General features: G+C 34.4%; 3 protein-coding genes and 1 pseudogene across 15 annotated transcripts in view; 2 read left to right on the top strand and 2 right to left on the bottom strand.

Annotated features, from left to right (window-relative positions):
• The window catches only part of LOC131593552 (F-box/kelch-repeat protein At3g23880-like), a 5026-nt gene extending 1907 nt beyond the window's left edge, over positions 1-3119 (top strand). Inside the window, exons 1-4 of one of the 13 annotated variants that reach the window (XM_058866105.1) lie at positions 1-435; positions 793-861; positions 1193-1240; positions 1519-3119. The exon at positions 1-435 is cut by the window's left edge and continues 1907 nt beyond it. The gene's annotated coding sequence lies outside the window, so the exon portion shown is untranslated. The other 12 variants (XM_058866100.1, XM_058866107.1, XM_058866104.1 and 9 more) reach the window with 12 other exon arrangements.
• Positions 3120-10473: 7354 nt separating this feature from the next.
• Positions 10474-11852, top strand: LOC131657380 (F-box/kelch-repeat protein At3g23880-like). Its single transcript, XM_058926794.1, has one exon. The coding sequence runs from the start codon at positions 10546-10548 to the stop codon at positions 11701-11703; it is 1158 nt and encodes a 385-aa protein (XP_058782777.1). The 5' UTR covers positions 10474-10545; the 3' UTR covers positions 11704-11852.
• An 11947-nt stretch (positions 11853-23799) lies between these two features.
• On the bottom strand, positions 23800-44138 carry LOC131659941 (uncharacterized; annotated as a pseudogene).
• LOC131659940 (uncharacterized) lies at positions 44055-45979 on the bottom strand. The gene is made up of 4 exons (XM_058929050.1): positions 45896-45979; positions 45355-45796; positions 44481-45238; positions 44055-44242 (listed from the first exon to the last, which is right to left on the bottom strand). The coding sequence occupies exons 2-4, from the start codon at positions 45744-45746 to the stop codon at positions 44055-44057; spliced, it is 1338 nt and encodes a 445-aa protein (XP_058785033.1). The 5' UTR covers positions 45747-45796; positions 45896-45979.
• Between the last annotated feature and the right edge of the window lie 26110 nt (positions 45980-72089).

Here is a 72089-nt window from a genome sequence, read left to right as displayed (position 1 = left end):
AAAAAAAGTTCTAAATCATATGTGAAAATTCTGAAAAAGGTAGGTGTTGTTCAAATATTGGAAGACATGTATTTAGTATTTTATAAAGAAAGACTTCTTTACTCTGAAAAAGTTCTAGATCATTTAATATTTTTTCAAGGGACACTTGTTCTACTCATCCATAATATACTCTCTGAGCTGAATTTAAATCTTGAACTGTGATACATTTTGTACTTGACTTTCTCATTTTGCCAATTGTTTGGCATTTTTACAGCAGCACCAAGAAACTACTATACATTTTCATGTTATATTTATCAATCAATGAAAGTTAAGTCTATCACATTATGCATGCATTCCACTCTTTCAAATTACTATTGACAACACAGGTAATGCTTCTGGTCATCGGTGGAAAAGGCGTTGACGTTTAGGATCACAAGCGTGACCTAAGTTTTTCTGGTACTTATTCTTTTAATTCTTCTTCTCTTCCATACAATACAAATCACTTTATCTTTTCAATTCAAGAAAAATGAGTGAGATCAAAATGCAGCAGATTATTCCAAATTTGGGAGTCAGGTTCTTTAGCTATGAGCTAGCATCTAAGTATGCTATGCACATCAACTGGTTGTTTTTCATTTATGAGTGGTTTCATTGATCGAATTCAACCTTTCCAATCCTCAGTAGTTTCAGGATAGATGACTTCAAATGCTATTGCAAATTAAAATCTCTTTTGATGAACTTAAGCATCAAACATTTGAATGTTCCTCTTGCTTCAAAGACAACTCATAACTTGCAGATACTCAACTTCCATTTCAGGTGCATTTCAAGTTCCATCGAAGTTTCACTCCATCGACTCCATTCCAAAGAAGGGAAAGCCAACAAAAGGTGTGTATTGTTTTGTTGTTTTGTGCCATTCATTTGTCATTCTGCTTTGTAATATCGTCCACTGTGAAGTAGATTCCATTTAGATATTCGATAACAAAGTCCTTTAGTCCACTCTATAGAGAATTAAATTTAAGTAAAGTGTTACTGTAATAATAAGCTTCAATTAACAAAAAGAATTGTGTATGACTCATAACTGTCGCAGAACAGATCTGGTTCAGCACTTGCACATTTCGGTTCAGCATCTGTGACATTTAGTACAACCACTGTGCACTTTGGTTCCACACATGGACGATGCTTTATTGTACTTTTTATTTTTGATGTGTTTCCGCAGCTTCTGTGAAAAAGTCACACGAAAAGTGGATTGATGCACGCTTTGGTGGTAAGAGTTTCTCAAAAGAAATACCTCCTTGAGTTTTAGTAAAAATATTTAACTTCATACTAATTAAGGAATTTAGTTCTCAAAAGTCCCTTTGATGAGAACTTTTTTCATGAGATTAGAAGAGTCATTGTAAACCAAAAACCTAAGAGGTGTTTTAGGAGTAATATTGTTTAAAATAGTTAAATTATAGGGATAAAGATGGGCGAGACTTTCATTTCATTCCGAATTACTTACAACTGAATGCGAGACTTTGGTATCAAATTATTGGTAATTTTCAGGTTTTCGTGTGAAGCATCACTGCAATAAGGAATATCTTACTGTGGAGCAAAGAATTTGACATCCAATGCATAACTTTCCCGAGTTTTCTACAGACTGTCTTGACAAGGACAAATACTTTCACCATTTTTGGATCCATGTAAGTCATTTCCCTAGGCTCTAATCTCTCTTTTCTAATCATTTTAATTAAAAAAATTTATGTTGGGTAGTCCTTTTATCTGACCTAGGTCTTAGTAGTTTCTTATCCATATCCCTATAATTTGATTTGTAATATCTAAAGGTAACTCTGACAGAAATTACTGAGGCAGCTATGGAATTGGGATCAGAAGTAAGTAAACGATTAAACTGATATATTCTCCTGTCAGATTATATATCAATAGCACAAACTATTAGATTGAAAGAGAGTGGAAGTTTAAAATAATAGTAAACCCATATTCACTTATTCAAAGATAGAAAATATAAAAAATTTATTATTTCTTTTCATTTATCGTTTGATAAGAATGGAAATGAATATGTTAAGTTACTTATATTTATTTTTATTCCTTGTATTTGAAGAATAATATTTTGATTTGGAACTATATACTAATCATAAACAAATGGAGTTGTAATATCCAGGCTTGGAAACCAAAGTTTGGAATTTTAATAGGAGGGACCAATTAGAAAGTATGATTTTCTGTCTGTCTCATGCGCAAATTGGTTATGGCCACTCACTAGCCAAGGGCAAGAAAGCAAGAGACAACCTTTAAGAGAAACAAGGTATAGAAAGAAACAAGGTATTGCTGCCCACTAGATAGTAACAACATCTCACCAGTTTTGGTAATATAGTATTGCTTTGGAGATGATTGATAAAATAGCCTCATGCTTATATTTTTTCATAATTGTTTCAATGGTGATAGTGTGGCTAGATTATTATTTAAATTAATCATCTTTATAGCTATGTTTGGATTGATAAAATGGAATGGAATGAAATGACTATGTTTGAATTAATAGTTGTTTCAATTCTGATTTTACTTTTCTATATGAAAGTGAATTATGTTTTTTAGGTCCTAGAGTACAGGTTTTATGTGCTATAGTGTTTACAAGTGTTAAAGATTTCACTTGATTAGTAAAGTTATAATGCATTATGAATTAGATATTTCAATAATGGCATGTTTTCATGGATTTGGTTGATATCGTTGATCTTTTTGCTGCTACTGTCTAATACAAATTACAATTCTGTTCAATTCAAACCCCTTAACAACTTTTTCTTGCTTATAGACAATGTGGATCTTGGAACTGCTTGCGAAAAGTACTATAGAGTGTGATGTCTCAGCATATCTTGGCGCGTACGGCTGCTAATTGTGAGAAACCAAAGTCTGGGTCAAAGTACCAATATGCAGAGTTCAAATCAACAGGTTAATTCTAAGTTAGGTGTCATTCTAAGTTAGGTTAATTCAACCTCTTCCCAAAAGACCCTCTTCCTTGTTGGCATTCTCATTGGAGATGTAAGGAATCTCGACTGTGCCGGTACCTTAAGCCTGATTTTTCCGTTTGAGTCTCTTGTTTTGCCTTCCCATGAGATTGGTGCGCTGATTTTGTAGACTATGATTATTTTTCCGTTGCAGACGTTTGCATAGGCTTTTTTATCAACTTTATAAATGATGATGATGATGATGATGTTGAAGTACTTTCTCTGTCAAGGATTTTGAGGTTGTTGAAAAAAAGTTCTAAATCATATGTGGAAATTCTGAAAAAGGTAGGTGTTGTTCAAATATTGGAAACATGTATTTAGTATTTTATAAAGAAAGGCTTCTTTATTCTGAAAAAGTTCTAGATCATTTAATATTTTTTCAAGGGACACTTGTTCTACTCATCCATAATATAGCTGAATTTAAATCTAGAACTGTGATACATTTTGTACTTGACTTTCTCATTTTGCCAATTGTTTGGCATTTTTACAGCAGCACCAAGAAACTACTATACATTTTCATGTTATATTTATCAATCAATGAAAGTTAAGTCTATCACATTATGCATGCATTCCACTCTTTCAATTATATGGAATCTTGTAGAGTAGATCATTGTCCTATGTATTGACTAGCTTGAGAATATTTCCTTGTATTGACCACCAATGGAACATGTACATACTTTTGTTTATTATTGCCTTCCAATCGTGTACGTAAAATCCCTTTTACATCTTAGTTTTTCACATCATCCAGATTGAGTATAGTTTCTTTGGAAGATCAAAAAACAGTAAGAGGAGTGGTACCTTTCGACCATATGATTCTATGGTAAAGGTTATTCTTACGATCATCAAGACCAACTTTGCATTCATCTTCTGGAATAATTATGGAAAGCATGTCCTTTTGACAATAACTTGAGGTAGATGAGAAGATGAAGTATCGCATATCTTCGTTAAAGCTTGAGCAAAAGATTTTGTGGGAGGTTTATACCTATTGGTGGAATTAGAGCTATCGGCTGATGTAAGTTTGGAATTGGGAATGGGAATTTCTGAAATAAAGGGTGAAAAGACCGCATTGCTACTTTGCAAGGGTTTTCCATCGCTCGAACCTGTTGTTAATAGAGTTGCAATATGGATTTCATCTATAATGTAATATAAGATGATTTGTCTCTCAATACGTTAAGATTTATCAGGCAACTATTTATATATGAAATAATCGGTGTTGGTTATTTGTCAAGACTGATTTAAAATTTATAATTAATCCATCCGCTTTCTTCGGTGCAAGCGGATAAAAATTTAAACAGTATTTTTCATGTGTTGATTTTTTTTAATTTTAATTATTTATAAAATAATAAAAAAATAGAATAAAAAAGAAATAAAAACTGTCATTAACCGTTGTTAAAGAGAAGTTAAAGTTAAAAAAAAATAAAAAGGTATAATTGGAAGGAAAATAAGCTACACCAAGACCATGTTTTGCCTTTATATATTGATATAGATTACAATAAATCAATATGATTTTAACTAATTATTTATTTGACAAATAGTTATACTTTTACTATAAATATATAAAATGATTTTGAATAAATTTTCATAAAATAAGTGTTGAAAAATATATTTTTCTTAAAATCTGTGATTTTATTATATTAAAGAAAATATTTAAGAAATAAATAGGACAAATGTCATGTTTTAATTTATTAAAGAAAAATTCTCAACTTAGAGATTTGACAATAATTAATCAAATATGTTTATTTTAAAAAAAAAATCTTTTTGATCTAAAAGAATTTTTACTACTATATTTTTTCGATTTAGTTTAGATTTATTGAAAAATAGATGTGTAATATACGCTGTTCTTTTTTTGGGATTTATTTATATGAATGATAATAATATATAGAAGTAAAAGATTGACACACACAAAAAAGTGAGAAACTAGGCCAAAATCCACTCAAAAGTATTGAAATCTAAAAAAAAGGCAAACCAAGACTACTTTTTACATAATCACTCATAATGTCAATCGGTAAAGAATAAAAAAGAGTGAAGGCAATAGATGTGCGACCCCTGTTAGCAAGAAAAGTCAGCACATCTATTTCCTTCCTTGAAAGTATGAGCGATGATAAAGGACGTGTCCATGATAACCTTAATACAAGAAAACCATCTACCTTAAAGTTGTCAGGAACCAAACTTAAGCCACTGGAAAAAGCTTTGACTACAGTAATAGAGTCAGATTCCATCCAAAGAAATTTCTAACCTCTTTCATGCCCAATTTCAATGCCCCGAATGACACCACAAAATTAGGCTAGCAAATAATTGTTCCAAGAAAGCGGTTTAGCAAAAGCAAGCATAAACTAACCTGAACTATATATAAAAATACCCCCACAACCTGTTGAACCTGGAGAGGCAGAGAAAGTGCCATCAACATTACACTTTATCCAATATGAAGGTGGAGGATTCCAAACAATCTCTTTTTTATTACGGGAGCTTTAACCAGACGAATAGGATTTTTTAGAAAATGGAGAAGCAAAAAAATCAAACCAATGGTGCTTTTATGTTAGATTGGACTTTGTAGTCAATAATTGAACCTGCACCAAAATGTTATTACAGGCGAACTGAAATTGCAGAAAATGATTGTTGAATCTAGCGGAATTCTGGGAAGCCTAAATTGCGTTTATTAGAAAAATGGAGGAAGCTTGAATAACAAATATCCCTTGCTTAGAACCAGCCTTGGAACAAGAAGTTAAAAAGGAGTTTGCATCTTTGTAAATGTTGATATGAAAGAGAGTCCCCGATTAGTCCCATAATTTAACCGCAAATGGGCAATGGAAAAATAAATGGTCAATCGATTCCTGGTCAACTTTACAAAGCGAGCACATAGAAACTATTTGAATGTCGCAACAATGTAATTGTTCATCAGTGGGGAGCTTGTCCTGTAATAATCGCCAAGACAGTAACAATCAAGACGGAGGAATAGAATTATGCCAAATGTAATTCGCCCACGGGAAAATAGGAGAAATTTACTGCTTGTAATGGTAAGCAAGTTTCAACGTCAGAGAGCCATTACTAATGCTTTTCCAAGATAATTCGTCGGGGCAATCGATTGTTGGAGCATAAAGTCTCGTTCTAGCCTCAAGAAAAGGAAAAAGATCTTTCCAAGCCACCGGGAAAGACCAACAAGTATCAACCCAAAAAATAGCGACTTTACAAATTAAATCCATATCTAAGAAGGAATGATTTAGAGAGATGAGATCATTAATCAATGGTTCCCCACACCAAGCGCCTTTCCAAAAATTAATGTTATGACCATCCCCCAATGACCAGCACAAATAGGCCATCACTACCCTAAAGTTACCTTTAATCCCATTCCAAATTATAGAGGAAATGTGATGGGAAACCGTCCCCCAAGAACGAAGGACCCTTTGACGAAAAGAAACAACTCAATCTTCTTTAGAGGTAATAAAATCCCAGCATAATTTTAAATTGGAGGACTCATTGAGACAAGTGAGAGAGAGAATGACTAAACCGTCCAAAGCTTTATGTTGACAAACGTTTTTTCACGAGACCGTAACTGTTCTGGACTTGCCCGACAGTAAGGAACGGCCCAATCCACGTCCACCTTTGAGACGACCCAAATGACCTAGGCCCAATCATCTTGCGGGCAGAGAAAGCGCTATCCTTCATGCCCGACACCGAGCCTGGCGCGACCTAGCCGATCAGATCGGTTCCAGCATCTCTAGGCGTTCATTTGGCCCCCTAGATCTCACCTTATGTCAACCAAGATCTCCCCTCTGCTCGCCTAACGGCTAGTGTCGACCAGTCTCCCAGGATTTCTAGATTTACTCCTATAATCCTGGAAGTCACGAGTTTTGGGCCTAAGTCCACGAGCTAGCCCAAAACTCAGCCCGTTAGTCATGCGCTGGGTATTATATAAACTCTTTCACTTGAGATGGTCAGATAACACATTTTTCATAACCCTAAACACTTACTCATATCTGTTACTAATTAAATAAAGAAAAATAAAAAATATCCTAAAATAAATATTGACATGTCACTAATTAAATAAAAAAGCCACGTAGACCTGCCACGTAAGCAAAATGAAGATTTTATGTGCAAGTTGTCCCTTTAGGGGTTAAAGGGCCGAAATCTTCATATTATAATGGGGAAATCAATTTTTTTTACTAGGGGCTAAAAACAAATCTCGTTAATATTACAGAGGGACTTTGTATATTTAACCCTTAAATTTAATACTCAATTATTCTATTTACATATAAAACACATTATATATTTATGCAGGCTTAACAAAAATAAGATATTGCAATATTTACCTTATAACAAACAGTTGCAAGAGATTTAGAAATAACTAGGTTAAAAAGCCACGTAGACCTGCCACGTAAGCAAAATGAAGATTCTATATGCAAGTTGTCCCTTTAGACTATGTACAATGGTTCATTGATTCAACACTCTTCTTTTTTACTTTTTACATTCCACATCATCTTCTCTCTCTCTTCCACCTAATAATCAACATTTATTCAACTTTTACTCACTGCAATGATTTTGTTTAAAAAAATCAACACTCTACATTATCACTTTTATTTCATATTCTTATTTTCTTTTATATTTTTCTTTTATCGATTGAAATTAAATTAAAATAATTAAGAGTTAAAATAATTTGTTTTAATTTTTTTTTAATTTAATAATTTATTTGAATTTTATTTTTCTAATTTTGGATAATTGAGAATGTAATTGATAGAATTTTGGGTGTTAAGAGGGTTATTGTTGGGATTCATTTTACTAAAAAGATGTTTAGAACTACAAACAAGAATTTATTGGAGACTAAATAAAAAAACTAAAGAGAAAAAAGTCGATTTTTTTGTGTCCAAATCAAATGAACCAAGTATGTATTTATAGACAAAAAAATGATGGATTTTAGTGAAAATAAAAATAAATAAAAAATTAATTTATTATAAAATAATTGTTCCAAATAATTATGATGAAATAAAAATCTAAATAATTAAAATAACCAATAAGATTTTGCAAAGTATATGATGTGGTCCCCAATCACTTCACATTCAACATGTTGAATATATCAACACCAATTAATCCACATCATATTCAACATCTCATTCACCATACCATTAGAAGCATTCCACAATTGAAAAAATTACTCCCTCGATTCATTTTTAAGCGTCGTTTTAGAACAATTTATTTGTTCCTATTTAAGTGTTGTTTCTATAATTTAATGTTATAATTTGTCAATTATACCATTACTTTATCATTAACTCCACTTCATATTTTCCATAAAATTAATTATTTTCTCAATTATTTATTAGAACTAGAAAGAGAGAGTATGATTGAATTTATTTAGAAAGAGAAAATAAATGAAGGTATAATAGGGAAATACTCAAACAGTCCATTGTCTTGGTTGAAGAGTTTTATGCTAAAACAACACTTAAAAAAGAACGGAGGGAGTATTCAACACCCTCATTGCAAGTGGTTTTAGGGGCTAAAGGGACGAAATCTTCATATTATAAGGGGGAAATCAAAATATTTTTTTTACCAGGACCTAAAAACAATCTCACTAATAATATTACAAAGGCTTTGTATATTTAACTCTTAAATTTAATACTCAATTATTCTATTTACATATAAAACACATTATATGTTTATGCAGGCTTAGAAAATTAAGATATTGCAAACATAAATAATAACAATTATATCTACTTTATAACAAACACTTGCAAGGGATTTAAAAATAATTAGGTCAAAAGTGATTCAATGGACCACTAGTGTGTCTAAAACATCTACATAAAATTTATTGGAATCTCATGATTAATGGTCGAATTGTAATTAACATAACTTAAATTCTTGGGACTTGAAAATAGTAGTCAAATTTTAAGTCACTTAATTTAAATATGTTTTACTTGCATACATATCGTGAATGAAATAGATGCGTTGATAAATCGAAAAACCAATAAAATATTCTACAAAACTTTACATGATGGAACACATTACCACATTTTATTTGGAAGAATTTCTCAAAAACTATTTTGACCTCCCAAATTTAGATCTTTTCTAATTTTAATTAATCTTTTCAGTTCTTATTTGTTTTACATTGTTTTTGTCATTTATTTTATTTATTCTTTCATTTTCATTTGTTAATTTAGTGGGTTAGGTCTTGCCCTCCCATAATTGTAATTTTTTTCTTTAATTTAAATTGGATTTATAATTAAGTATTATTATATATCTTGTTGATAATATCTGATTGAATTTATTATTAATTTAAATCCAATTGAAAAAATCATAACGGCTCATGAAAATGTTGATATGGTGTAAATCAATTTATTGAGTAAAAAATTATATTACCATAATAAATTCATAGTATTGAATATGTTTATAATATATTATAGGCTTAAATATATTTTTAGTCCCTATAAAATTACCTAAAATAATTTTTAGTCCCTATAAAATAAATATTGACTTTTAGTCCCTATAAAAGTACTTTTGCACTCAGTTTTAGTTCCTGTAAAGGGACCAAAAGTGAGTGCAAAAGTAATTTTATAGGGACTAAAAGTCAATATTTTTTTTTATAGGAACTAAAAACCAAAATTAAGATATTTATAAGGACCAAAAACATATTAAACTCTATATTATATTATATTAAAGATTTTTACTCATTTTTTAAATTGATTGTAAACTATTAAATTTTTGTTAATTTTTTATATAAAAAAGAAACTCAATATAACATATTAATACAAATGAGAGTTTAATAAAACGATGCGCGGGAAGCCGTCTAGTTTATTGAAAAATAGTTAATAAAAATGCATGATTTTAAATTTTTTAAAAAATATATCGCTATTAAATCATTACACATTTTAATAAAAGTGTTTATTTGTTTCTTAACTCAACAATAACATACATAATTTTTTTAATATTGTTAAAAAGACTTAAATTATATAATATTTTGTAATTAGACGATTTAATTTTACTATAAATGCGGGTAAACGGGTACGGGTATGGACATTAAGGTACCCACATGATATGAACATGAATATTGATACCCATACGGGTTTGGGCTCGGGTACGAGAATTTTTTTTAAACTGCAAATATGGAGACGGGTATTATAGTACCTGTCCATTGTCATCCCTACTATACCCTAATACATTATTTTTTTTGTTGTTGTTGGAATTTACTTAGTATATATAACTTGGTACTCCTACACTAGTAAAGTAATTAGAGTTATAAAAGTTAGTATAAATATATGAAATATTTTAAATAAATTTTCATAAAATAATTGTTGAAACATATATTTTTTTAAATTACGTGAATTTATTATATTAAAAAATATACTTAATAAATAAATAGTATAAATGTGATGTTAAAAGAATTATTTAATTTTATTAAAAGAAATTCTCAACTTAATATTGAGATTTGATAGTTTTTTTTAGACACGTGCTTTGTTTGTTTTTTTATCCAAAGATTTAGTTTAGAAGTGTTATTTATCACCGAGGAATCTAAAAAACTGGTTATAAATTGAGATTGAAACCTATTACACTGTTATGAAAGAAGAAATCTGAAGAAGAAAAAAAGTTATAAATCATGTCTCCCAGTTACAAAAAACCCCACCGAAAACGACTGCGTTTAAACAGAAACCCTAATTTGGTGCCGGAGTCAGAATCAAAGATGGCGACGGCGGAGGAAATCAACAATGATTCACTTCCCACTCTCCCTATCGATCTCGTCCCTGATATCTTCTGTTGGCTACCTGTGAAACTTCTTGTACAGCTCCGATGCATGTGCAAGTCATGGAATTCTCTAATCTCCGATCGCAATTTCACCAGAAAGCACCTCAGCCTCTCAACCACTCGCCGTCTCTATTCCGCCGCATACGAACATAAACCCGACGGGTTGGTTCACAATTCTTACCCACTCGATTCGGTTTTATCCAGTAAAATCAAACAACAGCTTCTCCCTTTCAACAGCATCGTTGCTTCTTGTGACGGCATCCTTTGTCTCTGCGATAAACGGAAAGGTATTGCTGTTTTGTGGAATCCTTCTATTAGAAAATTCAAGGAATTACCACCCCCTTTCGAAAACGTTCAAATTCGTAAAAAGGCTTTTATGACCTTCGGATTCGGCTATGACCATGTTTCTGATAATTACAAAGTGGTTGTTCTTTACTACTACGAACCTAACTTGCCTATCACAACTACAGTAAAAATTCATACTTTGGGCACCAATTTTTGGGAAACCATTCCGACCTTTCCTTTTGGAACACATGTCTTTGATGAGCATTCCGGAACACATTTGAGAGGTACAATTAATTGGCCAGCCTATACTGGACGGGGTCGGAAGGGTCCATTCTTCATTGCTTCTTTTGATTTGGTAAAGGAGTCTTATCAGAAGCTTTTGCTTCCTGCTCATGCAGAGATCAGTCTGCCTTACTTGTCATTGGCTGTCTTGAGGGACTGCTTGTGCTTAATTTCTGGTCATGATATTTGGGTCATGAAGGAATATGGAATTCAAGAGTCTTGGGCTAAATTGTTCTCCGTTTCTTTCATGCAGCATCCTACTAAGCGTTATGTCTTGTACACGGCATTGTATATTTTTGAGGATGACCGACTGCTGCTCGAAACTCTAGAGGGTTGGGAAAATAAGTTGGTTGTTTATGATTCAAAGAATGATACTTTTAAGGTTACTAGGTTTAAAAACGACGTAAATGTCTGTCTTGAAACTTTGATTTCTCCCTGTTCTTAATGCTAGGAATGTACATGCCACTTGAGCATATATGTTAATTTATGTTTTTTATTTTCTACTTGCTAGTTATGATTACCGGTTTTACTTCATGGATTATTACATTTATATAATTCACAGTAATTATATTTTTGAAGATTATAACATTTATATAATTCACAGTAATTATATTTTTGAAGATTATAAGTATGATTTAGATGTATGTCTTGTGATTTTAGATGTATGTCTTGTGCCTTTAGCTTCTTTGTTATAATCAAACATTTTTGCATACTTTGATTTGATGCTGAAGCATAATTTATTATATTTTGCACCACCTAGTTCTATGCATTACACTTTGAGATTAACTTAGTTTTAGAACTAAATGCTCTTCTCTTGAATTCATCAAAATCAATCGGCACTAACTTCCTTAGATATGTTTTTGTATTTCACACCAAATTCAAATCTCTCTAGTTCAAGTATTTCCAATATGTTAGTGTATCTCGTCTAATAATCGCATTCCGAGTGAATACACAAGTTTCAAGTGGTTTTTATATAGAGTTCTAGGAGAAAATCCTTCCAACCATTAAATCATTCAACCTCCTCCCAAAAGACCCTCTTCCTTGTTGGCATTCTGATCGGAGGTGTAAGGAATCTCGTTTGTGCCGGTGACCTTAAGTCTGATCTTTCTGTTTGAGTATCTTGCTTTTCCTTCCCATGAGATTGATGCACTGATTCATGTTTAGGTTTCAAAAGTAAGGAATCTCGACAATGTGATTTATGTTAAGGTTTCAAAAGTATCTTGAAGGGAATTTGCCGGTTAACCCATTTGCATCCAATTTAGATAAAATTAGTGGGAACAAATCGAACCTAAAACTTAGTGTAAACACACGCTTTAGAATTTATTTTGTAAAACTTTCATTGTACAGTTTTCATCTTCTTCTTGTTCATGTTATGTACCATACCCCTAACACAAGATCTAACAAATAAGACATGAAATTTTTGAGAGGATAGTTCATTTGTGAGACATGTAATTTGTGAGATGATCTTGTAGCATTTGTGATAGGATCATGGAGGTAATTTCAGTATTTAGTATTTAAGTTTATTAAGAATTTATATAAGTAGTAATTTTATTGTTATTGTTATTCGGGCCTTAATAATATTTGGGCTTTGTAGTTTGTTATCCACTAAGAACATTATATATTGTAGTCTCATTGAGACATTAGGGTAATCAAAGAAATCAACAAAGTTATTTTTATCTCTATTTTCTTAGCTTAAAATTTTAATGTCTTTCTCTTTTTATTGTTGAACCCTAAATTGATAGTTTTGGTAGGATAGCTACCTATCAATTGATGCTTTCATTTCGACCTCATTTCCCGCAAAATGGAGTTTGTGATGCCATTTATGAATTTTTATGGAGTAGAAGAGGCATATTGGTGGATCCTTTCCACTGAAAAATATTTTAGAACCAAAAATATTGTAGAAGATGAAGAGAAGATGAAAGTGGTGGAAATTGCAATGAGAGGTCGTGCTCTCAAATGGTGGAAATGGCGCTCTCAATCTCATCCATCGATGTCTTGGAATACATTTGCGGATCTATTTCTTTGGTATTTTAAACCTGAATGGAGACACATTTTTCAAGAATTAGATCCAATCCGTAAAACTATTCTGGAAGAAATAGAGCCACCAATGAATCTATCCATATTACCGATGAAAGATGAGGAAAAGGAATAGGATGTTGATTACTGGGACAAAGGGTCGCCTCTAATCTCAAATTCCTCCAACATTACCTCTCACAACTTTGAAAATCTTGGCGACACTGAAAAAAAGGAAACACCACAAGAACTACGCTCTTTCGTTCAAAAACCGTGTTTGCTTAATTTCCTTCCTCATCGCCCATTAACACTTTCCACAACCTATGCGGGTTCGTATCTACGACTCATTTCATTTGAAGAAACACACCAAGATTTCGATAACCTTGTTGCTCTAACCGATGAAGAAATGCCCCCGCCTGAACCGCCTGATGGAATCTCGATTAGGACATCAATGTACGGGGATGATCAGTTAGCCGACAATTTCCTACAAGGAAGCGACGATGAAGGCGATGACAACGAAGAGAAAGCCTCAGGTTCAGAATCTGATTCCGAGTTGGATTCTGATTCGAAATTCCCGATTGATAATGGCGCGATTTGTTTGTCGATTCCACCAGAGGATGAGAAACAGATGGTGTCTGAGTTGATTAAGAAATTGGAATTTAATTTGAAAGAGGGCAGTTTAATCAAACCTGATAATGGTGGATCTAAAGATGTCTTAGATCACTTGAGTGTTGAAAACATTTCTTCTCCCTTGGTTGTGGTTTCAGAACCTGTTAGTGCATTTCGAGCTCCTATTGATGATACACAGGATCTCTTTTCTGATTCTGAAATGAGTGATGTTAAAGAAATGAATGATGTGAAGGAACTGATTATCATAGTCAAAGAGTATATTATGGGTCTACAGATCGAGCTGAAGATGAGAGAAACTAAGCACAATTCAGTGAGACAGCAGAAACTTACTGCTTATTTCACCCACTGTAACCTTCAGGCACCTCACTTAAGGGTAGCTTTGTTGAATGTGGCTGTTATTAGCACAAGGGTGGACACTTTGATCCCTTAAAGCAATTATAATTATCTTCAACAAAAGAGAATAAAATAAAATCCTTAATGATCCTATAGACTGAATTAGTAATGTTCTTTGTGTCTTCCGCCAATCTCACGCCATATCCAACACGACAATGTCGCAGATGGTGTGGTCCAGGGTCAAAAACCAGAAATACTGTTAGTAGCAGATTTGCGAAAATCAAAATCAGCTTCTTGAGATCAAATCCTATGAGATGCGTTAAATTGGGCTCAGTGAAAATGACATTTGCAAATAATCTTAAAGCAAAATACCTTAGAGAAACCATGGTTGACACTGTGAGTAGAGATTCGGGTGGTCCTAGTTCAGATGGTTCCTCAACACTGTTAGAGTTTCCTCAACAATGTTAAAGACAACACACCTAAGGTTGTCTTTTGGTGGTTTTAGAAGTAAGCATTCAATCAGAGCTAAATCTGTAGAGGAGTTTTTAGTAGGAAAGTTATTGAGTGTTAGAAACTTGTATGATGATATTAATTTGCTTAAGGATTCTCCTACTATTGTACCAGATGAAGACAATTGCATAACCGTATACTTGTCAAGTCAAGGCCCTTAGTTTGCACATACTACTATAGCAAGATGCCTTGGTATTCCTGAAAATAATATTATAGTAATTATAAAAAGAGGTTTTGTATTGTGCTACATACAGTGTTTTGATTTCCGCATCCTCAGTGTTGGAGTAGCATGCTTTGAAGCAGATGCAAGAACAGATGGGGAAGTAGAAAAATATGAGAGTGCTCTAACACCTATTTGAAAGAAACATGTTTTCAAATTTTAAGTGGTTTTTAGAGGTACTGCAAGATAATCAATTGGTATGGTACTTTTTGATGATGATAGAGTGGAATCTCTCCATCAATTTTATCATTGATACTAATAGTGAAGATGGTTGTTTTTGGTCATTGATACAAATAGTGAAGATGATTGTTTTTGGTTCAAGAACATAGACCTTTTGCCATCTTTGTGATTTAGTGAAGCTAACAATATGCCAAAGATATAACTTTTTTCTTCTTGTTTTAACAATATAAGTCTACAACATTGAGGACAATGTTGATTTTCAAGGGGTAGGTAATGATAGGATCATGGAGGTAATTTTAGTATTTAGTATTTAAGTTTATTAAGAATTTATATAAGTAGTAATTTTATTCGTATTATTATTTGGGCCTTAATAATATTTGGGCTTTGTAGTTTGTTATCCACTAGGAACATTATATATTGTAGTCTCATTGAGACATTAAGGTAATCAAAAAAATCAACAAAGTTATTTTTATCTTTATTTTCTTAGCTTAAATTTTTAATGTCTTTCTCTTTTTATTGTTGAACCCTAAATTAATAGTTTTGGTAGGATAGCTACCTATCAATTTGTGACTGAATTACATATGTAATTTTTGAGATATGATGGAGTGTGTTTGAGTCAAGTGGAGTGTTTTATGAGATGAATAGGGTTTGTATGATCAAATGTGGAAGATGCTTCAGTAATGATGAGTTGTTGGTCTAAATCATAGTTATCATAAGTTCATATGACTATTAGAACTTATGGTGGATGGTTGATTAATAATGGTTGGGATTGAGGAGGAACATGATTAGGTTCAAGTATTTTCAATTGTGTGATTGTAAATCTGTGTAAAATTCTAAGGTGAGTTGTGTATTGGATAGAAATCTCAATTGTAGATGGGAAAAGTATTATTTGTATGATAGTGGATTATATGCTCATGGAACGAGATATGTCTTGATATGAACACTTTTTTAGAGTGAAGTGTCCAGTGATACATAACCTTTTAAATCCGCCTTGAATCCCAAGAAAACAATTTTTCTTGCTTTGGCTTTCAATTTGGTTTTACGAGATTGGAGGGTTGATGATATATTCCCTCTGCTCCTTTATAATTGTCACTTTTGTGAAAAAAATTTGTTTCTTTTTAAGTGTCACATTTCAAAGTTTAAGAAAGTATTTTTGTTGTTTTGTTAAAATTACCCCTAATCATTATGATAGAGTGAAAAAAAGTTAAATAAAATATTAAAAAACTTAGGGTATTATTGGAAAAAGAATAAGCATTACTTAAAAAATAACAATAATCATTGGTTGTCTTGGTATGTGGAAAAACTTAAAAACTTAATTAGCATCCACATCCATACCACTCAATTGAGTAGCATAAATGGACCCTACTTAATATAATATATTTTTTCACACTTTTCAATTATTTAAACAACTCTATTACATATTTTAAATATCCATACCACTCATCTAAAATTTTAAATTGGATCTCACTAATTATATAATATAGTTCAAAAGTTTGAAAAACATTGGTTAAAAGTTAAAAATCCAGCAAAGCCACAGTGGTTTACTGCAGCCCCGGTGGTTTATTCAAACTATTCAATTTACAATTAAATATTATTATTTACTGACACAAGTGGCTTAAAAATTGAAAAGCCATCCCCCGATGTACGAGTAAGGATCCACTCCATTTCTTACCCTCCATTTTTTTTCCATTACCATAGTTTTTTGTTTATATTACACGGAAATCTAAGACATGTGACACATATCTATTATTTATTTAACTTTATGCACACAAAACTATAGTAATGGAAAAGAAATGGAGGGTAAGAAATGGAGTGGATCTTTACTTCCGATGTACATACTCTAAGCATCCAAAGACTTTGAAAGTATCGTTGTCAGGTTCTTTGTCATATCACACAGTATATATGAATATCTGTTTTAAAGGATATGTATGGTTATCCTGTTTATGAGGAAAACAACATCAATAAGTGCATAAGACCAATATTGTTTTGGAAGATTGACTTGGTAAAGAAAGAAATATGCTAGCATTCAAGATATATTTTCTCTCCACTCTACCATTTTGGTGTGGATTTTTAACACAAAATCTTCAATGGTGGATTCCTTTGGAATTATAAAAGGTGGATAGGAATAATTATTAATGAATTTTTATTATGATAAATATAAAATAAGATTAATAATTTGACAGGGAGACGCATAACATAAATTGGAAAATAAATAATTTTAATTACACTAAAAACTAAAATTGTCAATTATTTTAAAAATTATTTTACTTCCAAATGTCCTGAATCAAGGATACATAGAAACAACCTTATTCCTCAATTTTAATCTCTTTAGATTCATAACTAAATTTAGTTTTGTTTATTCATAACTAGATTTAGTTTTGTTTTTGAAAGTAGTTCTCGTCTCTTATCTTTTGAGAATTTCTCAATGCACCCATTAATTCTCTCAGTTGCCTAGTGAATTTTCAATTATGTCCTCTGCTTTTATAGAAGTATCTCTGGAAGCACTTTTTTTTTTTTTTTAATTATTTCCTTCCGTAAGTACATCTATGGAAGCGTAAAAAAATCATAATATAGTTCGGAAAATTAAAATTATTTCAGCTCAGCAATACTTCTGTAGGTACATTTACGGAATGTGTTAAGAACAGAGTATTTTGTAGATGTACCTACGGAACAGTCTGCTATATTTTCAAGTCATATTTATTTCACTCCAAAACTCAATTTTTATTACAAAAATGGAAAATCAAATTATAATAAATTAAAGTAATGTATTTTAAAGGCAATAGTAAATAATACACACAAAAAAATTCATCGTATAAATCGTCGGTCATAATGTTGAATACACTATCAAAATAACATACATAAATGAAATAGAAATACAAACATAAAAAAACCACAAGCATCACTATTGTGTGTGACGGACATCATCCCGCGCCTCTCCTTTGCCTCTGGTCCCGCCTACGCCTCTGCGTTCACCGTGTCGTCTGCTGGCTATGCCTCTAGCGTCAAGTGCCCCACCAGTACTGGAACGATGTCGATGTGTAACTCGGTGAACTGACTTTTATTTTTATAAGCAACAATGTTGCGGTAAGCATGAGTCGCCACCAACTTTTATTTTGTACAATTTTAGGAAAGGTAAAAAGTATAGAAAAAGACCTTTTGAAAAAGAAAACGGGCTCGGGGGGTAAGTTATGAAAAGGGAAGGTGTAAGCACCCTTTTCATCCGTAGTAGCTCTTAATTTGCTTAGCTCATGTCTGTTTGTTTTGAGTTGAAAAGGGGCATAAGGACTTTAGCGTAAATGCGTAGCCTTAGTTTTTCGAAAGAGTTTTGAAAAGATATTTTTTATCGAGCTAGGCATATTAAGAGCACTACCCTAAATAGTTGGTCTTTTTCTATACTTTTTAAAGTTCCTAGGATTATCCATACTATATAGAAGTAGGAAATCCTTGTTTATATTGGACGCACGGGTCATCGAAGGGTCATCGTATGGTCGTTGAAGGCAACGAGTAGAGGTACCTTTAGCAATTTCGAAGGGACGACGTCACTTTTCCGTAGGCAACAGTCGAGGGTCATCGAGGGACTTAGTGACGATTTTATTTCGAGGGACCTTTGCTAATGGGTACCTCTACATTTCGAGGGACACGACCTTATATTCGAAGGCAACCAAAGAGGGGCGTACCCTAAGAGTGAGTGCGTGCAAGTGTGTTGTATTCGATTATTTAATCTTGTATTTAGGTTAACTAGCAATTGATTAGCTATCTTGCCAACACACCCTAATTACTAACAGTTAAATAGGTGTAGAAAATTAAAGTGCAGAAATTAAATCCTACACTATTACATGGCTTCGGGATGGGGGGTTTACATATAGTGAAAACAAGGGGAAAAGTAAACTACTATTATTTACAATAAACCCAAATGATAACTAAGGTGAAACATAAAAGATAATATGTTCAAGGAATTTATAAATGTATGCAAGATGGTCAAGATAGTACCTCACAAAAACAAGAAAAATGTTAGTAATGATGCATGTATAATAAATAAATAAAAAGGAGAAGTACTATCGAAGAGAAATCTACCAATTAAATTACAAGAAGTGAAATTACATTTTTTTGTATTTTTATGTGAGATGAAAATCTAATTCTAGATAGGAAAATATTTTTAGTGTTTTGATTATATAAAAAGGTTAACATTTTTACCATAAAATATTTTTTTTGTATGAGAGTTGTATTAATAAAAAAAACATAACCTTAGAAAAAAACAAATAAAACTTAAATATACAGCAAATAAGGGAGGTGTAGATATGCAGGGGCTCTGGGTAGAGAAGTTAATTGGGCTTTGAAGACATAAGGCCCATCGGTTAAAGCAATGGGGCAGAGATGTATGAAATAGATTGGAGGTTGCAACAAGAAATTCGGTGGGCTCTTAACTAACCAAGCCCAAATAGAAACTTGAATTAACAAGAACCTAGGTCTAGAATGCTGCTACCCGCCTCCTTCACAATTCCTTCGGCATTTTCTCAGACCCTATTCTCAAAATCCAACACCAATATTTCTAAATGCTTCAACTCTCACTTTTCCTCTATTCTTGAACATTCAATGTTGTTCTTAAAGCTAAACAAATCCAAAATGCATAAACAAATCACAAACAGGAAACCCAAATCAACGAAATACATCAAAAGCTCTGAATAACTTACCATGGATAGAACTCGTCGAAGTTTGTTGGACTGCTGCGTTGATGATTGTGTTGATGTTGCGAAGAACCAGAAATCGCTGTGTCGATGTTTGGTTTGGATCGGAGCTTCTTCTACTCCATTGTGTGAATTGTGGTTACTGTGCGTATAAAAAAACTGGGAAATTGAAATTATGTAGTGTAAGGGTTTGTGTGTTTTCTTGTATGGTACAGAAAGAGGTTAGTAGGATTCATTGGGTGAAAATGTTGTACCCCAGGTTAGGATTAGTCTCTATTTATACTTAAAAATTTAGGTTAACGAAAGGAGAAATAATTGAAATTAAATCAAAGGCAATAAAGATGAAATTAACACCAAAATAATAGTTTTGATTTCTTCTAAGAATAGACACAAAATCAAATCCAATTTCAATGATAATTAATCTTGAAATAAAAAACTACTATTTTTATGTTTTGATTTTTTGACTTAAAAGTGCATAAAAATAAAGAAAAGTGAAAAATACATATATTTTTTAGGGTTAATAGACATTTGCCCCCGTCATATAGGCGTGTTTCGGTTTACCCCCTATTAATTTTTTTTTTTTGGATTACCCCTGTATTTTTAGGGTACCTCCTAAGCGTGTAAAAAACAGTGAAAAACCAGGGGATAAATAAAAAAAACAAGGTTACAGGGGAGTCCTAGGGGGTAAATCATAGAGCTTTTCATATGTCAAACGTGAGATTTGAACCCGGAACCTTGCTATTTGTTTGAAATAAATAGCCAATTGAAAGTGTATGAAGCATCCGCCTGCATTTTGCTATTTATTAAAATATAACAATTTAAGAGTAAACTATTATATTTTTAAAATAGACTTTAAATCGAATATTTATAAAATTCAGAATGTCAATGTAAATGAACCCGAGATTTTATAAAAATCCAATTTTTGAAATAGTTTTGAATTTTTGAAAAGTGTGGGCAAATTTTCGGGTATGACAGCTGCCCCTGTTCAATCTTCTTAAACCTGAAGATGTAGATTGGCGTATTCGCCACTCGGGATCTGAAGGTGGAAGAAGATTGAACACTAAAATACCCAAAATTTTGCACTTGCTGGTGCAGGCAGTAGTGCTATTGATGGTTTGAATGGGCTTAAAGATGCCATTAGTTGGATTGACAGGAAATTGTCTGAGATGGGCTTAGAGATGCCATCTGACTGAGATGCTTGTTAGCAACCTGGGGGGTCATGCTTCCCATGGTGCGTATATGATAGATCTTCAGAATGTTTGGGTTCAAGCTTCCAAACGTATATCTAGCATAGAGATTCAAAACATTCGGGGTTCAAGCTTCCGAAGTACAACTGGTGTAGAGGTTCAGAATATCCGGGGTTCAGGCTTCCGAAACATATCTGGCGTAGATTTCAGAACATCCGGGGTTAAAGCTTCCGGAACATTTCTGGCGTAGAAATCAGATCATCCGGGGTTCAAGCTTCCGGAACATATCTGGCGTAGATTTCAGAACATCCGGGGTTAAGGCTTCCGGAACGTTTTTGGCGTAGAAATCAGATTATCCGGGGTTCAAGCTTCGCTTGACCATGCTATGGACACACCAGCCAACCACACCTGATCAAATGTTTTTATTTTTTTATTTTATTTAATTTTCTTTGCAAAATTATTTAAAAATAGTTAAAAAAATCAGAAAAATATGCAAAAAATATTGTTTGGTTGATAAAATATTGTATTAATTTTTGACACAAAAATATTTTATTTTTATTAATAATTAAAAATTTTGTTTAATTAATCAATATATATTCATATATTTCCATTTTAATTATTTCTAACCTATAAAAAAAATCAAAAAAAATATTTTCTTTTTATTAAATTAAGTTTTTATGTTATAAACTAATTTTGTACATATTTAGAATATTTTTCTCTTTAAGTTTAATTTATGTGTATAATTATTTGTATAATTATATGTTAATTAACTTAATCATTTCAAAATCATTTCAAAAATCACAAAAAAATTAATTTTATTTTAAAATTAATTAACAAACAATTTGAACATATTTTAGACTTAATTTTTAGGTTTAAATTTTATTTCTATTCTTTGATCATTTAATAAATTAATTATGCTTTAATCTTAATTAAAATCAACCATCCAAAAAAATCCAAAAAAAAAAACAATTTTTCCTTTATCTTATTGCAGTTTAACTTCATAGATAAGTGTATAGGTTGTCAAATTCATGTAAATAGCGTAGTTTACATTTCTCGCACAATCGATGTAATAACGTATATTTACTTTCCGCATTTTACATTCCCGCACTTTAATTTCTGTACATATAAAACTGCGTGTATGTCAAGAATAAAAATTGAAGCGCTAGATCACTTATCTTAAGACAAAAATATCTGAAACAAAACACAATCACACTTGCACCTCTTAGGGTAATCCCTCTGTTACTCTTTTCAAAATCGATCTTACTGTTTCAAATACAAATTCAAATTTCTGTCTATATCCAGTCAAGGAATTTTTTTTAAATGAAATGGGAAAGAACCTTACAAACTTAGGGTATACCTCCTAATTACTTGCTCAATCAAAAAACAACAAAAGTTATCACACATCACCATTTTTCCAAAACAATTTTTCAAAATACTACACTTCGTATATATCCAAACAAAGATCATTACGAAGTTAAAAATCTTTTTTTCAAACCATTGAAATATCTTTCGAAAGATAAATACTTTGTATACATCCGCACAAAGATCATTACAAAGTTAACTCTTTACAAAAGTATTTAAAACCACATACAAGCATTTCAAGCAAGACAAACAATTCAAACAAGTTAGCTAAGCAATTAAGAGCCCATGGATAACCATGGATACAAAGGGTGCTAACACCTTCCCTTTGTATAACCTACCCCCGAACCCAAAATCTCTTAAAGGTCTTTTTTTGTTTCTTTTATAAACCTTTCCTTAATTGGATAAAATAAAAGTCGGTGGCGACTCTCTGATTTTTCACAACTCAAAAAATTAAAAAGAATAGTCTGTTCGCATCTCACAAAAACCGAGGACGGCAGCAGGCGTTGAGATGTTACTTCCTATATTTGATAGGCACTCAGTTCTTTGTGGACACGATCTCGTCGTACACAGACGTCGTCTACCAAACGTGCTTATCAAATAGAACATGTATCCATGAGTACAACTGAGGAGTGGCTATACTGGCGTACAGTCACTAAAAACTCGAAAAGGGATACCCGTGGAAGGCAAGGACAGTGGTAGACAACTGCACCCTTTTAGTGGTAACAATCTTATCCCCTTCTACTTATTATATATTTGTGATAGTAAATTAAAATAACTGTGTTTTTTTCCAGGCTTGGATACTACAACACTTCCCAAATATTATTGGTTGGGGAGAGGTGCAGACCTACATTGAGCTCATGCCGCGTGCCAGTAACTTTAGCCCTCACAGAGGGAACCAGGTGCCAGATACTTAAAAGCGCGGACTTGATCGCGTGGCTGCCGAGGACGTACGTTATAACTTTTATGCTGAGCACAGGGAGATGATTCCCTTTGATGAGATAACACTTTATTTTGGATGGTTGATCGCCAACTCAACCATCATTGTAAATTATCTTCTGGAGAGCTTCATGCATCAGTTTGGTTACTCACAGGCGATACCTCACGACCCTATAGTCTCTGCTCCTATCACCATGACTCGTCGACAGTTAAATGAGGTATTTGCAGACTGGGAGCATCACATGGTTCCTGAGGAGGCTTGGGCGTAGAGAGCAGAGATGGACTGAAGCTGCGTCGAGGGGTACATCACCTGGAACTATAAGGTGTCACACCCGTACAAGCGGCCCGCTGCACCTAGAGATCCTCCCAAACCAACCCACGAAGAGATTCTGCTGGCTCATCAGACTGAGTTGAACCACACTCACTATCTCTTTCCTCGGTGTCGTCAAATAGCTGACATGGATCTGGGAACCATTGTAGATGGTTTATATCCTAAGTGGTATGCAGAGAGGCGTGTGGTGGATTTTATGATTAAGGATATCTTCATTGTCTTTACTATTTGGACTTTGAAGGTGTTGATGTAAAGAAGAAAGTGTAGAAGAAATTGCAATCTGAGTAGCAGCAGCCCAATTTGTAGATGCTAATTGTCGCGTATGGTTTTCCAAATCCTTGTTTTGTTCATTTGATTTTTTTTGTTTCTTTTTGAATACTAAGCTGCATAAATACTCCGCATTTGCAGGTCCTGTACTTTGAACCATTATGTAGAATGCAGTTTCTTTGTTTTGTAAGAGTTCCTCGGGTGAACTGTATTCAAGAACCTCTAAAACATACAAGAAAGTGTATCATCAAGATTGACTTTAGATCACCGCGCTACGTGCAAAATATGGGAATTTAGTATTTGAAGTTCGTGCTATTTAGATGTACCTTGGCAGTGTCTAGCTGCAGATTCTGGTTGCAGTCGATAATTGTATTCAATCTATGTGCGATGATGAACATGGTGCATGAATGAAACTCTTATCAGATCATTTTCTGTATAAGAGCGTATGTACGAACATCTACAACAGCAGTTGCTTCATCAAGGACGAGAACCTTTTATCTTCTTAGCAATGCTCTAGCTAGACTCAGTAGATACCTTTGTCCAACATTGAAATTGCCGTCTCCCTCATAAACCTATATTTTGTGCAAAAGATTACCTTGTCATATTTCTTCTTTTCCATTGAAAGTTTCAGAAACACTAAGAAAAACGAACTAATATGAGCATGTTTTAAAACATGATTAAAGACGATTATATAATTTATACTTTTAATTAAAATGAGAAACCTCAATGAATAAATTTATACTATAACCTATGTACTTGAGCATAGACCAAATGAATTTCTTCTTATCACATCCTTCAAGTGTTCCCTTTCCAAAGCTTCCCATAGGTTAGCATCATTGTGTTCGTTAAATGGATCAAGATTGAAACGGACGGTTCCTATAAGAAAGAATGACCATTTTTCAGAACAAAAATGTTTGTTTATTCAGAATTAAATGAAAGCCTTAAAACTTAAAATTCAAGAACAACAATAATAATGATATGTTAACAGAGAAAAGAACTTGTGATTGTGGTATGATAGTAAGAACTCTATTCTAAAAAATTGATCCTTTTGTTGGCCACCCTGGTGGTGGACGGTTCGTCCCAATTATACTTTGACCCTCCGTTTCAAAATTTATATACGTGTCAACATGCTCGACCAAATTTAAACTGTTTCCAGCTCTACTTGCTTGTCTAAGTACACCACTGGAGAGATTTGTTATGTTCAATGAATAACTGAGAAGTAGACCCATTGTAGATGCTATTAATGTAGTGTTTTTCGATTTTGCATTTTGTAACACAACGAATGTAGCTATCAACCAAATCATGAGGCCTCCTGGACTTTCTAACCTTATCGTTAGCCAACGGTTTGAACTAATATTCACAAGAGTAAATCTGATATTGTTATCCAAAAAATTTCCATTATTGATTGACATCTTGTCGTACGCTTTGTAAGCTCGAATGCTCGACAAACCATTCAATGATTCTCCGAAATGTGCATCACTACAAGAAAAAGTGTTATTTGCCAGGGGTTAAACCCCTCACTAAGTGAAAAAACCCCTCACTAAAAAGGATTTTACGAGGGGAAAGTTCCCCTAGCAAAACAGGTCATCGCAAAATATTCGCGAGGGGTGTATCACATCGCATATTTGCTTGGAGTTTCCCCCCTCGCAAATTGCAGGTTCCCTGCTACCACGCAGAGTAGTGTGCAGTGTGGCACAGTATGCTGTGTCAGATTTTTGTTTGGGGTTAAGCCCCTGGCAAATTGCAAACATTATAACTACCTATTTAAAAAATTCTAAAATATATATACTTTTTAAATTTATTTACTTATTATTTTAAAAATTATTTAACCATACTTTCAAAATATATATTTAACCAAACAATATATCTACCTATTTATTCTAATTAAATAAACTTTCTAAATATATCTACTTATTATTTTAAAAATTATATACTTTTTTTAGAGTTTTCCTAAACATAAACTATCATGTTATTAAATATAAACTTGTTTTTACTCCTAAAGACAAACTATCACGTTTTTAATAAATATTCTGTTTTTTAAAAAAAAATTGTTACTTTTTAAATAAATATTCTGTAAAAAACTTTAACCTTTAAATAAATATTCTATTTTTCAAATAAATAAATTGTATATTACACTCTAATTTAAAAAAAAAAAAAAAAACTTGAATCAATTATTTACACTATTTTATATATATATATATATATATATATATATATATATATATATATATATATATATATTTCTGTTTTAATAAACTGAAAAACCCACAAATACTATTACACGAAATGAATTGGAACCACAAAAACCCACAAACTAAGCACATGCACAAGAATTGTCAACAACAAGAGCAGCATCTTCTTCACCCTGACTCCTAAACAAGAAGTAACCCAGCGTCAAACCAACAACAATAGCCACAAAAACCCTCCATTAAACAACATTATAGCCAACATCAACAGATACCCAATCGCCAAATTCACACCAAACAAAACCGATTCTACAACCTTATTAAGCCAAATGGTACATGAAACACAAAAATGAAAACAAAAATTACATTACAAATCTGAAAATATAATAAATAAAAATATATTTGAAAGTAAAATTACCTGAGCTTATGTTGGTTGTTGTTGAGAGCAAGAAGAGAAAATGGGAATGAGAAAGAAATATTGTCTCTGCAAATGAAAAAGGAAAGAGAATATGTTGGTTGTTGTTGAGAGCAAGAGAAAATGGGAATGAGAAAGATATAAAGGAAAACTGGGAGTGGTGGAACGAATAAGTGCATTAATGAACAACATATTTTGCGACGGGGCTCCCCTCGAAATGTGTAGGCATTGGAAAATGTCCCCAGCATGTGCAGTCTGCACACTGCGGTGATGGGACGCATGCTGTCCCCACAGACAGGGGTTACCCTTCGCAAGTGTACTTTTTCAGTTTGCTTGGGGTCAGCACCTCGCAATGCTCTGCAATATCTGACCAACGAAATGATACTTTGGCGCCATTTTCTGTTTGCCAGGGGTTACCCCTCGCAATGTATTTTTTCAAAAATCAAAATTTCACTCTTTCCAATTTGCGAGGAATAACCCCACAATATAAATTATTTTTTATTTTAAAACAAAATTTGTACTTGGCGAGGAGTTTTACCCCAAGCAACATAATTTTTTTGTTTGGGGTTTTACCCCTGGCTAAATCCCCTAGCAAATAACACTTTTTCTTGTAGTGCATAAACAGACGATCTTGTAATGGAATCCATGTGCTTCACCTCTCGAGTCGTGCTCTATTAGGCATCTGTTAGTAGGAGAGATTAGTTAATTCCTTCAACCATAATCACTTATTGTCAAGCATTTAAGAAGAAATTGCAGAACACACCCGGTAGTATATATAAGCAGCATAGAAAAAGATTTCTTGATTTGGAAGAGATCAAGGTCTCATCACTTTTGAATTTCTCAAACACTTAGTAAAATTTTCAAGTGTTTTGACCTTATCATGTACATGATTTTATGGTTATTTTTATCCATGATCCCAATTGATTCAAAATAAATGATCAACATGAAAGTTATAGAGGATGTTTCTAGCTTTCCAAATATACCAAGAACATGAATTTATCATACTTGAGTATTGAGTTTCGAAGAGATGAAGATGGCATGTCAAAGTTGCATTATAAGTCATTTTACATGGCAAGCTTCATGTTCAATTCTCAAACCTTACAATGTAATATCTTCGTCTTCTCCTAGCATGTAGTCAACTTGCTCTTGAGTAGAGAATCTTAACTCGTCGCCAAATGGAAAACACGATTCCTCAATCGACACAGCAAAGCGAACTGCTGAAACAAATATATCTTTCGTAGCGGTAAAACCAACAGGTTCGCAGCTCGATGTTCTTGACATGGCAATTTAACTCGATTTTAATCCTACGTTTAAATTTCAAATCTCTCTGCGCAGCCAACCTTCATTTGAAAGGGAAAGAGATGCATGAATAGAAGCACTCAAATATTCAAGCCCGGGTTTGCAAAGGTTTGATAACTTCAAAGAAATTTGAAACAGTTCAATTTGAGTATCAGTATTTGAATATCAGACATAACAATGAGATTGATACGTTGACACCAGTAATAATTTAAAAATAATAATAATAAATAGAACATTATAACATGTGTCGGTGTCAGACACTGACAGACACGTCTTTGTTCAGATGTGTAAGTGCTAGAAAGATTGAGGCACTATAGTGTAGCGGAATTTGAACAAACCGCAATTTTCCGATTCTCGTATTGACAGCACAAGAACTATCATAAGTTCCAGCAGCATGTCACACCAGAATTTTTCCAAACACAAAAAGTAACAGATCTAGCTCTTATATAAAACCCTATTACTCAAGTAAAACAAAAAACACATAAAAAAACTTCAACGAAGAATAATCTATAAATCATGAAAAGAATTCAAAACAATACTTATTACATGAGAATGAAAGATCTAGAAAGTAAAAAAATATACATTAATAACTCAAATAAAAAAACTCTACTTTCATAAATTAAACTAGTCAGAGACTCGTGCTGTCGCACGGGTAATTTTCTATTGATGTTGTGTACAACACCAAGAAATCAACGGACAAAATGATATATCATTAATATAGTTAAGTGTTATACAAATGAATGAGTTTTAATGTATGACTCAAAAGATCTGTTTATAAATAAATAGTACAATACAAAACATGTTACAAAGGGTTACACCGAAACCAAAAAAATAATTGTCCAAAAGGTTTGTGAAGAAGATCATAATGTATCGGACATATTCATCAATAAAGTGAATGAAATCATCCTGAAATAGCAAAAAACCAGGGAAAAAATTATGATCCATAACATTTGTAAATTCAAAGTGGTCAATTACTATTGTTAATGACAAGATAAGATTTAAGGGCCAATTCACACCTTTCAAATGTTATGGAAGACTTCCTTGAATACAACATTGGTGGTAGAGATCATAGGTACTTTGTCTTTGTCATGAATAAGAATCCTTAATCCCTTTTTGGATTTGACTCTTGAAATAGCCACATATAATTGGCCATGGCTAAAAACCTCTTTTGGCAAATATAATCCAACATGGTCAAGTGATTGACCTTGAGACTTGTTAATAGTCATGGCAAAGGAAACAATTATTGGAAATTGGCGTCTCACCAATTTAAATGGCCATGGGGACTGTGACGGGGACAAAGACATTCTAGGAATATAAAAGAGGTTACCAATATTTTTTCCAGAGATGATCTTAGCTTCTATGACATGAGCAGCAAGTCTTGTTACAGTAAGCCCTGTACCATTGCACAATCCTTCAGACTGATCTAGGTTGCGCATCAACATAATAGTGGCCCCAACTTTCAACTTGATTGAATGGTTAGGCAATCCTGAAGTCTTAAGAGCATTAAAGAACTCGGGTGTCACGTGCTCATAGGCATCAAAGGTGGTTGCATCAGATTTATCAATAGAGTCACTACTAAAGTATTCTTTCTCTTCTCCTACAACAATCAAAAAAGACGTATATTTAGTTTTTAATTCCTGTAAAAAATAGTTCAACATTTATATATCAGAAGGTATATAATATTGACATGCATCAATGGTACTTAATGCAATTTTAATACCTGGAAGAAGGTTTGTGATATATTGATTTATATCATCAACAACTTCAATTGTTGAAGCCAATATCGCACGACTTTGTAGATAGTTGGAATCAAGATAGTTATGAATGAGATCAGGGTATGTATCTTCAACAATTGCCTTAGTTGGATCAGGAAAGTTAGAAATTAAGAACTCATCAGGAATACAAATATCAGCATAACCGTCATTTGGCTCACACATGGTCCCATCTCCAATATTTAAAATCCACTCAGAAAAGCTCCTTATGTCATCAACTGTAGAATCAGGTGGACCAGTTTGCAAGCGCATGTTCTTTGTAAGCCTCAATACTCTACAATGATCCCAAATATAAGAAGCATTGGTAGTGGCATGAATAATATCAGATCTTGTACCTCTTGGTATAACAGGGAGAATTTGTCTGAAGTCACCACCAAAGACAACAACCTTACCTCCAAACACTGTTTCAGATGGCTTTGTGGGTCCACTCATAATATCCTTTAAGGATTTGTCCAGAGATTCAAAGCAAAACTTGTTAGCCATAGGAGCCTCATCCCATATGATTAGATCCGTCATCTTGAGAAGCTCAGCAAGATGATCCTTTTTTTCAATGTTGCTGTTATACCCCAAAATTTGCCCGCATCATTTTTTAAGAAAACTCCAATCTGAAAATTAAGAGTCTCATATAATCATGGATTTTTATTTCAACAAATATGCTGACATATGAAATACTTAGTTTTTAGAATTTTTCTTATACAGTAATTTGGCTTGCAGTTGAATTTATTCTTACGCAAACGCCAAATACTGTTTATTACTTCACACATGCTATTTATTTATTTACAGATAAATAGTACTGACACAATTGGTACAGAGTTAAATCTTTTTGCAGGCGCAGAATCAGGAAACTCATACTGTACTGGTAACAAGTAGATTATTATTATCTTTTGTTTCCCACTAATTTTGGTACTATATTCCATTATTTTCAAAAATCTTTTCAAATCTCTTTTTCAAAAATCAAATCTCTCTTTTTCCCCAACACTATCTCCACTTTCTTTCAAATCTTATTTCCACTCAAATTTTCCTTTTGTACGGAATCACATCATTCCCCAACGTCTCTATCCTTCTTTCCATTCTATAAATACCTCCCATTTTCTTCCATAAAATCTCACATCAAATTCTAATTCATCTCTCAAATTTCCACTTCATAATCCATCCTTTCTTCTTCCCCGACAAAATGGCGAAGCGGTGGGAAACGTGTTTTCTTATGGTCATCACCATTGCTACGGTGATCATGTCTTTCTTCTGTCTACATAGCCCGGAACACTGTGGACCTGGGATGCTTATGCTCCCAATCATCTACATGTTACTATTTGTAGCATGAGTTATCAATCGTCATTCTTAAAATTTGCCGTATTTCTTATTTCTTAAATGTACCGTTTATTCGTCGTACTGTTCAATATAGTATGTAATATTTGTACTGTCAGTATTAAATGTTGTACTATTTGTCATAATATTGCTTAATTACTCAGATAATATTTTATGTGTTTTCTGCCAGTCAAATATTCATTTTTCTGTGCATTAAATGATTTTCAGGGTTATTATCGGTAATTTTGCCCGCATACAGTAAATATTAGTTATTTATTATGTCTGTGTTTTTCTAACAGGTCATGTAAATAAACTTTCATTTTTCACATAAAACATAAAACAAAAACAACAAAAAAGAAAATTAACTTTGACTGTTGATTTTTCACTCTAACTGCTACATCAATACCTGGACAGTCAGTCGACAGTCAAACTGCTGGCAGTACAATTCTCAGTGTTTTGTACCATCAATAAAATCAATCTTTCACAATTCAAAATTCCAAGATTTTTGTTCTAGAAGTCTTCTGAATATCACGCGATTAACAGAGACTCAACACTGCACAAAAATCAGGTACGCTTAACTGTCTCCTACATAAACAGTCCCTGACTAGGGTTTTCTTGTTTTTACAGGAGAAACAAGTTTTTGAGAGCTCAAATGGATTTCATACATATCCATATATCTCAAAGTACCATCATACAAATTTTGAAACTTCAATTCACTCAGACGCACCGTCAGCAGCTCAAACAGTCAACAGACGACCCGTTTGACCAAAAAAGTCAACAGACAGTCAAAAATGAATTTTTTTTGTCAAAGTCCATATTTTGTCAAAGGATTCATCATTTGATCATTGGATGATCATAATTCATCAAGGAAAGATCAAAAATCAACAAAACCCTAAGATTCAAAATTAGGGTTTTTGCCTGAAAAGTCAACTCAACTTTGACTGATCATAACTCTCTCATCCTTCATCCAAAAAATTCAAACCAAAGCTCATTTTGAAGGAATTCAATTATCTTTCAAATGCCATTGATCCCATGGTCATTGCATTCACCATTTGAAAAATATGACCAAAGACATTACAGGTCATTTTCAAAGTCAACAAAAAGACACTTTTTTCAAAAGGACACACAAGGAGCGTCAAAAATCATTTTGACATGAGACCAAAGACATTGGTTATAGGACTCTTTGAGGTTTCCAAAAAGTGCAAGATCTCCTTCATATGACAAAAATTGAGGGATTTACACCTTGTTGAAGTTGGCTAAATTTTGGGAAAATGCATGAAATCAACATTGCTCAAAAATGTATTTTTTCCAAATGGGGCCAAGTTTTCATGGTTCAAACATCTTTGCCATGTTATTATGGGCCTCCCACGACCAAGACAAGGCCCACACCTTTTTTATCCATTTTTGGCATAATTTTATCTTATTTTAAGATTAAATTAAAAGGAAAATGAATGGATAAAGAGTAGCTTAATTTCTAAGCATGACTCATCAAGGGTATCAATTAAACTCTGCCCCAAGCCAAAGTACAGCAGAAGGAGAGTTGAAAGTCAAGCCATGGTAGCTTGAATACAAAGCCATAAGTGTTGAAAAAGTCAAGAATTCAACAAAAGCACTTAATGCTTTTAGCTTAGTTTTTAAGCACTACAATGTCTATATAAGAGCTATAGAGCTTCAGTAACAAGGGGACACGAATTAAGAACCATTCTATGCTTGTAAACACACTTGTATCAAGTTGAAATTTTGAAGGAAATTTAAAATTCGAATTTTAAATTCCAGCTTGTTTTAACATAAACTAAATATTCAAACACGTTCCTTGAACTTCATTGAACCTGTCCAGATCAATTGCAAGCATTGAAACCTCAAGAACACACGCCTAGAACCCACGGTTTGTTCAAATCGAAACCCACCAAAATATAATCATACATGCATGTATAACAAGATGTAATTGCATATTTGTGTTTGGTTTGATGCTCTGGTCGTTTTTGGAGCTGGAATTAGGTTTTCATGGACGATTGAGACATGTGCCATTTTAGGGTTTTATGACCTCGAAACGGGGTTTTTCTTTTAAGGCAAAATCAAAAGAAAATAAGGCCATGGTTGTGTTCAGTGGATCATTTACAATCGATCCATGGTCTCATATGGTATTTATATTGCATATCTTGTGATTTTCAATTTGCAGGAGCTTTAGTGACGGAAAAAACCGTGGGTAAAGGCTTTACCTACGGTTGCAGAAATTTCAAATGAAGAAGATGAAGCGTGGCAAGCTCTGGTTGGTCAGGACGCGCGCGCCAGCTTTTTCAAATTCTTTGGATCCTGTGCTATGCTGTCCACGCTTTTGCCATGTGCCTCGTTTCAGTGACCACACGATCAATCCAGTCACTCCATCAAACGCACCAGATCATGCAACCACACCATAGACCACACTTATCCACCACACCTGATCGTATCCTTTTAAATTTTATTTCTATTTTAATTTCTTTACAAAATTAATTAAAAATAGTTTTAAAAATCCAAAAAATATACAAAAAATATTTTTAGACTTCTAAAATAATATATTATTTTCTGAAATAAAAATATTTTATTTTGCTTCATAATTCCAATATTTTGCATAATTAATTAGTATATGTTTGTATATTTGCTTTTTAATTATTCTAACCAATCAAAAAATCATAAAAAAAATTGTTCTTTATGTTAAATATTGTTTATATATTATAAACTAATTTTGTACATATTTTGAATAATTTTATCTTTAAGTTTTAATTATTTGTATAATTATTTGCATAATTGTGTTTTAATTAACTTAAATCAATTTCAAATCAATTCCAAAAATTCCAAAAAAATTAGTTTTGTTTTAAAATTAATTGACAAATATTTTGTACATATTTTAAACTTAATTTCTAGGTTTAAATCTATTTTCATCTTTTTTCTTCATTTTAATTTAATTAATCATGCATTAATTATAATTAAAATCAATCATAAAAAATCCAAAAACATGCCTTTTATTTTTCTTGCAATTTAAATTCCTAGATAAATGTATAGGATGTCAAATTCATGTAAATAGGCTAGTTTACATTTCCTGCACAATCGATGTAATAACGTAGATTTACTTTCCGCACTTTACATTTCCGCATTTTAATTTCCAGCAAATATAAACTGCGTGTATGTCAAAGATAAAATTGAACCGTTAGATCACTAACTTCAAAGATAAAATATCTGAATCCAATCACAATCACACTTGCACCTCTTAAGGTAATCCCTTCTCATTCTTTTCAAAATCAAAAGTCAAAATTCTACTGTTTCGAGTACAAAATCGAACCTTTTGTTTATATCCGGTGAAAGGATAGATTTTTAAAGGAAATAGGATAAAGACCTTACAACTCAGGGTAGACCTCCTAGTTTGCTTGCTCAAATCAAAACAAACAAAATTCTCATACACTGTTGTTTTTTCAAAACTTTCCAAAAAAGACAATACTTTGTATACATCCAAACACGGATTATTATAAAGTTAACGTTCTTTTCAAAACATCTTTCGAAAGATAAACAAGCATTTTGTATACATCCGCACACGGATCATTACAAAATTAAATTTACAAAAGTATTTGAAACCACATATGAGCATTCTAAAGCAATTGAAAAGTGATCGAAAAACAAGTGAGCTAAGCAAACTTAAGAGCCCATGGATAACCATGGATACAAAGGGTGCTAACACCTTCCCTTTGTATAACCTACCCCCTTACCCAGAATTTCTTAAAGGTCTTTTTTCTGTTTCTTTTATAAACCTTTCCTTAATTGGATAAAATAAAAGGTCGGTGGCGACTCTGTGAATTTTCAAAAATGCGAAAGCATTAAGCGATAAAAAAGAGTCAGTTCACGTATCTCTCTAGAACAGAGGTATGGCCCGGATTAAAAAACGGAGGTCCACAGTTGCAAATAGAAGTTTCTAAGGTAGGGACAGGAATCTTAAATCTATAAAGAGTTGTTCTTCCACCTGGTAACAACAAACTTGCAATTTCACTTGAAGCAACGGGCAAGACTATTTTTTTTTAGACCTAACTGCTGCTGATAAGGTGTTCCACATAAAGGTCTTACCAGTCCCACCATATCCATATAAAAAAAATACCCCGCCCTGTTGCTTTTCTACAACATTCATGATTTCCTCAAAAATGCTTCTTTTTCTCATCTGTGTATAAATGGTAAGCCAAGAGATTGTTAAACAAAAGAAACAACTCAGATATTTTACGCGGTTGCAAGTATAGATTGATATTACCTGTAAGAGAAGAGTATAAATTTTCATAAATTTGTTGTTGAGCAACAACATCATATTGGCATTCATCATAGAGTAGCCTATTTCCTGTAAAGGAGACGACATAATCTTTTGGATATGGCATTGATCGGAAAAATAGCAAGTGTACTATTTTTTACCGGTGTAGTTCTAATGGGTTTTACCCCAAGTATCGATCACGAGGATTGCGTAGTAAATATAAATTATTGTAATAGTCAATTAAACAAAATGGTATATGGGTGTTTTTGCGATAATGCAATAAGTGAATTCAAATAAAATTTATAAAAATAAACTGAAATTAAAGTTTGACTTTTAGATATATTTTAAGATAATGCCAAGGGAGGTGTATGATTTGCCTTATAATGACTCTGTAAAGAGATCTCTTCAACAAGTTCATAGGATGCAACTATTTGTTCTTAAGGGTGTTTTCCTAAGTCCTTAGTGAAAACCTTTTGGGTTGCAATCCTAATGCCTAAGTCCTTAGAAACAAAGGTTTGTAAACCAAAGATGTAATTAATCAAGAATGTTCAAATAACCTTTCGATATCCCTAGTCCTAGGTGATAACTATAAGATCTAATTGTTTAAAAACCTTAATAACCGTAGTCCTACAAATTGTTAACCGTAGATCAATCTTTGTTTTGCCGACAAAGAAAGCATAAAAACATTAAACAATCAAATTGCATAATATAAATACTTGATTAAAGAAATACGAAACTCAAAGTCATTACAATTCAAATCAGGGACACCCCCCTGGCATTGGGGGGTTTAGCCTCTCATAATATTCAAGAAACCAAAATCAGAAAGTTTAGACATTTACAAAAGATTAGGAGAACTCTGATCTTCAATGGCTTCCACCTTTGAATCTCTTCGTCTTCCACAACCTTGAATATGCTATCTTGCTCTCTTCTGGAAATTCTTTCGTACGATCAAAAAGTCTCTTCTCCTTGTCTCTCAATCCTCTTTTAATCCCTCTAGGTTTTCAGCTCTCAGCCGTAATACCCAAACTGCCCCTGGAACTTTAAAAATTGGAAAAAACCAAAATTCAGAAATTCTGTCCGCACAGCTGACACGGCCGTGTCACTTGACACGGTCTGACCGTGTCCGTCTCTGCCTCTTTTGGTTTTGACTTCAAAATCAAAGTTGTAGCCCTTTTCGTTAGCGAAATTTTGCCACCGGAACCGCGTCATTCCGAGTTACGAAGCTCCAGTTATGATCAAAATACTGCACGCATGTCACGATTTTCAGCTTCTTTTACACCAACACTTGTGCAATTTCCATCTGATCCAGAATTAACCTACAACCACCAAGTAGAGAGATCAAAAGCATCTAAAAAGACATGATAAAGGGCACAAAAACATAATGCAAGCAATTAACTAATATTAAAGGAATCAACGAAAAACTCAAGAAAACAACCACAAAGTGTTACCAAGTATGACGATCTTATGCCAAATTTATGACGAAATTAAGTAGAAATGGTGACCGATCACAACCCCAAACTTATCTCATTGCTTGTCCTCAAGTGATGCAAGAGATCAAACCGAGGTCACCTTAAACTTTTCTTTTCCACAACATAGTCGATGTCTTTCGCAACTTACTTCCCTTTCTTGATTAAGCTTTTGGACTTATCGAACCTTGTTGTCCATCACACTTCACAACAGAGTGTATTTCACCTGCAAACTTTTCACACTTCTCACATTGTCTCTCGGGGTTAGAGTGTTTTTCGCTCAACATCACGATATGCAATATCAACCCTTGACTTTGCATACATCCTACTTTCACTACACAAAAAGAGTTCACACACTTTTGAGGACTTTTTAGGTTGTAACGGGGCTGAGGTGGAAGAAAGGGTAAACAAGAGATTGATATGCAAATGATTTATGAACTAGCACTTATGTTATTTTTCTTGTCTTTGTGTTCGGTTTTGTGTGAGGGGGTTTCTTCTTAGACTCTCCTTTTTACCTAATTACCGGGTAATCAACATCGTTCGAGTCTTTCAAATCTTTTTAGGCAAGTGTTTCAACCTATTTTCTTCTCTTTTTTTTCTTGTGTTTTACACACTTTTCTTTTTCTTTTTTTTTTATATATCACTTGCCCTTTATTTTCTTAAGCACCACCCCAAACTTACAATTTCACACAAGTTCAAAAGAAACAATAATTACACAAGTGCCAAACAAAAATGATAGAATTATGGATAAGGATGACATGTGTGGGTTTAACAAACAAGGGGGAATGGCTCAACGGGTTTAACGAGGGATAAAACAAAAATGAATGAAGGACAGAAAGGCTTTGGGGAGAACAAACAAGTGCCTCAGTGTGTGATTTCATAATTGTACTGTGTCGGTAGGATAAACGCAAAATTAGAGAGATAAAGTCATACCTGATTTCACTTTCATGATGATCTTTACATATGTTTGGCATTTTATGTTCCTCACCATGTAGGCTAAGTTTGCAGCTTCAACACACCCTTTATGTCATGTGACTTTCCTTTCCGGCTCGATTTCACCACTTACCTTCTCAGTCCAGTTCTTCAAGTTGCGTCCGACACTTTCGGCTATGTCCACTTCCAAAGTACCTCGAGAGATTAAGTTCAGGTTGCACCTTTCATCCACTAACTACCAATCATCATTTATTTGGCATCCATCACTCAATCTTTAACACAATGTCAAAACAACACACAAACAAAAACAAAAATGGAAAACAACTAAAAACAAATGCAAAGAACCCCTCCCACACTTGAACTAAACATTGTCCTCAATGTTTTAGAACCAGCCTCAGAGAGGTTGCTTACAGAGGTATTGCATTCCAATGATCACTTCCTAGATTCCACTGGAGATGCTCTCTTTTATTTCCTGAAAATAAGACAAACAACCAGAAAAAATAATTATTAAAACCGTGGGTTTCCTCCCACGAAGCGCTTCGTTTAACGTCGCATGGCTCGACGGTCCATTACCCTTTATTATGGAGGGTATTTCCTTCTCCAAACCTTTTTGCTTGTTACTTTCTCCACCAAGAACTCATGAAGATGAAAGGCATGGACCACTTTTTTCTTTAACTCACTTTCAACCTTCATCTTCTCACCTTGGTTTTCTTCTTTCTTTTTCTTCTTAACTTCTATAGCGACCTTAGGACTTTTGATAGAAGCTTGAGCTAGTTCCACCTGAGAAGCTATGCTTGAAACTTTTTCTTGGAGATGTTTAGGACTTTTGTCTTCTCCCTCAATTTCGATCATACCAACAGAAGCTTGATCATGTACACCTTTACTTTGTTTCTTGACTTCTAACATCTTCAAGGTTACTTCTTCATCAAATGATTTCACCGTTAGTGTCCCTTTCTCAATGTCAAAGTTGCAACGACTTGTTAACAAAAAGGGTCTCCCAAGAAGGATAGGAGTTTCTTCATCTTCAGGAATGTCCAAGATGTGGAAGTCAACAGGGAATACAAACTTATCAATCTCCACCGGTACATCTTCAGCTACCCCATGAGATTTCTTGATGGTGTGATCAGCGAACTTTAATTTTGTCTCACTTTCGCTTATCTTTCCCAATTCAAGCTTTTTGAAGATAGATAGTGGCATTAAACTCACACTAGAACCAGAATCAATGAGTACCTTTTTAAACATTCTGTTCTTGATTGTGCATGGTATCGCCACTGCTCCAGGATCTTTCTTCTTGATGGGGATCTTCCTTGCTGGCGAGACTATACCACACTTTTCAGTTGCAATTTCTGGTTCTCCTCCCACGGGTCTCTTTTTAGCAATCACCTCCTTCATAAATTTCTTATACAACGGCATGTGCTCAAGTGCTTCAAAGAAGGGGAGATTGACTTCTAATTTTTTAACCAAAGCTGCAAACTTCTCAAAGTCCTTTTCTGTTGAATTCTTCTTTGTCACTCTAGAAGGAAAAGGTAGCTTGATTGTCGGTTTAACATTTTGCTTATTTTTCTCTTCAAGTTGCTTAACCGGTGGTATCACAATTCCGGGCTCTTTCACATTCTCTCTTATCTCCAAATCTACCTCAATCATCAAGGGATCATCCATTTCCTCTTCTTTTTTTTCTGATTCTGCCACTTTCTTACTCCTTGTAGTAACAACATTAATCTTCTCTTCGTCTTTCGGATTTTTCACAGTTGAGCTTGGAAGGGTACCTTGTGCCTGTAGAGTGAGATGATATGCTATCTGACTCATTTGAATTTCCAGATTCTTGATTGAAGCGCTGGTGTTCCTTAGATTGCTCCTAGTTTCTTCCTGGAATTGAGAGTTTTGAGCTGCCATTTTTTCAATAGCGATCTCCCAATCTTCTTTCTTCGGTACCTGTTGTTGAAATTGTTGTTGACCTTGAGTTTGGAACTGTTGTGGATGGTGTTGGAATTGTTGCTGGTATGGTGGTTGTTGTGGAGGTATGTATTGATGAGGCTGAGCTTGAGATTGATATTGGTTGGGTCCCTGCTTTTGAATATTTCCTTGTTGGTCTTTCCATGCGAAATTAGGATGATTTTTCCATCCTGGATTATATGTGTTGGCGTATGGATTATTCTGCCTCAACATATGAATCTGTTCAACCTGTTCCTGCGTTGCCACACAATGCATAGAAAAATGCGGTCCACCACATATTTCACACATAACTGATGCGATTGGCTCAACCTGTGCTACTTTCTGTTCTCTAATATTCATCTTCTTTAGTCTTCTTTCTACCTCAGCCGCAATCTGATCTTCCATTTTAACAACCTGATCTGCAAGCTTTAAATCAATTTTTCCTTCTGGTTGGTTCATTGTGCGATCATACAACTCAATATGCTCATTAGCGGCAATTGCTTCTATTATCCTTTTGATACCAGTGGCTGTTGAGAAATTGGTTGAGCCACCGGCAGCAGTGTCTATGAGTTGTTTTGTCTTGACTTGTAAACCATTCACAAAAGTCTGCATTTGCTCGGTTGGGTCCATATTATGAGTAGGACATGCAACCAAACATCTCTTGAACCTTTTGTATGCATCCCCCAACGATTCCCCTTCTTTCTGCTTGAAGTTTACAATATCATATCTTTTTCGGATGAAAACTGATGCGGGGAAGTATTCGTTAAGAAAAGCGGTTTCCATTTGTTGCCATGTTGTGATGCTTCCAGCTGGAAGTGAGTAAAACCACTCTTCCGCGTCTTCGGATAAAGTGAATGGGAACATCACGAGTCTCTTGGCTTCTTCAGAATGGCCTTCAATCTTCAATGATGTTGTTGTGGTGAGGAATCTTTGTAGATGCTTATTTGCATCTTCATTGATTCTTCCCGCAAACGGCTTGCTCTCCAACTGTCGGATAGTTGAAGGATGGAGTTGGAAGTGTGCCACATTGACCGGTTGGTTTACGATGGTCATTCTTCCAAGCGGGGCATTATTCCTTCCATAGTCTCCTAAAAGCCTCTCTGGGGGAGGTGGATCAGCTGCCATAGTTTCAGGCTCAGATTCTGACTGCTCGGATGAAAGAGATATTCTCTCTTCGTCTTCTGATTCTGAGACTATAGGAGATTCTTCTTTTGAAGCCAGTCTTTTCCGTTTAACTTCGCGGAGTCTTGCTCGCAATAGCCTTTCTGGTTCTGCGTCAAAAGAAGTTCAGCTGAGGTCTTACCTAGCATACAAGATTAGCAATCGATTAGTAGATAAGTTAAAAAAAATATTAAAATAGGCAAAAAAAAATTTCAGCAAAAAGAATTTTAATTGCAGAGCAATAAAATTTTAATTGACTAAAATAAAACTTATATTTTGGCAATCCCCGGCAACGGCGCCAAAAACTTGATCGGAAAAATAGCAAGTGTACTATTTTTTACCGGTGTAGTTCTAATGGGTTTTACCCCAAGTATCGATCACGAGGATTGCGTAGTAAATATAAATTATTGTAATAGTCAATTAAACAAAATGGTATATGGGTGTTTTTGCGATAATGCAATAAGTGAATTCAAATAAAATTTATAAAAATAAACTGAAATTAAAGTTTGACTTTTAGATATATTTTAAGATAATGCCAAGGGAGGTGTATGATTTGCCTTATAATGACTCTGTAAAGAGATCTCTTCAACAAGTTCTTAGGATGCAACTATTTGTTCTTAAGGGTGTTTTCCTAAGTCCTTAGTGAAAACCTTTTGGGTTGCAATCCTAATGCCTAAGTCCTTAGAAACAAAGGTTTGTAAACCAAAGATGTAATTAATCAAGAATGTTCAAATAACCTTTCGATATCCCTAGTCCTAGGTGATAACTATAAGATCTAATTGTTTAAAAACCTTAACAACCGTAGTCCTACAAATTGTTAACCGTAGATCAATCTTTGTTTTGCCGACAAAGAAAGCATAAAAACATTAAACAATCAAATTGCATAATATAAATACTTGATTAAAGAAATACGAAACTCAAAGTCATTACAATTCAAATCAGGGACACCCCCCTGGCATTGGGGGGTTTAGCCTCTCATAATATTCAAGAAACCAAAATCAGAAAGTTTAGACATTTACAAAAGATTAGGAGAACTCTGATCTTCAATGGCTTCCACCTTTGAATCTCTTCGTCTTCCACAACCTTGAATATGCTATCTTGCTCTCTTCTGGAAATTCTTTCGTACGATCAAAAAGTCTCTTCTCCTTGTCTCTCAATCCTCTTTTAATCCCTCTAGGTTTTCAGATCTCAGCCGTAATACCCAAACTGCCCCTGGAACTTTAAAAATTGGAAAAAACCAAAATTCAGAAATTCTGTCCGCACAGCTGACACGGCCGTGTCACTTGACACGGTCTGACCGTGTCCGTCTCTGCCTCTTTTGGTTTTGACTTCAAAATCAAAGTTGTAGCCCTTTTCGTTAGCGAAATTTTGCCACCGGAACCGCGTCATTCCGAGTTACGAAGCTCCAGTTATGATCAAAATACTGCACGCATGTCACGATTTTCAGCTTCTTTTACACCAACACTTGTGCAATTTCCATCTGATCCAGAATTAACCTACAACCACCAAGTAGAGAGATCAAAAGCATCTAAAAAGACATGATAAAGGGCACAAAAACATAATGCAAGCAATTAACTAATATTAAAGGAATCAACGAAAAACTCAAGAAAACAACCACAAAGTGTTACCAAGTATGACGATCTTATGCCAAATTTATGACGAAATTAAGTAGAAATGGTGACCGATCAGGCATTGTCTTGAAATCTTCCAGGCTTCGATTATTATTTTGCAAGAGTGTTTCAATTGCCATTAGAGTCCGGTCTTTTAGCTCGACATCGCTCATTGTAAGACCTGTGTTATTAAAGCAAAAAAGCAATGTAAATATGTAACCATTTATTATTCTATTAATAATAAATGAATGTTATTAATGAGAGAAAATGCATTTTATTATAACAGCATGCATAATAAAAAAGAAAAAAATGAATTTTGGATGTAGGTTCTTCATGAATAACTAATGGTACTTCCCTGCTCTTCCTAAACAGAAGCTGACTACACAATTACCATGTGCACGCCAAGTATAACAGTGGCTATGAAACCTCAAACTCAATTGTAACATAGATGAAGGCAGTAGTGTGTGAACCAGACGATAGTGTTCAGCACAGATGATGACAATTTTAAACCTCACTCACTAATGAAAGGTCTATGATGTCAATAATATGTGACCCAATACTACATTGTTCAGCAATGAATAAAACTAACCATGGTGCTTAGATTCGTTTCTTTCAGCACATTTAGAAGATGGATGAAAATTCCATTGTAGTTTTGTAGCATTCAAACAATATATGATTCAAGCATTAAAAATTAATATCCATGTTTTATGCAGCAAGGATGAGAAGTACGACATGTTGTAGAATATTTAAATAAAGAATACCAAATTTTGCAAATAAGATAAAATACCTGGATCTCTTGCCAATAACCGACACTCATAAAGAATGCCATCCGATAAATACATCAAAGTTTTCCTCCAGACATGTTCGGGTCTATTCATGGATGATGACAACAACATCGTCACAAATAACTTGCGTAAAAATGGACCTGAACCCCATAGATGTGCCTCTTTTATTGCCTCGATAAATTCTCGATCATCTTGTAGAAATCCCATTGCAAAACATGCGTCACGAAAAGTTTTAAGTTGTTTACCATCAACTTTCTTGATGTCTTGATAGCATAAAGGACCTTTTTTGACAGTGAGCATCATCCTTAAATAAAACAATTCACCAGTGCTTTGAGGAACCCAAATGAGTCGACCAATTGTATACCCTCGTTTCCTTGGTTTCCAACTCCGACTTCTTTTATGATAAACAAATTTAGAAACGAAGTCACCATAAGTTAGTGATCTTGCTTCTTCATAAGTTTTGTTTGCCTCGAACCATGCTGTAAACATAGACTCAGTTACACTTGGTTTTAGTAAAACATCACCAACCTGCTCGTAGTCTTTGTAGTACACGGAGTTTTCACCTTCCATATGAAAAAACAATCTCTCCACGGCTAGCTTCCTGCCATGTATAGAATAAGAGAAGATCCTCCAACATGCTTCACTTGGGGAGATGTATCTGCAATCCAAATATTGTTTGATCTCGTCAACGTTGTTCTTGTCCTGACCTTGTATGATTGCAGGAATTCTATCCGAACCTTTGTTTATATATTTGAAAAGGTATTTTATAGAAGTACTTTGGTTGCACCATTCCATGTTGACGTGGGCTTGGTATTTCAACAACAAACTTGGATTGTAAGGAACTACATGAGCACTATGAAAAATTATGCCGTGTTTTTCAATTGTGTGTCCGTTGTTTCTTCTCCTATAAACCGGATAGCCTTCTTGGTCCACTATAGTGGTAGACTGAAACTTCTTTGGGTAAAATTTAGTGCATTTGTTATCTTTCATGCAAGAAGACTTGACATTTGCCAAACCTCAGGGACCATGAACCATGTGAGCCTTCACCAAATTGTACAACCGAGGGTGTGTCTCCGGATCGGGCACTTCAGCACTTATGATCTTGTCAATGTCTTCGGGTCCTGGATATTTGTTTGAAGGATGCAAAAAGATCAATATATGGGCATGGGCCAATCCTCTCTTTTGGAACTCAATGGTGTACATATCTAGCATTGGAAGAGCAAAACAGAATTAGGAACAATGTTAGTTGTACTACAAAATTTGAACAGAAAGGAAAAAATAACTCACAAGCAAGCACTTTGCCAAGAACACCCTTTTTGGTTAGATCCGAAAGCAATTGGTCAAACTTGATTTTGAAAATTCTTGAAATGACCACGGGTCAATCTTGAGGTTTCAGGTGTAGAGGTCCAAGGACTCTTTGAATCTCAGGCCAACTGGGGTTACAGGTAAAAGTAATAAACAAATCAGGAAACCCAACTTTACTGCATATAGCCATCCCATCATAGTATAATTGATCCATAAACCTACGACCACCGACAAAGGACGAAGGCAAAACAACTCGCTTACCTATGCTTACACCTAGAAGTTGACTCTGTTCGCCCTCTTTCTCTAAAGAGTTGTACTTGGTAACCTGAAGCTTAGGTTGGTTTTTGCGTAGCCATTCTAGTTTCTCGGACTCCAACGTTGTGTAACCATCGACCAGGAATTGCTGAAACAACCTTCTAGAAGATAGCAGAGTCTTAGCTTCGGTTAACCTTGTTTGAATGCGAAATGCAAGCCACTCGCGTATTGTAAGCCTATTTCTTATGCTATTTTCTTTGAAAGGCAAGTCTCTATATGCTACATCAGGTCTATAACCATCCTCACCATAAGGAAATATCAAAGGATACTGGTAAGCCATATAAGCTGCATGCAGTTCGTTGATTCTTTGAAGTCGTCCTCCCTTTGTTTGCATTATGATATCCCTCATTTCAGCTGTGTCAATATCACCGACAACCAAGGCTGCAACCTCAGATACAGTTGGTTGATTATACACTCTCCCATCAGTGGATCTGTTAGAAATGAGTCGCAGCTTCAAGTTTGGAGCTTCCCCATTATTCAACCATTGCTTTGCCATCTGAAAACTCTTAGCATGAGGATTGAATTCATACAGCATATTGGATAACTGATTGATAACCACTGGATCAAAGTTTTCTTTGTTCCTTCACATGAGATAACATAAAAATTAATACAAATGAATGCACATGATTAGATATCACAAAAAAAGGCAATGACAACATATTAATAACAGTCACATAACAATGTAAGGGGCAATAACCTTAGTCCATGCATTCGGTTTTCAATTTCATTCTCCGTGTCATAAATATATAATTGAGCAAACTTCGGTTTTTGACCTTGAGCAGGCAACAAACTTCCGATTCGATGACAGCATTGACCTTGTATCCTTAGTGTTAGTGGCCCACGTCCATCGTTAAAACGATTGTCCAACTTTGCTCCAGGTGAAGTAAATGCAAACATCATGTTGTAAACACGGATGTGTTGTTGAAATTTCCGGCTAACAACATTCTCGTGATCAAGCAATAGCTTTGCAAGTATTTCTGGAGGTTGTCTAAGCATTGGTAGTTCAACTTTCCCGTTCCCACAACACAACATAAACTTCGGGTTAGCGGAATGGGAACTCTTGTGCATCCTCTCTTGATACCACATCATTGCTTTACAATAACGACATTCGATAAAAGGGTCTCCGATGTCGTAGTATTCTACAAAAGAAACAAAAGAATCAATCATTGATTAGAAAATAATCATGCAGCCTATGATAAGTTTGTTGCCTGAAGAAAAATAAATCAAAAACGGCATACCCTCGGAATTTCCTGCAGCATTCGCATGAATTGTAAATGGTGCTCCATCTCTTTCTGAGTCTGAACAGAACTCATCTTTGGATTCATATGCTGTTATGTTAATCCATAGTAAATGTACACCAATTAGAATGAGTGCATCGCACAGTTGGCTTCAAGGCAGAAAGGGTTACAAAAAACTTAAACCATGAGTTGTTATTATTGTTGGAATAAAGTATTACACTTACTTGCAAAGGGGTCATAGTCGCTATCATCGTCGGAGTCGCTATCAAAATCCATATTAACCGTAGGTGTAAATATAGGACAAGTTGGTTTTGTTCTCTGTTCTGGAATACGTGTGGAATGTGATACTGCCGAATTTTCGTGCATAACATGCCGGTTCATGTCCTCTGGTGTTTGCAGACCATTGAAAAATGGTGTACTGCGAACGCTGTCGAACAATGGATTTCACAATAAATATTCTATAATTATAATTGAATTAAAACATAAATCAACATGTTGGGTACCTTGAAGCCGGTGATTCTATTTGTATAGACTGCCTGTCCCGAATTGAACTTTGGTCAGGGACGTGCTTATTGAAATTGAAGGATAGGTTATGATCTATTTGTGTTTTTCTAGACCTGCCCCTACAACGTTTTTGGATCGCTGGACATCTGTACATTCCAAGTTAATTAAAGATTATTAAACTTATAAACATTCAAAGATTAATAATTGACTTAGAAACTCTGCATTATGCATGACTGACTTTTGTTGGATCAAACTACAATATCTTAGCTAATAGTAGACCTCAGTTAATCCGCGATGTATGTATCACAAGCGGCAACACAACCACTGTGAAACCACCCGCTAAACTTGAATCTTTATGCGGAATATTGTGACAACAGATTAATTGTATATATAACCAATACTCACATTGTAAAGATTAGTATGGACAGTTATAAAGATGAAAAAGCCATTTCTAACAGGACACCCATACTGTGTGTAGAAAATGCTATAACTGGTTCTTCCATGTAGTGTTAGGCTATAAAGAATAAAAGTACCTATCCTGTGAGTTTGGATTGTGCGTCTGATTCGGTGTGGCGGTACCTTCATGGCCAGTCAGTATAGGAAACTTGCTGCACAAGTTCAACGCCATATTTGGAACTCCAGTTTGATTTTTAGGCCTGCCCCTGCCTATTTTGGATATCAGCGGACCGCTGAATATTTTGAGTATCAATAAGATGTTTTAATTAGATTCTATAGAATATTTTATTACATTGGTTGATATATGGATAAGAATGTAAAGTCACATTACTTACTTCGCTGTATAAGATGAACTTCCAAATTCAATGATTGTGTTTTCATTAGGTTGATATGGTTGTTGCTTAGATTGCAATGAAGAAGGAGGGAACGTCTGATTTTCCGTAACGTTTGAAGTTGCAGCAAACTTTGAGAATAGATTTTTGCCTAAATAGCCAATTTAACAGGTGCTCAAATTAGTTTTAAAACCGTGTCTTGGTAGGCTAGGCGCTGAACCGGGAACACGTGACCTTAGTTGAGTAGACGTTAAATTTAACTGTGTTGTTGTATTACTATTTTGAGATGACGGAGTCAGCTCGGACAAAGGTTGTCTCGGCGTGATGTGGGTTGGAGTATTGTACATTGTATCCACACCAACACGGTCCTGATGATTAATTTTGTGACGTTTGGACCGGTTTTCTTTCATAATCAAAGATCTTCTTACTCTCGCCTTTTTTTCGGACACAATTTTGTCGTTTGAGTTCATTTTTGGCAACAATAACCGACCTACAACAGTCAATGATAGTATAAGTTGTAATATAATAACTACTGTGGTGTCAAAAATATTACTATAACAATATAGCCTTGGTTCACCAACAAATATACTTGATGAGATTGAGATGTTACATTAATGTATCTGTAATTATAACAGTTCAATTAATATGATACCTATAAAGTATCGATTGAATTAATGAGGTGGTTGTTTCATCATAAATGAGTTAAACTAATGAATCCTATAAGACAACATTATTCCATCAAACCATACCACAACATTCATATACATAGAGTGAATTTGTTTAACATTCTAAACTTATGGACACAGCAGCAGTGAGGTGAGTTATTGGTCAATCTTTCTTGTTTATTTCTAGGATCCCGAAATTAAATAGTCAATAGAACATTATCTTCAACCATAAATCTCCACAACATATATGATGTTATACCCCTAATATATTCCATGTCTCCCTAAAGTTGTCTAATGAGTTTTCAGTGTCAAGAAAGGGGAAATCTTCATAATATCTTCCATGTCTCCCTAAAGTTCTATAGGTTTGGACAACAAAGGACATACACAAAGGTTTTCACCAGGGCAAGAGTAGGTTTAAAGTTGCACTTGCTTATGAGGCACTTGTTTTAAGACATATGAGAAGCAAACTAAAGTTGGACAAATCTAAGTAATCAAGATGCTAACCTTCTGCATGAGAATTCGAAGGAAACAAAATGGAATTTCTTAGCAATCTCGCATTTCCAACCAGTCAACTCAAAATCAATAAACAAATATGGTTCAAGGTATGCACTCAATTGCTGTGTTTTTTTAATTTGTTTAAAATAATGGAAACTTATTGATTTAGAGCCAGTTCAGTTAAGTTACAGTTTACCTTAGTAAATTATTGTCTTTTAAAAATCTTTAAAATACACACATATTTACTACATGGCGAGCTATATATTTTGCTCCATCAAGTACTTTAATTTAATGTAAGGTAGCAGGGTATAGAATATGCTTAAGTTTTAGTTTCTATAGTAATAAAGTGATTGTTTATTGAAAAATGATAAAACTTTATCTAATTATTTGACATGGACAGAGTAATGTAAAAGAGAGTTCTAAAAGCTAGTTAGATAGAAGAACAAAATCGAGAAATCCTTGTTAAGAAATGGAGTTGATTTAACTTTGTAAACATGTTACAGCATAGCATGCTAAGCTGACATTAGAAATAGGTCAATAAATATTTAGCAGATTGGTCTTTTCAAAGGACTGCTGAAGATATTAAAGTTGTCCATCATATAGCACAAATATGACATAACATTAAATATACTATGGAAAAGCAAAGGTGTTGTTTGTAAAGAATGGAAAACAAAGTTCAGTAAGAGTGTACTATGTATACTTACCGTGGAGATATTAGTCTAGCATTTAAGGTTGAAGTGACGCTTTACTCAAGATTTTCCCAAAATGCTGGACCTGCAATCTGCTACTTGCTGATCCGTCGCAGGCAAGAAATCAATTTTGGAGATATTGGCAGTTCCTAATGCAAGGCTCATTCAATGCTTGAATCCAAAAATCTGGACATTGTACAAATAATAACATAAAAAACACGCAAAGTTGGACAAAAGAGATGTACATAGTGTAAAACATCTTTAATAACATTTAGCATGCTGTGGTTGAATTTATAGTACTAGGTAGACAATCGTTCATAAGCCATGCTTCCTCTAATACATGCTGAATACACATGATATATTGGGAGAATTCAGTCATTAGCATATGCAGCATGTGTTATAGAATAAATACACTTATGAGTAATAAAATGTTTACTACAATCCCTATATATGTGCAACTAACTTTGCTAATAGTTGGGTATCAATGTTGATGGGATTCTGCATATTAAACCAAATCATAACTATGATTGCCATAATAGAATGGAGATACTATGTGTAATACGGTGAACTGACTTTTTATCGATCGAAATGTCGCGGTTAAGCAAGAGTCGCCACCGACTTTTATTTTATCCAAACTAAATCAGAAAGGCAAAAAGAAACAGAAAAAAACCTTTTAAAGAAATCTAAGTTCGGGGGGTAATTTATGCAAAGGGAAGGTGTAAGGCACCCTTTGCATCCATGGTTTTCCATGGGCTCTTAATTGCTTTGCTTGCTCGTTTGTCTTTAGAAAAAGTAGATGAAAGAAAAAAGTGGACTTTAGCTCGTAAATGAGCGTAGCCAGTTTTCGAAGAATTGTGAGAAAGAATATTAAAGATGAGCATTGCAAGGCAATTAGGGGCAATTACCTTAAACTTAGATGATAGGTCTCTTTTTAGCCTTTCAGAATGAAAGGGTCTATCCTTGCCATAAGAGGGCAGGAAGCCTTTCGTTTGGAGGTTGAAGGGTCGTCGAAGCATCCTTTGCCATAAGACTGTCCCATGCCATAGAAGGGCAGGTAATCTAAGGCAAGGATCAGAATAAGCCATTTTCGTTAGGCAACTAGAAGATACCTCAGCCTTTTTCCGTAGGCAACTTCCGAGGGTTGAGGTCATTTGTGTATCGAAGGCAGCATCATTTAGGGTCGTGACCTTTTTATCGAGGCAACATGGCTGAGGTATCCTCGTATTCGAGGGACTTGGCTTATTCTGCAAAAAACACAAGGCAACAGGCAACAAGGCAACAGGCAACAAGGCAACAGAGAGGTTACCTCAAAAGTGTGCGTGTGTGCACCAATCACGTGATTGTATTCAGTTATATTATCTTGTAAATTTAAGTGATGCTAATTTAATTATGGGTTGCACTCCCTAAAGTTACTAACCACAACAATTGATAAACAAATATAATTAAAGCAAATACGGGGACGGGGAAAATGAAACCAGCGGGGGGAAGGGAAGATGAAACCAGCGGGTTTGACATAAGTAATAATTAAAAACAGAAAGAATAAAAAAGATTGAGTTTAGGGTTACCGACTATTCGTGCTTTGGCGGTTGGCAAACCCTGAAAATTGGAAAAGGGAGAAATAAACAGAAAACAGGGGTGAGTGCATTAACGGTTCCTAGGTCAATTAGGGTTAACCCTAATTTAATAAATCAAAATAAAATAAAATCAAATAAACAAATATTTAGAATAGAAAAGAGTACTTAGCTTCGATTGATGAAGGTTGATGGGCAAAGGTTTGCCTCGAGTATTAAGCATTGACTCTGATCATTAGAGGGTTGGCAAAAGAAAAAAAAAAGAAGAAGTAAGTGTAGGAGAAGTTCCATTAACAAGGGCACTAAACCCTGATTAAATAAAAGGTAAATAAATATTTAAATAAAAGAGTTTAGAACTTAGCTTCGCATTTAACGTGGCGCGTGATCGGAAGATGTCTGATAATAAACTCTGAAAAGAATACAGACAAATGTTTTTTTTAGTGTAGGGCTAATTCTCGTAAACCCTGATTCGGGCGTAAATTGAATAAAGCAACACAATTGATTTAATTAATTATTGGTTTTGCAACCTAATTAATTAAATCGAAAGAAGAAAATAAGATCAGGCAAAAAACATTTTTTATGATTTTTATGAATTAAAATAAAATAAATATAATATATTAAAGATATTAAAATAAATAAATGAAGTATATAAATAAATAAATATAAATAAACAAATATATTAAAGAAATAAATAAAATAAAATAAAATGTTATTATTATATAAAAAGAGTTTTTTTAGAGAATATAATTTTATGAAAATAAAAACAAATAAAAAAGGTATATATATATATATATATATATATATATATATAAATATAAGAAGAAAGGATTATGTAATTAAAATAAAAAATAAAAAAATTTAGAAATACTTAGCTGGAATCTGGTGCTGCTGAGCCTGGAAGGACTATGGTGGGGGTGCCGTCATGGCCTTTAGATTGAGATCAAAGAAAGATCCAACTGATGATGAGAGAGGGCGCACCATGCGTATGAACCAAGGGAAAACACTAGATCCGTTAACAAATAATTCATGAAAATCTTGTCTCCACCTGGGTTCGAACCCAGGTCCTATGGATGACCAGCGAAAGTTTCTACCAACTGCGCTACGTTGTTGACTTGCAAGATAACGCAAACAATGTTAACATAAACAAAAAAAACGGATATTAAGAATAAAAAAAAAACATGCGCTTGGCCTTCTTCTTCCCCGCTGCTTTTTCTTCAGAAGCTCAAGCTTTAGGCCACGCTTTTTGTATGTGGCTACAAACCTGCAATCTTTGAAAATCCACAATACATGCTATAAATCCAAGATAAATACATAGAACGAATCGGATTCGCCTCCTAATAATGGCTATGGTCCTAGTTTTGTCTAATTTTGTCCGGTTTGCAAAGCCCCAATTTAAAAGCTTTCAAACCTAACAATGGCAACTTGTGTTTCCTGCATTTAAACTTCACATAACCAATCCAGAAACATCATATGCATTGATATAAACACAACCATGTAATCAAAAACAGTTTATGCTTCATGAATCACCGTAATCAAAAATTCGAAAAGACGAGTAAACCGTAAACGTGAGGATGACGATACAAGATACCTTAGACGCCTGCGATGCTTGTATCTGCTTCAGAGAGTGTCGAAAATTTCTTCTGAATCCTTAGAATGGCTTCAATTGTTCAAGAATTCGATCTCTCGTCTCCCCTTTTTCCACGATTTTTCACGTCTGGACCGAGTTTTTTTTGTGCCAATTTTTTTTGCCTGCAATCCTCCCCCTTCTTTGTAAAATTCGTTTGCTATTTATAGTGTGAAATTAGGGTGAAAGCATTGAATTTTTGATTGATACAATTAGGAAAGATTGAATGGAAAATGAATAATTTATAACCGAAAAAGATTCGATCCGATGCAACTTACAATATGATGGGGAAGATTTGAAAAAGATTGGTTTTGATTTTGGGATGATAATGATGGAGAGAGATCATACGGTTTGGTTGGAGTGTTTAGATTTTTATTATGTATTTTTAAATAATAATAATAATACTAAAAAATAAAAACTAAAAAAAACTCTTCTACCTAAAACGTGACATCATCTTCTTCTTTTTTTTTTGATTTTTTTTTTAATAATATAATAATAGTTAATAATAATACTACTCCTAATCTAATAATAACATAAAAAACAAAATTAATACTAATGATTAAATAATTATAGTGTAAATCTAATCTAATAATAATAAGATGTAAATGATAATAGTAAAGCTATTCTAAAAGTAAAATTATAAATACAGTAATATTACTGAACTCAGGACCTCGTACTTACCTGCCTCGTATTCAAATTCTTACCAGCTGGGCTGGGTTACTTATTCGAAATAAGCTAACTTCTTTTTCTTTTGAATATATGAGGGCAAATTTTGGGGTATGACAGCTGCCCCTGTTCAATCTTCTTAAACCTGAAGATGTAGACTAGTATATGTGCCTGTCGGAATCTGAAGGTAGAAGAGGATTGAACACTAGAATACCCAGGAATTTGCCCTAGCTGAAGTAGGGACTTTTATCGGAAATGGGCTTGAAGATGCCATCTAGGCAGAGTGTTGTCGGAGATGGGCTTAATGATGCCATCCGGCTTGATGGACCTGAGAATTAGAATACGTTGTAGTTAGACCGTATCTGAAGAATATACTTAGGATGAGTCGTATGTTAGACTGAATCCACTGAGAAGTATTTGTTGGAGATTGATCGTGTCAGCACCGTTCGTAGTAACTGAATTAGATCTTGGATTGTTTCTGAATTGTGTCTTGAATGAGTGCCAAAAGATGAGAGTTATAAGAATGTTTCAGAAGTATGGGGGTCATGCTTCCAGAATGTGCATCTGATTGGAGTTTTCAGAATGTCCGGGGTTCGAGCTTCCGGAATGTATATCTGATAAGAATTTTCAGAATGTCCGGGGTTCGAGCTTCCGGAATGTATATCTGATAAGAATGTTTCAGAGGTCTGGGGGTCATGCTTCCAGAATGTTCATCTGATTGGAATTTTCAGAATGTCCGGGGTTCGAGCTTCCGGAATGTATATCTGATAAGAATGTTTCAGAGGTCTGGGGGTCATGCTTCCAGAATGTGCATCTGATTGGAATTTTCAGAATGTCCGGGGTTCGAGCTTCCGGAATGTATATATGGTAAGAATGTTTCAGAGGTCTGGGGGTCATGCTTCCAGAATGTTCATCTGATTGGAATTTTCAGAATGTCTGGGGTTCGAGCTTCCGGAATGTATATCTGATAAGAATGTTTCAGAGGTCTGGGGGTCATGCTTCCAGAATGTGCATCTGATTGGAATTTTCAGAATGTCCGGGGTTCGAGCTTCCGGAATGTATATCTGATAAGAATGATTTGTTGATGATATTCGTTTGCTTGGGAACTTACCTGAAAGACAAAGTTAGCAGCATGCAATGCCATGATGCATGTATTTATGTGACGAGTCTCTCAAAATAAATGAGAAACTTGTATGTTATGTATGAATTTATTATGAGGTAATGTATGCAATGTATGAATATATGATGTATGACTGATGCTATTTGGAGTGTTTTGAGAAAATAAATCTCTGTATCATTGTGATTTTGATGTTTGATCTTGTCTTGGAGATGCTTAGCTAGGGATGTATGATTTCTGGTTGGGGATGATCAGTAACTTGATGTACCCTGATTGGGGAGAAAAGATATTAGTAAACCATGTTGGAGAAGTGTTGGAGAACCGGTAGTGTTGAAGATGTAAACTCTGTTGGGGAGCCATGTCTTTGTCGGGACGAGAGTATTTGAAGATGATTACTCTGTGGGTATATGATCTTATGAAATTGGAATTACGGGAACACATGGATGCCTTGAACATTGCCCCCAGTATTATAGTACTATCATTCCTGGATTTGATTAGAACACGCCACTGAGTATTTGGTAAAGATATCAAACCGGACTTGCATAGATTTGCCTCTGCTATTAGGGCTTTGGAAAGATTCGTCTCGCGAAGACTTTATGAGATGTGCACTTTGGGCGACATGCCCCTAGTACTTATCATGATGCTCCAGGATGACCAGGAAATAGTTTGAAATCTACTTGTGATGTATGCCTTTGATTACTTGATTGCCCCTGATTGATTGAGCAAACATGTCATGCCCCTTGTATGGCATCTTGGGGTAATATTGTCTGTCGGGATAACTTTCAGCCATTAGTTGTACCTTGTTGCAAGTCCTTTCTGTTGCTAACATTTGAAATTATGTAGCAGAATTTGTTTAATAAAGAATTCATGAGATGCAATGCATACGTTAGTCTTGAGTTTTTTTGAAAAACATTAAAGCAAGAGATATAAAAGCGCGATATTTGTAAAAACATGATATCGGTAACAACGTGATGAAATATCGACTCAGCATTTTTGGTAAACCTTAAGGAGTCAGGATACCTTTTTGGAAACAGTATGCTTTCGAACTAACCATGCTTCAGTTAGGACTTTCGAGGGTTGTAACGTGGCTTGGTTCACGGTTTAAGAAACAAAGGATAATGGCTCAAAATTTTATTATACCCACCCCCTTCTTCGTGATGTTCTTCGGTCCTAAGCTCAGTTGATTCAACTTATGCATTCCAGTCCCAAGAGACTTTTTGGATTTGCACCTTTGATAATGATGATGGTTCACAAGCAGAGAGAACTTTTGAGATGGCAGTCACTTCTTCCTTTTGGTAGTCACAACATTGTGTTATTCAGGAATTTGTTGATTTCTTTTTTCCATCTTTTTGATATCCCTAACTTTTGCCTGAACTGTTTATTTTTGAGATTACAGTCAGCGGGATGCCTTGACTTTTGCCTAAGTCTTCTTTTTGATTTTTGACTTAGCAGGCTTTTCTTTGTATATATGTTTTTTCATTTTTTTTTTGAAAGATATTGACTGCCTTGCTTAATGATTGATGAACCATTATTGGATTTTGATTGACATCTCCAACACTTCTTTGATGTATGCGAATGAACGCTTGTGATTGAAACCCTTGTTGAAAGGTGTACTGAATGATTATCTTAAAATAGAATGCACAGCCAAATTAACTGAGCACTACCCTGCCCCAGGTTATGATCAAGGGTTTTAATTAGTACAAGAAATAAACTTCTACTTCTTAGGATCAAAGGGGTTGACGAGGGATTAACATCCTTTTATCTCCATTATTTAAGAATTGAAACAATGCCTGTACATCGTCAGCATAGTCCGTTCAAAAGCATACTGTATGAGGTTGCGGTATCGTTTTCGTCATCCTCCCTTAAAAGGCTTACAGCTTAGCAGGATTTGAATAAACACAAAGCATATGCAAAGTAAATACGTAATGTAAAATGAGTGATAGCGAAATAATGAATTCAAGACAAGCATATGCAATGCACTGATGATGATTATTAAGGCAAATAATGTCTATCATAATTCGAATGTTTAAGCAAATAGAAAAGAAACATGCAAATAAAAGTAGATCTAATGATCCAAAAGTTCGTCCGTCTAGACGTCAATCAGTCTTGTTGTAATACCCCGTATTTAATAAATGCTCTAATGTTATTAGCTGACACTGAGGTTTCATTAATTGGTACATTAGAGATACTTTTGGACACTTAAGTTATAAGTGCTAACTTAAGGTTAAGTTGCTTATATTCTTTCCTTTCTATTTCTTTCCTCACAATTGCAACAACACAAGAGTTAGAGAGAAGAAGTAGAGAGAAGGAAGAGCAAGAGGAGAAAGAGGAGAAAAGCTTGGATCTTCACCATTTCTCCGCCGAATCAACTCATCTTCGTCATCAACGACTCTTAATCGAGGTGGGTTCTAGTTAGAAACTTATGGCTTTTGATTTATGGATGAAAATCATAAGTTTTGCATTTGGGGTTTTCTATAGAAAAACCTAGGTTTTGAATCAAACCATGGATGTTCATGATTGAGTGTTGTATATTCCAAGTGTACCATGTATAAGTTGTTTCTATGCTTTAGTATGATTCTAGAACAGGTTTAAGTATGGAGATGGTTGGATTAAACCATGGGAAAAGCAAGAGAACAGATCTGGAATTTCTGATTTCCGCGCGCTTCGCGGCGCGAACGTGGCTACGCGGCGCGAGCTATGCAGGTTTTTAGGGGTTTTGTTTCTGTCTTCAGTACGCGGCGCGTACAGGGGTTCGCGGCGCGAACATTGTTGAAATAATGAGGGTTTGCTACTGCCAGAGGGTTCGCGGCGCGACCTAGTTGTTGCGCGGCGCGAACTGAAGCCTTTCTTAGCAAATTTTAGTTTATTAAGGTAAGTTGTTTCGATCGTAACTTTTGAACCGTAACTCTGTTTTAACCGCCGTTCGAAGCAGTAGTAGGCTAGGGGTGTGTACTTTCTAATAGTGTAGATTTTGGGAACAAAGGAGAATTATTTAATCGAGAGTCGGGAATTTACTTGATTACTTGGATTGGTTTTCGTTTGGGACCATGAGGACGTCAAGCTTTTGGTATGATGCTTGTGTACTCTATAATTGTTGATTGAGTTCTATTGCAGGTGGATTGGTAATACCTTGTTATATGTGTTTATATCAAGAGGGTTGAATAACTTTTTTGCTATGAGAATAAATGTTAAGTGAGGAAACTAGGAATTGTTAGGTTATGTAGCTTAACAAAGAAACCTAGGATGAGACATTATATGGAACATACGTGTTGGAATCTTATGAGGAAAGGCTAACAGGCCTAGTGGTTTGCGGAAGCGATCACCATTGTTGATGTATTAATCGGAACCGTTGTATTTCTTTATTTCTTTATTTTTCCTTTGAATGCTAACAGGCATTCTCCGTGCAGAGAGGCACAGTAATCTTGGCAGGTTTGATTCCCGCTTTTGTGTACGAATGGAACCTACGGGTAGAGACTTGTGATGGTGTACGGGCCATGTGAAGTGACGATTCATGGGGAAAGGCTCATGAGTCCGAATCCATGTCGTATGTCAAGATTTTTCCAAAGGATCCATGACTCGTGCCACCTCCTAGACGTAGAAGGGGACGGGAATATGGGGATGCCTTGGTATTGGTTTCCGATTAGTAATCTTGTGTTGAGTTGTTGAACTCTAAGTATGATTCCATATAATGTTAGTGTGAGAACTCAAGGTCTAGTTCCTTATGACTTGAGACTTATAGGTTAGAACCTTGTAAAGCCGAGAGGATCCATAGGATAGGGAACTCACTGAGATTTTATATCTCACCCCATTATATATTGATTTCAGGTACTACAGGTTCCGCGAAGGGTAAGGAGAAAGCAATTGATCCCTTATTCCTTATGTTCTTTTGGTATGGCGAAGCTTCCGTTGTGGATTACATTTTGTGATCATTGTTGATCTAGTTCTTAGTATTTTATTTTGAACATCTTATATGTATTATGCCATTGTGTAGAAATTTTGTATTAGGGCATTAATATGTATAATGTGTTGACTAGGAACTTATTGGTATTTCAGTACCAAATACTTGGATTCATGTATATTTATATGATTTGATGCATGTAACTATATATGGGTGTTACACTTGTCATGACTAGGCATAGGATCGGTGATCACCATAGGATTTTCAGGAGGGTTGAATTTGATATTTCCGTCATTAATCATATCTTGAATCTTATTCTTTAATGTCCAGCAATCGTTTGTGTAATGTCCAGGAATTGTTTGTGTAATGTCCAAGACTGTTGAAACGGTACGCGCACCTCGTATTGAGTTTATAGTCAGGAGTGGAGGTGTTAGCATTCTTAGGAGGGTCCCTTAGAGTAATCAATTCGATCTTCAATGGATGTTGTAATGCTTGAGCCAATGACATATTGATCTCGGTGAATTGACGCTTAGGTATGTCTGGCTTTCTTCGTTGTTGTGGGACTTGGTGTAGAGATTCAGAGTATCCGGGGTCCGAGCTTCCGGAATGTATCTGGCGTAGGATATCAGAACGAGTTATTCATTAAACCATATTTGAAAAGGTATGCCAGAACGGGTCGTACATTAGACCCTATCTGACGAGGAATATCAGAACGAGCCATACGTTAGACTATATTTGTTGAGGAATAGCAGAACGAGTCGTACATTAGACCATATCTGTTGGAATGTCAGAACGAGTCATACATTGGACCATATCTGAGGAAGGATATCAGAACGAGTTATTCATTAAACCATATCTAAAGGGGAATACCAGAACGAGTCATACATTAAACCATATCTGATGAATAATGCCAGAACGAGTCATACACTAGACCATATCTGACTGAAGATACCGGAACGGGTCATACATTAGACCATATCTGATAGGGAATGCTTGCTTGTTAGAGTCGATGATTTATTTGACAAAGTTTTGGAATGTAAAAAGGCTTGTCAGGATGAATCTCCAGCTCGATTATATCTGAGAGGAATGATTGTTATGGCGGAACCTGAAAACAAAGTTAGAAATATGCAATGTCATGAATGCAAATGAAATGTTTTCAAGGATCTATAGGAAATTTAGTTAGCAACATTTAGAAAATGATTTGGTTGCGTCTTTGTCTGAAGAATCCTGGAATTTGTTTTGGAACGTCCTTCTTTGAGAATCGAGCTCACCATATCGAGTGGGTCATCGCCTCTGATTCGGGAACTTCTGAATTTGAAGGTACATGGCTAGAGGAAAGTAAATCCTCTTGCCCCTTGTTAGATGCTACACCTTTAAATCGGAAGGTATGTGGCTAGAGGAAAATTAATCCTCTTGCCCCTTGATAGGAATTTAGTCCTTGATAAGAGTACCTGAAATTGTGCGTCCTAAATCCCTAGGATCCTTGAAAGGGTTAGTTATGATGTTATGATGTCATGCAGATGCAATGCATTAGACATAGTGTGATATAGCAAGGGTAAACACGTCCTTCAACAAAACCTACAAGGAAACAACAGTTAATATGTTATGTGAATGCAGCTCATTAGGCACGACATAGAATAGTGAGGGCAAACAAGTACTTTAACAAAAACCTGCAAGGAAACAGAGGTTAGTAGCAAACACAAACAAGTCACACAAGTGCCCTTAGGTTTAGAGGCTTGCTTGAAGTTCGTAGGTAAGTACCCTCCCCACTGAAGTTTAGTTGGTTCAACCTGTCCTATATAAAGATCGGGTTCTAGGGAGCTCATATCATTGACCTTTCTCGAAGGCGCTTATCTCAGTTCGGTAATCGAATCACCAACCGAGAAGGTCCTGAAAGTCCAGTCCATATGAGTGTAGCATCGAGTATCAACCAACTTCAGTCGGAACCGAAGCCAGCCATCTCGCTACTTTCTAATAGGCCAAAGTCAAGTTCAACTAGGGTTCTAGGGCGAATTAGTGCTTAATGACACCACGCAGCCAAGTGTTTCCTCGAGTCGGATCCCAAGGAACACCAGGACAAACAAATGTGTCACACTAACGATGGCCACCATATCAACCACATCAGTATACGCTGTGCAGTCTCCTTGGTCTCATGCCATTTACCTAAGGTTCTCAGATCCGGGTTAGGATCTTTCACACAAGTAAACCCAAAACAGCCTTTGAAATATAAAGCAGACAAATCAAACAATTAAAGTGAATCCTAAACTCTAAGGTAACCCCTCTTTTAAATCGAAAGCATCCCCAGCAGAGTCGCCAGTTCTGTAATACGGTGAACTGACTTTTTATCGATCGAAATGTCGCGGTTAAGCAAGAGTCGCCACCGACTTTTATTTTATCCAAACTAAATCAGAAAGGCAAAAAGAAACAGAAAAAAACCTTTTAAAGAAATCTAAGTTCGGGGGGTAATTTATGCAAAGGGAAGGTGTAAGGCACCCTTTGCATCCATGGTTTTCCATGGGCTCTTAATTGCTTTGCTTGCTCGTTTGTCTTTAGAAAAAGTAGATGAAAGAAAAAAGTGGACTTTAGCTCGTAAATGAGCGTAGCCAGTTTTCGAAGAATTGTGAGAAAGAATATTAAAGATGAGCATTGCAAGGCAATTAGGGGCAATTACCTTAAACTTAGATGATAGGTCTCTTTTTAGCCTTTCAGAATGAAAGGGTCTATCCTTGCCATAAGAGGGCAGGAAGCCTTTCGTTTGGAGGTTGAAGGGTCGTCGAAGCATCCTTTGCCATAAGACTGTCCCATGCCATAAAAGGGCAGGTAATCTAAGGCAAGGATCAGAATAAGCCATTTTCGTTAGGCAACTAGAAGATACCTCAGCCTTTTTCCGTAGGCAACTTCCGAGGGTTGAGGTCATTTGTGTATCGAAGGCAGCATCATTTAGGGTCGTGACCTTTTTATCGAGGCAACATGGCTGAGGTATCCTCGTATTCGAGGGACTTGGCTTATTCTGCAAAAAACACAAGGCAACAGGCAACAGGCAACAGAGAGGTTACCTCAAAAGTGTGCGTGTGTGCACCAATCACGTGATTGTATTCAGTTATATTATCTTGTAAATTTAAGTGATGCTAATTTAATTATGGGTTGCACTCCCTAAAGTTACTAACCACAACAATTGATAAACAAATATAATTAAAGCAAATACGGGGACGGGGAAAATGAAACCAGCGGGGGGAAGGGAAGATGAAACCAGCGGGTTTGACATAAGTAATAATTAAAAACAGAAAGAATAAAAAAGATTGAGTTTAGGGTTACCGACTATTCGTGCTTTGGCGGTTGGCAAACCCTGAAAATTGGAAAAGGGAGAAATAAACAGAAAACAGGGGTGAGTGCATTAACGGTTCCTAGGTCAATTAGGGTTAACCCTAATTTAATAAATCAAAATAAAATAAAATCAAATAAACAAATATTTAGAATAGAAAAGAGTACTTAGCTTCGATTGATGAAGGTTGATGGGCAAAGGTTTGCCTCGAGTATTAAGCATTGACTCTGATCATTAGAGGGTTGGCAAAAGAAAAAAAAAAGAAGAAGTAAGTGTAGGAGAAGTTCCATTAACAAGGGCACTAAACCCTGATTAAATAAAAGGTAAATAAATATTTAAATAAAAGAGTTTAGAACTTAGCTTCGCATTTAACGTGGCGCGTGATCGGAAGATGTCTGATAATAAACTCTGAAAAGAATACAGACAAATGTTTTTTTTAGTGTAGGGCTAATTCTCGTAAACCCTGATTCGGGCGTAAATTGAATAAAGCAACACAATTGATTTAATTAATTATTGGTTTTGCAACCTAATTAATTAAATCGAAAGAAGAAAATAAGATCAGGCAAAAAACATTTTTTATGATTTTTATGAATTAAAATAAAATAAATATAATATATTAAAGATATTAAAATAAATAAATGAAGTATATAAATAAATAAATATAAATAAACAAATATATTAAAGAAATAAATAAAATAAAATAAAATGTTATTATTATATAAAAAGAGTTTTTTTAGAGAATATAATTTTATGAAAATAAAAACAAATAAAAAAGGTATATATATATATATATATATATATATATATATATATATATATATATATATATAAATATAAGAAGAAAGGATTATGTAATTAAAATAAAAAATAAAAAAATTTAGAAATACTTAGCTGGAATCTGGTGCTGCTGAGCCTGGAAGGACTATGGTGGGGGTGCCGTCATGGCCTTTAGATTGAGATCAAAGAAAGATCCAACTGATGATGAGAGAGGGCGCACCATGCGTATGAACCAAGGGAAAACACTAGATCCGTTAACAAATAATTCATGAAAAAATCTTGTCTCCACCTGGGTTCGAACCCAGGTCCTATGGATGACCAGCGAAAGTTTCTACCAACTGCGCTACGTTGTTGACTTGCAAGATAACGCAAACAATGTTAACATAAACAAAAAAAAACGGATATTAAGAATAAAAAAAAAAACATGCGCTTGGCCTTCTTCTTCCCCGCTGCTTTTTCTTCAGAAGCTCAAGCTTTAGGCCACGCTTTTTGTATGTGGCTACAAACCTGCAATCTTTGAAAATCCACAATACATGCTATAAATCCAAGATAAATACATAGAACGAATCGGATTCGCCTCCTAATAATGGCTATGGTCCTAGTTTTGTCTAATTTTGTCCGGTTTGCAAAGCCCCAATTTAAAAGCTTTCAAACCTAACAATGGCAACTTGTGTTTCCTGCATTTAAACTTCACATAACCAATCCAGAAACATCATATGCATTGATATAAACACAACCATGTAATCAAAAACAGTTTATGCTTCATGAATCACCGTAATCAAAAATTCGAAAAGACGAGTAAACCGTAAACGTGAGGATGACGATACAAGATACCTTAGACGCCTGCGATGCTTGTATCTGCTTCAGAGAGTGTCGAAAATTTCTTCTGAATCCTTAGAATGGCTTCAATTGTTCAAGAATTCGATCTCTCGTCTCCCCTTTTTCCACGATTTTTCACGTCTGGACCGAGTTTTTTTTGTGCCAATTTTTTTTGCCTGCAATCCTCCCCCTTCTTTGTAAAATTCGTTTGCTATTTATAGTGTGAAATTAGGGTGAAAGCATTGAATTTTTGATTGATACAATTAGGAAAGATTGAATGGAAAATGAATAATTTATAACCGAAAAAGATTCGATCCGATGCAACTTACAATATGATGGGGAAGATTTGAAAAAGATTGGTTTTGATTTTGGGATGATAATGATGGAGAGAGATCATACGGTTTGGTTGGAGTGTTTAGATTTTTATTATGTATTTTTAAATAATAATAATAATACTAAAAAATAAAAACTAAAAAAAACTCTTCTACCTAAAACGTGACATCATCTTCTTCTTTTTTTTTTGATTTTTTTTTTAATAATATAATAATAGTTAATAATAATACTACTCCTAATCTAATAATAACATAAAAAACAAAATTAATACTAATGATTAAATAATTATAGTGTAAATCTAATCTAATAATAATAAGATGTAAATGATAATAGTAAAGCTATTCTAAAAGTAAAATTATAAATACAGTAATATTACTGAACTCAGGACCTCGTACTTACCTGCCTCGTATTCAAATTCTTACCAACTGGGCTGGGTTACTTATTCGAAATAAGCTAACTTCTTTTTCTTTTGAATATATGAGGGCAAATTTTGGGGTATGACACTATGGCTAGGAATAAAATTCATACTCTATAAGTTACTACAAAGCTGGCAAAGTGTCATGGTGGTATTTTAGAATGAGGCATATGGATATGAACATCTAGTTTGTTATTACTGTATATGAAAGGGTCTTGGTACTTTGATATTATTCTTTGGTCAACTGTTTAACTCCCATCCTATTCTAATGGTTGTAGTATATAATAGATGATGACCATAAAATAAACATATCTTTGCTCAAGTGGATGTTGTTTTGATTTCCAATGGCTGGACATCTAAGAATAATATAAACATAACCAAAATACCCTGACGAATATAATTTAACATCTAGCATAAATTCAAAACAACTTAGCACTATCTCGACGTAGGAGTTAAAGTACAGTGCATCATGGCATAGAACACTCATACTGAGAGTGAGCAACAAAATGAGTACTGAATAGTTGGATTAAATCCTTACAACTGATTATATGCTAGTAACAGCATCAAAAAATGAGACAAAGAGCTTTCATCACCCCATCAAATTACTCCTTTTTCAAATGCTTAATCTTCTTCCCAGTCTTGGCTTTTGTGGCCGATTGTTTAGGAGTGAGCTCTTCAGCCTGTATGAGATCATTGACCGAGGTTGACATAGCAATCCTCTTGGCAGGGGTGCTGTTGGAGCTTGCTTCTGGACTTGAATTCTGGTTAGCAGCAGAGTCAGCTCTATGGCAAATTGACTGTTCAGATGTTTGTGTGGCCTACATATGCCATATACATAGGAGTTAGATTGTAGAAACAACATTGAAAGATAGGAAATAGAAAGCAAAATATAAAGATGCCTTATAAATTAACCTTTCCAATTATTCAAAATATAAAAAGATTGTAGTGATTGAAATATGGCTTCTATGCATAAGAACCATCTCCTTTTCAGATTGCCACTACTTATAACTTAACCTAAATATCCCAAACAATTTGGCAATTGCCTTTGCCTTAGCACCTCAAATGAGATAGCAAAAAGTTTATTTGAAATGTAATGTCAAATATACACGCCAAACTTATTGAACTCACATTTCCATTCTTGTTTTGTATTAGACAAAATCAAATTTCGTATACTAACAGCATCATAATGGTCTTAGTGTACTGATTAGCATAAGATAAAATTAATGTCGTATACTAACAACATCATAATAATTACGTAAAACCAGAATTGAAGACTTTAAACCTAGTTCAGGACCCTGTAGTTGCAGTCCCAATTAAAAAAACAGACCAACTGAACTGATTAACCTCAAAGTTGAACAGTTGGAGAAAAAGTATAGATAATGAAGACAGGCATTATATCCAACTCTATCAGGAATTAAGTAATCTAAACCAAAGAAGGGAGATGCAAGATTTTCACCATACTACACTAATGATCATATAAGTGTTAATGTAGGGTAACACAAAGTTTAATTTCAAAATATTACAGTCATTAACACTTGCTTATAGTAGCCATGGTCTTGTTTATGAGCTCAAAAGAAAATGATAATGTTATGCAAATCTAGTAGTGAACTGATATTGGAGGAGGTCAAACATGACTAACTTACTTGGTTTGTATCAGGAGCTAGAACCGGAGGATTTGTGGTGAGGTAGTTATGAAACTTGTTGTAAAGGTCGTCGTTATTAAGTATCTTCACGATTGAGAACTGACTGTATTGTGTTTGATACTTGACACGGAAGGCGAGGTCCCTATTCAGCAAGACATCGAGTTGAGCAGGCCAAATTTTTGGGTTGTCCTCTCCAGCCTATTGACAACAACAACAATATAGTTAATAAGAATTAAGCAGAAATATTTGAAGTAAGACCATTAACGGGACAATGTCACACTAACCGTCTTCATAACTTCTCTTATTTCCTTAGCAGTCAGTTTAGTGTAAGGAATACAGTCCTTATCCCAAAAAAACAAAGATTCCCTTGTGTCCATCATAAACTACTTCAACTTCAACCTTGAATCTAAAAGGAATAGTTCAATACAATGTTAAAGAAAAGCCAAACAAATTGATTTTACATGATTGAAATGGCAAAAGAGAGTTCTCACTTGGTACCAGGTTCCGGATTTGCATTTCCAGAGGCACCGGTGGACGATTCAAAATACCATCAGTTTTTTGAGGCTCTGAAACCGACGGTAGTCCCAATCATGGTTGCGTAACAATCCTAATGCGTAAAACAGTATATAAATCGTGATTTGAAAACTATATGACATACTCAATACTCAATGATATGTAGAAAATAAAAACAGTAGCATGATACAAATATGGTATTAAAAGGCGGACCTTTCCCAAATCAGAGATTGCTTGGATACTCTTAACCTCACCCAAGCTAGTCCAGAAGCTGTTAGTAGGTTGAACGGATGAATCACACGTCAATGATTGGGAAAGGGAAGGTATGTTGGCCAAAGCAGTTGCTCCAAAACTGAGAAAAAAAAACATAAGTATTAAATTGATGCACTATCATAGCAATCTATTTATTAACATGGTTATTAGGTTCATTGTACTATACCTAGATTTGAATTCATTGACTTACGGATGCTCCAAGTTCATCAAAAGCCTAGAGCCGTTCCATGTAGGGGTGTAAGCGGATCAAAAAAATCCAATTAAACCGACAATCCAAACCCAATCAAACCGAAATTAAACCGATTATTATTGGTTTGGTTCAAAAACCGAACCAAACCAATACAAACCGATGTGGTTTGGTTCGGTTCTCGGATTTAGTTTTTAGGAACCGCCAATCCGATGAACCGAAGCAATGGAAATAATGACGCTCTAAATATTTTATTCTACCCATCATTAAACTCAAATTTTTTATCGGTCCAACCATTATCCATTTTTGTTTACACTTACTTCCTTTAAGCAAAACACGCATCTAGAATCAAACTCTAAAGCATAGACAATAGAAATCATAAGTCACAAAAGTTATGCTTTCACAGAACTGCTGCTCTTGCTGCCCACAACTATTGTTCCTTTCACTACCATCATTATGATATGTTATGGTCGTCTTCTTCGTATTCAAGTTCTCTTTGTTAATTTTCATATATTTTTGTACCTTTTTTTTCTTCTTTTTCTTCATCAAAACTCATTTAGATCTTGTTACAAAATAATTTTGATGTGTGTTTGAGGTGTGAAACATGTTAATGAATGTGTGTTTTGTTATATTCTATATGTTAAGCTTTGAAATCCCTTTCCAACTTTCTGATACTAAGTGTTAACTTTTATATTTGATAGGAAACTTATTTCATGATGCAAAGGAAATCATGTCACTATTTCGTATGGAATAAGAGCAACTTGTAATTTGTTTGAACAAATATAGCATGAAACATATTATTTTAAAAAATAATAGTATAAAATACACCAAAAAATACGATAATGGAGAATATACAGATGAATATAATGTTTAAAAAAATAATAGTATAAAATACACCAAAAAACACAATAATGGAAAATATACGGATGAATATAATATTTTTAAAAAGAAACATTGTAAATCGATCAACCAAACCAAACCAAACCGAACCAAACCGGTTAGTTTGGTTCGGTTCCATTTTTGAAAAATGTTGAAAACCGAACCAAACCAAACCGATGGAAATATCATTGGTTCGGACCTTTTTTCAACCAAAAACCGGTCCAAACCGATCCGATTACACCCCTAGTTCCATGCATTGGATAGACACGGGAAACCTGAAACTGGCATTTAATATGATGGTTTGATAGTTAGAAAAGAAAACAATCAATTAAAATTAAAGAGTGGATGATAATAAAGAAATAAGTGATGTAAAGTTCAGCATCCTTAAAAGCATTATTAAAGAAACAACATTGGAACACACTAATTGTAATTTTAATGATACCTGTATTTGGCTTGCACCAAGCATGTGTCAGTATGATGATAGTAGGCCCAGAAAAGTCTTTGGGGGTAGTGTAGTTCATGAATTGCTTGCCGTAATCATCCCATAAGACCAACTCAATAACATTTCCTTTGACATCACGTAAAGTGATGTTGACGCAGGATTTTCTACCGCCACCTCTGTAACACCCAAAAATTTGATTATCCGCTGAATCTAGATGTTCGGAGTGTTTAGTGAAGTTTTCGTATTTTGAGACAATTTAGTCGGTATTAGTTCGGGATAGCGGATTGATATTTAATCAAGAGTTTTAATATTTTCAGTATTAGAAATATTATTGGAAGAATATTTGAAGTTTTGGGAATTTTCTGAGTAATTAAGATTAGACCGGAAATATTCGATTTAGTCGAATTTGGATTGTCGATGTTATTTAAGGGCACATTTGGAATTATTAAATTGAAGTCGGAAAATAATATTAAGAACAATATTATTTATAAGTCGGAAAATAATATTAAGAACAATATTATTTATAAGTCGGAATTATTATATCGGTGGAATATTATTTAAAGTGATATATTGTTATTTTGAGTTATTATTCTTATTGGGCCTAAATTAGTTTGTGAAAAAGAAGGGAAAGACTAAGCCCAATTAGAATGATAAAATTAGGGTTTTAGAGATATGAAGTGTAGTGTTGTCATTGGGAGAAAACAAAGTTAGAAGAGAAAGAGGCAAGTATTGGAGGAGAAGAAGAAGAAGCTTGGAGATTTCTACTCATGGTGTCAAATTGAAGATGCAATTGGAGATCCATTGAGTTGCTTCCATTTACAAGGTAAGGGTGGGGTTCTCTTCCTATAATGGGGCTCAAGAACAATTGTATGTGGGGAATTGGGTGTGTAAATTATTGCATTTGCTTGTGGTAATTATTGCTGGAAATTAGAAATTTAGATTAATATTTTGATGTGCTGATTTGTACCGAAATTGGAATTATATTTGTTGCTGTTTGTTGTTGTCGTTAATGTTGGTCCCAAAGACGGACGTCCTTTGTCTTGAAAGGGTGGGTCTTCTTGCTGTATTCTCTTTGTGACTTGTTTTTATGCTATTTCATTAAACTATTTCCACATTTCATTTTTATGAAGCTGCTAATTAGGTGCTATATACTGTTTCTTGCTGTGTTTGACTACTTTATTAACTATCAAATTGTGATTGAAAGTGTTGGAATATATGAGCCTTATTAGTTATTAGTAATAAACCATGACATATATTATATTTTCTTGATACTATAGATAGTGTGAGTCTGTGAGATAATGATGTAGGATCGTAGCACTAAATACACTAAATATCCGGTTTCACTGTTTCACTATAGAAAGAAATGGATTGGCATTTAGAAATAAATATTCACATGAGGAGCAGATTACTTTTGTTTGACAGTAGTTAGCATTGGTTTTAATGGAGTTAGTTAATTAATAAAATGTAAAAATAGTCCCATTTGATCGAAATAGCCGAATTAAGCGGTATAATTAGTTGACCGGAACTTGATGAAAATTTACGTGGTAGCTAAATTTAATTAGTAGATTAACATGGTGGTGTTATTTTGTTAAAATTGTGATATTTTACGAATCGACCGAAATTGGATTTTAATTTAAATCTTTTTTTATAAATAAATATTGGTTTTGCGATAGAAATTGACACACATTTTAGTAATAGAATATAACTGAATTGGAATTAATATTATTTGTAATAATTTTAGGATTTTTGGAATTAGAGATAAATAATTAGATTAATAAGCTAATTTAAATTATTTTAATTTGAATAGAGTTGTTAGAGTTGCTAATAGAGTTGTCAATAGAGTTATTAAATCTGTCAATAGAGTTGTTAGAGTTGACAATAAAGTTGTTAGAGTTGTTTTGAATTACTAAGAGTCATACTTTTGTTTGTTTTGAGTAATTTTGACATGTTTAGAGTTGTTAGTGTATAGTGTCGGTGTTTTCTTTTTCATTGGAACTTTAACAATTTATATCTTTTAAACCGTAACTCCGTTCGAGTCCCCGTTCGAAGCGTTAGAAAGCTAGCGCGATATTCTTTTCAATAAAAATAGTCTTGAGCAATAGAATTCTAGAAATTGGAACTGGAGTAGAAATTGAAGTGAATTAAATTAATATAGTTTGATATTAATTGGTTAAATTAATAGTTAAATTAATTTCAATGTGTTTAATTGGTTAGAATATAATTTGGAATTAGATTAACTATTTGGTTTGTGGGTAAATTACGATATTTTGAGAATTTATCCGTAATTGTGTTTTGACTTGAATATGTATGTTGAGAAATATATATTATTATGTCAATGATGTTGTTTTGATATTGATTCTCTGTGGGTAGTTGGATAGCATTAATTTTTAATGATTAATTGCTTGATTTTAAATGTGTATGTTCATATATAATTTGCAAAATGAGAATTAACATGAGATAGTATGGTTACTAGTGTTAATTGGATTTTGTGAATCGTAATTGATTAATTGACCTTTTATATGTGAATGATATGTATGTGTTGTGAATGGTGTACAATTGGTGGATAATTCATCGAGTTGAATTATTGTGATATGCTAAATATTAAGATGGTAGAGATGATCTTAATTGCATATGTTTGATTAACATTGTACATACATTCATATCATGGATGCCTTGAAACAAAGGTGGTTTGCTTTGAAACATAAGCGAGGCTTAGATTCTAAAGTGAATCGGAAGCGGTAAACTATATGTTTACATTTGGTGGCTTTGATCTTGTCCGGATCTGAAGCGTGGCTAGATTCTATATGAATCGGAAGCGGTGGAACTTTGGGTCCACATTGGGTACCACATGCATGGAGTCACATGTCTTGCATTGAGTCACATTGAGGTTAAGTGATGTTTGAATATATGCATTTATGTGATTGTCATGTGCACATGAGATGTGATAATTGAAATTGGTGATGTTTTGATATATAATTGGTTAAACGTGTGAATATGTGATAATGATGGATTGTGTATATATTTGGGATAATAGTATTGAATCTTTTGAGTATTATACTATTGAATTTTGTGTTTACTTGAATATGTGAAATTTATTAGATGATACTATTTACATGATTATGACTTGTTGTGTGATGAAAAGTATGTGAGGTTAATGAACTGTAGAAGTATGATGTGTATAGTAGCTATTGATACTTGTGATGTGATGATTTTATATGTCTGAATCCTAGCATGCAATTTACCATGCGCCCACTTATATGATTTGATATCTCACTCTTTTCTCTTGTTTCGCCGTTGCATTTATATTGGTAACGTGCAGGTATTCAAGTATGAAGATTTAGTTGTCGTTACTTGAATCGGTTGTCGCTCTGATACGTAGCACTCTGGGGGGAACGATTTATGTCATTCATGATGTTGTTGTTTAATTGTGTTATCTTGGTTGAACAAAATGATAAGTTAACTGAGGATATTTTATTGAATACATTCTTAAGCGATTCCGCTGTGTTTTAATAAAATAAGTTATTCTGTTTCAAAGGTGCTATGTATCCGCTTATTGCGACGAGTTGATTTGTTTTTTATTATGTGACGCCTCATTTGTTTATTGAGAAATTTTTGAAAACTCTGATTTATATATATTTGTCGGGTAGAAATGGGGTGTTACATTAGTGGTATCAGAGCAGGTCGGTCCGTCCGGCCAAGTTGTCTAGTCTGTTGAGTTGTGCGACAGTTGAATGTTGGCAGTGTTTTAGTCTTTAGTACACGACACGTGTGTGAAACACTGTTCGTACTTGTTTGTTTTGTTGCAGGAATTGGTTTGATTCCAAGTGGGGGAGAAGTTTTGCTTCTCGAAGAGGTTTCTGTTGTAAGAGAAAGTCCGGTTTGCTGTCGATAAGCGACGATGCAAGTGTTGTTGAGAGTTTTGGATATTACCCGAATTCGAAGGCGACGTGAAGTTAAGAATGATTTTGGGAAGCATCATTTAGTGAGCTGCAATGTTCAACACGGTTGAGGACTGTGAAGTTATCAGTGCGAGTAACCTTTGCGTGAGATGCCAATGTTTGAAAAGTGATAGAGAAATGAAGTTGCAGTGGGCTTTATGTTGGACTCGCATGAGTAATTGTCAGATGTGGTTGATGCTTGGAGTTGTGAATCGCGAGTTCGAGTTGGAAACTCGAGGACGCGTGTAGCTTGTAAAAAGAATTACTGTCTCCGTGATATCAAGACTGGAATTTCGATGAAAGAATGCATCTCTCGAGATATAAGGAGTTGTGCTAGAGGCTATTTAGGATGTGTTTGATCGACGAAAAGTGAATTTCGGAGTAGGATCTCCGTAAGCAAGTCGCAGAAAAATTCAGAATCATTGTGAAACTTTAAATTTTCATAACTTGAGTTCCGGATATCCGATTGGAGCTCCGTTTGAAGCGTCAGAAAGATAACGAGATGAATTGTATCATAAGAAGGATTATGGGAAGATTTTGTCACCAATTGGAAGCGAGGAGGACTTTGGTTGAGACAAGGTAAATTGCGAGGTACGAGTATAGCAGTAATTTTGAAGATGGAAAGACGTTGACGAT

Source organism: Vicia villosa, linkage group LG3, assembly GCF_029867415.1.
Source record: "Vicia villosa cultivar HV-30 ecotype Madison, WI linkage group LG3, Vvil1.0, whole genome shotgun sequence".
Lineage (NCBI taxonomy): Eukaryota > Viridiplantae > Streptophyta > Magnoliopsida > Fabales > Fabaceae > Vicia > Vicia villosa.
This window is presented reverse-complemented; position numbering and strand designations above follow the sequence as displayed.

Excerpts from the sequence above, each read along its gene's own strand:
- LOC131657380 (XM_058926794.1), top strand. The coding sequence starts at position 10,546 with ATGTCTCCCAGTTACAAAAAACCCCACCGAAAACGACTGCGTTTAAAC.
- LOC131659940 (XM_058929050.1), bottom strand. The coding sequence starts at position 45,746 with ATGATGTGGTATCAAGAGAGGATGCACAAGAGTTCCCATTCCGCTAAC. Across the intron at positions 45,239-45,354 it reads AACCGAATGCATGGACTAAG|GAACAAAGAAAACTTTGATC; the intron begins GTTATTGCCCCT and ends TCTCATGTGAAG. Across the intron at positions 44,243-44,480 it reads TTTGTTTATTACTTTTACCT|ATATGTACACCATTGAGTTC; the intron begins GTAACCCCAGTT and ends TTCCAATGCTAG.